Below are 72089 nucleotides of genomic sequence, written 5' to 3' on the forward strand. Positions count from 1 at the left end.
TGCTAGAGGCTGACCTCTGACCCGTGAGCTGGGGAAGCGGCCCGTCCAGCGGGCATGGCTGCTCCCTCTGCCTGGCTTCCTGAGCAGACAGCAGGGCCGGGGGCCCCAGGAGAGCGCACGGGCCTCAGTGGGCTCCTGCACCTGCAGTGCGATCCCGAGGACAAGCGTCCCGTGGGCCTCCCGGGCGGGGGTCTGAGCACAAGTCGGCCCTCCCTCTGCCGCCTCCGCTCCTGCGCTCCTGCTGCCCTCCCCCCTCCCCCCGTGTCCTTCCACCCACGTGCGCCCCTCACGGCTGCAGGGAGGCCTTCTGAGCAAGGAGTGCTGTTGGGGGGTTGCTTCCCTACCCCCGTTCCTCCAAGAACAGAACACCTCTCCCTGCCGGACCATGTGAGGCTGGGGTGCACTTCCTGAAGCTCCTCCGAGGTCTACCTTGTGGTCCGCATTCTACGGTAAAGAAACCTGGACCAGAGGTTTCTGAAATTGGATTATTGAGAACAAGAGAAAAATAAAAGGCAATACAAGGCACATATTAAAATTCATAAAGAAACCTGGACCCAGGCTGCCCACAAAGTGACCCTAAATGTCCAGGACCTGGGTCATCCTCTCAAGGGTCTGGGATACCTGGACCCAAAGGAGAGTTTGGGTGATTTTCAGCAAAGTAGGTGGGGATTTAGGGAAGTCCTTTCTGTACTGATCAAGGAGCCCGCTCAGACATCCCCATTCACCTGTGAGGCTGGCTCACAGCCGGGGCCACCGTCATTCCGCCTCAAGACTGAGGAAGGCAGGTGCTGATACCTTGCCAAGGGGAAAGTCTCTCTCCATCGCCAGGACTGTGGTAAATAAGTCGCGCTGACGCTGGAGAACAAAGCTAGAAGGACTTTGCTCCTCCTGGAAGCCACACAGAAAGGGAGCGTGCCCGGACACAGGAGGGCATTCTGCAGGAGCGGAAAATTAAAAACAACAGCTTTCTCTTCTGGGAAATGGGAATTGCACAAAACTACTCCCACATCGCTGAACACTCCAGGGCTGCTGTGAGAAACTGACTGATGTTTGGGCAAAGTGCTTGTGTTAAAAAATGCCAAGTCACAGTCATAATAAGATAGAAAATGCCAACAAATACATTCATTCATTTATTCAGCAAAGATCTGAATGTGCACTTGGTGCCTGGAACCAGAATGTTCTTGCTCATTCAGACTTGTCTAAGGACGTACTTTCCTCTGGTGAATCCAAGTCAAGGTTTACTCCTGGCAAGGACCATGGAGATCTTGAGAAACTGCAAACAACTTAACTGACCTCCTTAGAAGCAAGCCTTCAATGATTAATTGTTAAACTTTCACTTATCCTCAACAAAAAATTTTAAAATGATGCGCAGCCAAATTGTAAGCTAACTAAATCAAATAAGTCATGTTTGCAAAGAGGTAGAAACATACGACACGTTGCAACATAGGTACCTAGGAGAGGATGTAACAGGCTATCTTAAGTAAGCTAAACAAATGAATGTTATGAATGTTACTTTTTCCCTAGCAATTAAGAGGGTAAAATATCCCTGCTTTCTGTAACTTGCTTTGGGACAGTTCTTAGCAGTTATACCCACTCACCCCTAAAGCAGCATTCAATTTAAATGCACACTTGAAGCAAAGCCCTCGGCTGGGTAAGGAGGAGGAGACCTTACATACAGGCACCGTCTTTAAGGAACCTTTAAGTCCCAGAAGGGGACACTTAAGTAAACAAGATGCACTTCAAGGCAAAATAAATTGATCTAAGAACAAAGACCTAAATGGATGATCAGCACTGCTGAGCACTGATTCTGGAGAACTGGGGTCTACTGGGGTCGACTTTGCCATCTGCTGCTCACTAAGATAAACGCAGACTAAACGTTTCCATCAGTGTAACTGGAGAATTTATCACACAAAACGCATAGGTCAGGGACTGGGTCATCTTGAATCAGATGATTTCACATTAGGAAATGTCTTTTACATCTCACATACAGAGACAAGTACATATAGCAAAAGCAGACAGCAAAACTATTTAACATTTTGCAGCATTAAAGATACTTGAATCCTGCCTTGATGTGAAGATGTCAGTTAAGGTGGCCAGTGGGTGCTAAGGGACACAGCAAAAGCCTAGCTCTAAACTCTCTGAGGCAACGCTTGGCTTCCAGGCTGTGGGCTTTTAAAACTAGTACATAAATGATTTCAGAAGTTTCACTACTTTTAAAAAAATGTATCGTGTCATTTTCTATAATAAGCAGAGGGAAACTCGGAACTATTGAAGGGAGTCCATGAAATAATGCTGAAGGCTGAAGAATATTGCATATGTGATGATTTTGGAGTATGGGAGAAGGAGAAAAGGAGAAATTTCATCCAAAGCCTTCCATATGCCAACTCTCCAGAAATATCTGCTCTGCAATTCACTGTGGACGAAGTCAGTGATCCAGCTGCCACTCGGCCTCAGCTGGTCAACACCTTCACGATAAGCTGCTTAAAAAGGCAGGTGGAGGGAAGCTTGCTTAGCTGGGAGAGGGGAGAAGACGCACTCCCAGCGGCAGGCTTGTCCAAGGTACCGGAGGGTGCGATGCTTCAGAGATGCCAGTGGAAGGCTGTACCTATTTGCCATTTCATGTACACATGTAACAGGACAGAAAGGGCAAGCCTCACCTCGTTACCCTCCTTCCTGAGAGACAGGCAACCTTTCAGCCCTTTTTTTCGAGTTGCCTCAGTCAATGAGTGCACGTGACTTTCCCGGTGGTTCCAGGAAATGAGAGTGAATTCTACCTGGGGAGCCCCGAAGATCAGGAACCCGAGTCCTGTGACGGCCCCACCACGGCCAGTGGGCCAGGTGTGGTATGGGGCATTAGCTATGGTGTATTGAAGAACAGCATCACCTTCTCTGCTCACCTGTCATCACAGGTGGATGAGAGAGAGGCAGACAGACAGACAAAGGCAGGTGCGGCACACAGCAGGCAGCCGGGGACGCCTACCTTGTAGCTGTGTACCCCTCCCTGTGAGCCCCAGAGCTCACTAGAGGCCGGCTGGATGGTGGTAAGATTTTGCTGGTTTACTTCCATTCATTATATACATCTTAGAGCTAGCTGCAAACTCGTAAGGAAAGCTGCTTCCTGGCAGTTTGCTAGTGTCTCTCTTGTGAGGAATTCCCAACCGGGAATAAAAGTAGAAAACCTGAAAACTTGCAGACACCGCATTCAAAATACAAACAGTGAATCATGCACTTGGAACTAATAAGCCCAGGATAAACGTGGTCCTGAAACCGACAGAAATGACACAGAACGTGCCACAAAGCATAAAAAGTCTCTTTTTGAGTCAAAAACTGACAGTTCCCATAAAATACAATACTTTTTGAAAAATGTCAATGTCAATCATAACCAAGAGTCTGACAAGTCCTCAGCATAAAATCTTTTCTTTTCTGTGGAGAAGAAATCAAAGGAAGCAGAATTCACCAAGAACCCCAATTACCCTAAATATATGTAATAATAAAAATCGGTGCGCTCCAGCCCAGATCTCACTCACTCATAAGTTTTAGCTCAGATCTCCCATTGTCTTCAGAAATCTTCCCCTGAATGCTCTCAGGAATCTCAAATTCAACGTGTGTATAAAACAGAGCTCATCTTTCCCCCAAATCCCACGACCCTGGGCATTTCCCCCCCCCAGAAACATTTGTCCCTGCTTCCCTGTCCCTTAGCCGGCACTGTCACCCGTCAGGTCAGGCCCCTCCGTCCAGCATCAAGGAGATGGTGTCCCTACCTGACTCAGAAGCATTACACTCACCACCAAACACTGCTTCATAGCCTTGCTAATTAAAAAAAAAAAAAAAGATTTGTAATCTTGCAAAAATTATTATTGCAATCGTGTTGATTTAAAAGAGTTATTGTTCTCATTGTAACATATCAGAAATTGGAAGATTTTTGAAAATACTTTAAATTGACCGAGGAGAGAAAGATCTCATACTACACCACAGACAAATTCACTTTTGTGAACAGTAAACGAACTCTGACGATTCCAGATCCAAATTTTTCTCTCTGCTTGTTTTTTTTTGCAGACAAATGATGACTCTCTCCCTTGGATAACTCACTGAGCTGGAAAGAAGCGTTGTATTGTACGCTTCAACTTTTAATTTTCAGAAACACTTCAGTGGTTCGTGAAAGTCTTTCTTCGCTTTGCCTCTGCGGGGGCAGAGTAGCCAGGGGAGCGGACCCCACTCTGGCTCAGTTGGAAATGACGGCACCACCACGTGACAAGCCGACAAGCCGAACGCAGGAGGGGAGGGTCTCCGCCCCCAGCCTGCCGGGGCCCCGAGCGCCGTGCAAGGAAGACAGAGTGCGGAGCGCACGGGTGTTGTGACGGGTTCGGAGGGAAACGTGCGCGGGGTGACGAGGCGGACTCTGCCACGTGATTCAGCCTGTGGAGGTGCCCTGGACACCCGAGGGCAAATCGCCACATGGCACGGCGTTTCCCAAGGGCTCGGGGCCGGGACGGGAGCCCAGAAGAGTCACGGTCACTGCCCGTCTAGCAAGGCGACACCGGGCTCTCCCGCCCTGAGCGTGAACAAGGTCGGCTGCTGGGGCGTCTGGAGGCCTAAGGCCCAAGCCAGGGGCCCACACTCACCCTAAGGCCTGAGGGTCAGGACAGTGAATTTTTAAAAAATATTTATTTATTTAGGCTGTGCTGGGTCTTAGTTGCGGCACGTGGGATCTTCGTTGCGGCATGCGGGATCTTTTAGTTGCAGCATGAAGACTTCTTAGTTGTGGCGTGCATGTGGGACCTAGTTCCCCGACCAGGGATCGAACCTGGGCCCCCTGCTTTGGAAGCGCCAAGTCTTACCCACTGGACCACCAGGGAAGTCCCGGTCAGGACAACGAATGATGCAAAACAGAGAATTCAGGGGCACAGCGGTGCTTCTCGCAGAAGGAAAAGGTCATCTTTGGTCACTGCTTCTTCCCAGCTCTGGACCAGTCCCCACCACCACCAAAACCTCTGTTCTCCACCTGATGCTCTGAGCCGTGACCCGAGGACATCGACATACAGAGAAGACACACCAGTTTGCAGTCAACACACCGGCTCCCTCGTCCCCACAGCCAAGGTTCCAGGACATCATCTCCCCCTTCACTGCTTACCCAGGCCCCCTGCAGGCACACAGTAGGTGCTTAATAGATGCTCGCTGCCTGGCTGAAGGCAAGGCGCTCCTTCCCCACGTGGGTCACACTTTCAACTGCAATGATAATTCCAGCGTCTAGAGCAAGCCCTCCGCTGCTTGGAGAGCGTGGCCAGGAAAGGCTTTTCCACAGGTCCTGCTACAGACCTCAGAGTCCCTCACGCTGCTCAGGGGGTCAGAAACAACCAGCAAGTCCTGAGCGACCACAGGACAGAAGACTCCAATATACGTTCAGATTATTCTCTAATCCAAATTCTCTACAATATTTTTGCTCTGTGTCTCCAGACTTTGAGTTAGGAGATAACCCAAAATTTGAACACCCCTGAAAGTTTATCTCACACGTCTTACATAAATAACTTAAACTTTAAAATCATCGTTAATCAAATGAATCATTTTGTGCTGTAATAGATAAAGCAGTTTCTAATGATTACAACTCAACTGCATTTTCCTTTCAGAAGTACGTGCCGTAAAACAAGGCTCATCTAAATGTGCATGGAAAATACACATCTTTTAGGTGCTCAGCAAAGGAAAATGGAATTTGTCATCTGGAAGTGTTCTTCTCTTGAGGAGAGTGAATGCAGAAGTGTTATTCTGCTTATTTACACACCAAACCTCTTCAAGTGTCTAATACATCTTTTGTATCTTATAATTCAAAAGCACGGAAGAAAGGCAGGTGGGGAAATTGAGTCATGAGGACAGAATTCACGTTGGGGAAAGTTTCACCAGTCGTAGATACAGCTTCAAGACGCAGCTCCTTGATGGATGCGTGGTGAGGCGCATGTAGCATTTCTGTCTCTCACAAATGCCCACTGAGGTACCGCTGCCCTGGCAGGAGGCCCAGTGTTTTTCTTGAAACCAACAGAACCGCACGCAGACAAACATAAACAGAAGAACGTGCTGGAAAGAGTGGCTGTAACTGTGGAACGGCTCTCTCAGCAATGCCCACACCTCCCCTGGGGCAGCTTCCTGCCCCGCAGACGGCAGAAAACAAAACACTGGTGTTCCGGTGCCTCAGAGTGAGCACTTGTAGGGCCCCTGGTTTCAGCCGAGCAAAACGTCGAGGTGACCATGGCCTGGGGAGTCAGAGTCAGGGCGTCTAGGGGGCCTTCGGCTCTTTGGGGACAAATGTGGGGAAGGCTCTGGTCCTTGGCCCGAGCCCTGATGGGTGGGAGGCACTGGGGTTTCCCCTGGATCCGTCCCCTGGTGGTCAGACGTCTCTCCTGGCTGCCTTGTCCTCACTGTAAACCATTCCTGCCCGGCTCTCTGACCCGCCCATAAATTCTGTGAGGAACCAGTACACTCTGAGCAACGAATACACAATCCATCCCTTTATGCTAGAATCAGCTGGAGTATATTCTGTCTGCAGCTAAGAACCCCGACTCCGTAAAATTGTTACCAGAGGGTTTGCAGGTAACAAATCTGGGCCGTCGTGACCAGGTGGCTTAGCCTTGTAGGGTGGGGTGCAGGCAGTCCACAGCACACGGCGATGAAGCAGCTACTTAAGTTAGCCACCCACCCTGAGAATAACCTGCCTTTGGAAGCCAAGTCTTGGGCACAGCAAGATACTACATTTCTAGACCATGAGGATGGGCATGAGGAATTCAAGCACTGTTGAGCAGGTTGGTGGCTTCTAATTATGATGAGGAACCTAAAAATAAAACAAGTTCAATGCTAAAAACTCTCAGCTTAAGACGTGATCAAGGAATTAGACGATTCTACGACTGCCTTAAATGAATCTCTTGTAGCTGGAAATTCAGTGCAGAGTCTGATTCCTTGGGTTGTTGAATCACAGCATAAATAGTATGTTAATCTCATGCCTCTGCAGATCTCTTAAATGAAAAGTAGGGCATTGATTGGGGAAGGAGGGCTAAAAATTGAAACAGGGATGTTTGGGAGGATTTAATGATTCCAGGGCTCCTCTCAAACCACCAACCCACTGAGCATCTCTTTCCAGAAGAAGCAACGCCTTCTACCTGTGCCGGAGCAGCTGCCGCCTGAGAACATTGACTGGCATCGTCGGATATTGTTGTATTGATAAGGATGCCATTCCTCTTGCCCTGTCTCTAGCACCCCCCATTTTCTTTAGATCTGTAATTAGAGTCAGGCTCTCTTCATGACCCAAGAAGCTAATTATAGCATCACACCCAGGAGATGTACCCTCTAAAAGAACTGCAAGATTTATTAGTTGATAATAGAAAGAAAACTTGAAGAACATATAAGGGTACTGATTTGAAGATGCTGGACCTAGGAGAGGAGGACATACATTCAGATAAAGTTTAATTATGAAAACTGGGAGCTTATCAGGGATTCTGGATTCATTGTGCTCACTTAATCACCTGGGAATGGGATTAGTCGACCTCTCAGTTGTTGGCTCCAACCTGGACTTGGTGAGAGCTGATACTAAGTAAAGTTGAGATGCCAGAAATCCTGTGTATGATGAAGAGAAGGAGCTGGAAGATGGGGAGAGCCAGGGCTGCGGAGACGGATCAGGGCTCCTACACGCGGACATCAGAATCCACTCTGGTGCATCCTGCTTCAGAGGATTCATTAGCCTACATCATTTCCAGAAGCGTGGCCATGAACTTGGAAGCCATAGATCTGGGAGCCGTGTGCCCAGGAGAAGCAGGAAGCACACCACTGCCACCACCGCCGCCCTGACCCCTATGCTGGGGACTGGATAAAGAACCGCTTGTGTAGTCACAGGAGGGTCAGCATGTGGCCACAGAGCCGGTTCCCGAGAGCCTGGCTGCTCACACTTGTCTCCAGGAGCTGTGTGGCTGCCTCCGGAGGGAAGGACCTCTGGTAGATTTGGCTTTCCAGCTTCTGGAGGGCAGGAAGGCTCACTCAAGGAGGTTAATTGCATGCTGAAGGAACCAATCTGCATCTTTTCCAAAGGAAATATTGAACTGTGTCCTCTCTAAGATCATTAGCCTGTGCTGAATAGAACAGAACCTGCAATGTGTGTGTTGATTCACTCGTTTGCCCAGCAAAGGTCTGGAGTCACGTGTGCTGGAAACTCAACACAGATGAAGGAGAAGCGGGGTTTGTGGGAAGACACGTCCATACACGGAAGCATCCAGCACAGTCGGAGGAGGTCGGGCTGAGCCTGGAGAGGTGAAACAGGGACACTGAGGGGAGGGGGGCACTTTCCTCTGGGGGAGGGCGTGCCAGGGAGCGAGGGCAGGGACACGTGGTCATAATTGCTGACTCAGTGAGCTGGACAATGTTTCCTAGTGTGGAAATCTCAGAGTTCAGCTTGCTGGAACGAAGGGTAAACCAAAGACATACTTCAAAGCCATAGACCATTTCTGCACCAGATGCAGCTTTTCCAAGAGAAAAATAATAAAGTATTTTACTTCAGTTATTCATATAATAACTGAATAACTGGTACCACGCAGAAATCAGGAACCCATGAGATCTACATTAGAGCAAAGCACATTCTCAAGAAAGCATCTAACCTTCCCAAGACCTCTTATTTTCTTTTAAAAATTTTATTAATAAAATTATATTAATGAAAACAAAATGAATAAAATTTTATTAATAAAATTGTAGGCATGATGACTTTCGTTGCACATATACATAGTGAAAAGATCACTACAGTCATTTTTTTTGTAATGAGAACACCTGACATCTATTCTCCTAGCAAATTTCCAGTATTCAACACAGTACCATTAGCTCTGGTCAACATGCTGAACACACGTGACGCGCCAGGCCCAGGGTGGGCTTGGGCTCCTGCCCGGGGAGAGTTCTCCACCAGCAGGACTAGAGAAAAATGCATAGGCTCATGTCTTTCATTTCCGGAGACCAATAGCATCTTCAAAGCAGAAAAAGGCCCCAGAGGAATCTAGATTAACAGCACTATTTTACAACTGAGGAAACCTTAACAGAGAAAAGTGAGGAATGGATCTAAAGTCACAATAGTTAGTGGCATAACCAGGGTCAGAAACCAATTTCTCCTTCAGTCCAGTGCAATACCTGCCACTGCTTTGTGATCCAGGACTGGTGTCTGTAGATGTTTCTGTAGGATAAAATTAAGACTCCTAAATTCAAGAAAGAGAGACCATAGAAAGTTCTCAAAAATAGCTGTATAACATCCTCACAGGTAAGTTACACCCTTCAACTTTGACCCTTACTTGCTGTTTTGTGCCTTAAAATGAAGTCGGTATGTTGAACTTTCTCTCAAAGATGGTATCAAATCAAGATCTCAGAAATGACTAATTATGTACCATCAATTGTAACGGCAGGACAAAGGGCTCCTGCTTTGCCACGGGCTGTGGGCGAGCTTTGAAGAAGAGTTGGAGCGGCAGAGAAATAAGCCCCCTGCAGCTTCCCCCTCCCTGTGGGGTTTGGGAAGGGCTGTGTAGCAGCCCCTCTTCATAACTCACGTTAGCTGATAAAGGCTCAGGGAAATCCTGGAGCAAAAAAACATGTTAAAATGTGCTTCCCCTGCACGGTCCCAACTTTTGAGGCCATGGAGCTGGACTTTGGTGTGAGCAACACCTATTCGTTGTGACAATGACCTGCTACATGGTTGTGGACGCTGGGAGGCCGGCCAGATGTGTTAGATGTGTTTCTTGAGACGAGTTCTTTATGTGGACCAGGCAGCTGTGCCCTTGGGCTTCGGGGTGAGCGTGTGGAGGGCAGACTCCCAGGTCCCCCTCCAGAGAGGCTGTGTTCTCAGCAACTGCCCACGTGGCTCCAGGGCAGGTGGTCTGCTGGGCTCGCTCTGAGAATCCCGGCCCTAGGACAGGCTTGGACAGGCTTAGAAGGAAAGGAAGACTCTACAGACAAACACGGGTGTCACGATGACATCCAGCCCCAGGGACTCAGGTGATGCCTGGCCAGAGACTGGACACCTGCAGGAAACACAGGTCTCCAAATGTGATTGTGAGTAATAAACTCTGAGTCCAAGAATTTGCTTTTTGTCAGCTCTATGCTGCCCATAAAAGCATAAAATTATACAACCTTTCCAGGGGATAATTTAGCAATATGTTAACAAAAAGCATTAAAATGCATACCCAGAAATTTCACCTCTTGTCATTCAGATGGAGGAAATTACCAGAGAAGTATGCAAAGATGTATGTGCTGGGATTTTATTGCATGTGATTTACGAGAGCAAAAAACTCAGCCTAAATCTCCAGAATCTTAGTTGAATTACAGAGACCAATGAGAGCAGCCATCAGAAGTGGTCCCGCATCACTCAGACCCGCCAAGGACATGTTTTGCTTGGAGTCTGCCTCTGACATTTGCAAGGAGGAGCCATGGGTGGTCTAGGTCCCTCATTTGGGACAATCCTAAGGATCTGCAGATACGACCTCACCCCTCACTGGGCTCAGCCCCACCTGGGCAGCGCCCCAAGCTGGCCAGAGCAGGGACCCCCTCGTCCGCCTCCCCACCAGGCAGCCGCTGTTCCCTTCTCCCGGGAAATGAGAAGGAGGTCTTCTTCCCCTTTGTGTAGGTGTGGGGAAGAGGCAGTCTCTGTCCTGCTTGAGCAAAGAGTCCATCCGCCCCCAGGGAGCAGACCCACCCGTGCACCCCCTGAGCCCCCTATGAAGAGCCAGATGTGGGAGGCCGGCCTTGGGCAGCACACACCCTCCAAGCAGTGTCTTGGTGGCCCCGACTACAAGGAAAGAGGAGGGCCTCAGGCCACCAACTGTCAGAGCATCGATTCTTCCCAGCGTGTTTTCTGTTTTCAGAGGACTTCCCTTATATTATTCATTAGCATAATCAGTGGTAATAAGTGATTAAACATTTACTTTTGTAAGTACCAACAAACCATTAGTCATGCCGCTCAGAGGCTCTGGGCTTCTTGTCTTTTACCCATCATCCTTCTGTTCAAGGGGGATGGCCTCCCCCCAGAGAAAGAGGTGAACAGAGGGTGCTGAGAGCAGCCGAGGGCAGCAGGAGGATGTGGGATACGGGGGAGCCCCTCAGGGCAGAGAGCTGGACCCCTCTCCCCAACTCGTCCACACAGCAGGCAGCCAGGATGGTGGAGCTCCAAGCTGAGGGCACCCTGCCCCTTCACCCTTGGTCCTAACCCCTGCCGTCAGAGGCTCAGGATGGGACTTCTCTGCTTCTCCAACCCTCACCCTGATGGGAGAGGAGTTTGCACCACCGACACGCACCAGGGCAACCAGGAACAGGAAACCAGGTTTGGCTTAGAGGAATGCGACTCAGTGTGGGAACTACTGGCACGGATGGGGCAGTTTCTGCTTCAGAGACCATGAAGGGAGCCTGTTCTCCTGGTCACAGGGTATGCAGAGGCACGTGTGGCCTCAGGCCAGGCTTCCCCAAGGCCCAGATGCCGTGATAGCTCCAAACGCTGGCGAAGGTGGTGGTGGCCCAACTTGGGCTCCACGTGGGAACCTGCAGGAAATCCTCCTCCCAAGGTCAGGAGGGTTTTCCCACCTCCCAGCGGGGACCACAAACCAGAGAGACCCTTGCAGTTTCTCCCGCAGGCCGGAATGTTAGACCGCCGTTTGGCCCGGATCCCGTACCTGGCCACAGGCAGCTGCAGGGAGTGTGGGAACTGTCGTCACCACCAGGGACCAGGGCCCTGCAGGACCTCGGGGGCTTTAACGGGGGAGCAGCCCCTCCACAGTCGGTTCATCTCATCCGGAAGTGTATCCTGGGCCAGGTGAAGGCAGTCCACCGTGTTCCCAAACTCCCAAGAACAAGATTGGAACAGACCTCACATTCGCTGATTTCCATGGAGAAAGGGCAGGGCCCTCAGCCTGGGCCACAGGATCCTGAAGGACGAGGGGCCAGCGATGGGTCAGCAGGGTCCCTGCTCTGAGAGGACCACATCCTGGACGGGGAGACGGAAAAGAAGTGAACGTATAATTGGGTCAGACAGCACGAGGGCCACAAGGAAAATATTGTCAGAGCTCACAGAAGGCAGTCACCGGGTGCGGGGACGTGCACAGGTGATGAGTGATGTCAGAGCACACAGAGGGCAGAGTCCCCCAGGTATGAGCCTGTGTCCGTCACGTTCACTGTATCACTGGCGATGAGACCCTAGTGTAGCAGTTAATTCATTCAAGCTGGTTTTATTGTGTGTCTGCTCCCTTTGGGAGTCATGCAGGTTTGCTTGCTTCTTTTGAAGCTCGTCAGGACATGCAACATGTCCCTTGATCCCCTTTGCCCCACCTGGTGCAAAATCACTGCTGCCCTGTGGAGATGGTGTGAGAGGGCCAGGGCAGGTCTGCACTCCCCGAGCCCTCCCGCCCGAGGAACAGGGAGCATGTCCGCTGCAGCCACCGGGCAGCGCCCGATCAACGCCCCTCAGCCACCGAGCACTGCCAGACCGGACGCACTCTTCCTCTGCACCAAGGTTTGCTCGAGGTCCTGTAAAGAAGGAGCGGGTGCAAAACCTGGCAGATGAGGAGAGAGACATGACCGGTCCAGGAGGAATGGAGATGTGGCTCAGGATCTCTCATGCGCGGGAGTAGCGAGGGTTCTCAAGGGCTCCTCACTGGAAATACTCGTAAGCAGCACAGACAGGGTGTCAGATCCCCCTCGGGGTGCTGGATGCTGCGGTGAATGTGACGGCCAGATCCTCACCGCACAGAACTTCGGTTTTGGTGAAGGAGATGAAGGACAAGGCAGCAGATCAACTCAGGTGGTCAAACCTGATGTCGTCACGTGGAGGGAGCAGTGAGGGCGGGCACCCACGCAAAGATGCTGGGGTCAGTCTCTCCAGGCACGGGGCAGCGGGCACAGCCCTGGAGCAGGCGGGGCTGTGGCTTCCCCGAGGCACGGAGAGAAGGTCCTTGCACCTGTGTTGCATGAGGTCAACCAGGTGGCCAGAGACCAGATCCTGTAGCACCTGATGGCCACGGGGAGGAGTCCAGCTTGGTCCACACGGGCCCACAGAGCTGTGCCGCCCGAGACAGAACCAGGGCGTTCAGCCAGCAGGAAAAAGGCTCACCTTCCTGCAGAGGCTGAGGCGAGGACCAAGATAGTGGAAACCAGTCTTGCAGGAGCGAGAAAACAAGGTGACTCTGCAGGATGCTGGCTGATGGATTCCAAGTTATCTAGCTGAGAAGTTTTCCTTGCCTCTGCCGATGCCTTCCAGCCAAAGAGCACCAGGGACACCCCTGTGGCTGAACACGTGAGTTTATTTCACATTTCAGCAAAGGACGTCACACACCAGGGCCACACGAGGCGCGTGTCGCTGAGAGGATGCGAAGAAGAACCTCTGTGGGGTCTGACCCTGCTTTCGGTGCTCTTGTTGGGAGTTTAAGGAGGCAGGAGTTTGCTCAGGATGGGACACTGCCAGGAAGTGGGAGAGGGTCTGTGACTGGGCATCTTGGAAAAGCAGTAGCCTCCACGCACGTCAGCCAGGACCCAGAAGTCTGGTCACTGGGTACGGACGATTAGCACGTGTCTGTCTGTGCTCAGATGAGATCTCAGGGGACCTTGTTTTGGTCTTAACCTGTCCCCGTCACAGAGTGGCTTTGACTGACGTTGGGTGTTCCGTGACCCACGGGAGAAAGAGGGGGCCCAGCTGTGAGCCAGGGGCCACTGTGCTTCCTCTCAGACCCTCACCCCCCTTCAAGCTGTGGAAGCTCCAGTCTGGTTCAAGGTTCTGCCCCTGTCGACTTCAGCAAGACCAGTCAGGATGAATGCTTTGCTTTAATTCCTCTTCCAGCACACAGAATTTTACTACAAAAACGCCATTCCTCGGCCAGAGAAACGCCTTTATGTGCTCGGCTATGCCTCCGGAGATCGCGGGGTGCTTATGATTAGCTCGTGAGACCATACGATCCTTCAGCTGGTGTTTGCTGTTTTAAAAACAGGCTTGTTTTGCATTTTGAAGTAAGAAAACGTTACAGTATACATGAAAATTATGCAGAATTCTTTAATCTGGAATCTGGAGTGGGGAGACTTCATTAAAAAAAAAAAGCGTTGTCTTATTCTAAACAGCAGAAAGGTGCACAACATAATACCTTATGATTCAATAAAGGAGCTCATTTCAATTGCAGATGGTTATAAAACTGAGACTCTACAGATATCTTTACTCTGAGAATGTATAGAATAAATGATCTGTTAATGTAATAAAGTCGCTTGTCGTCTTTGCAGTTTTTATATGAAAACTTCACTTGAGATGTGATTTCCAGGCAGGTCCCCTAAAACGTTCCCTCGGGACAGTGAAACTCAATGACACTGGATCACCTACAAGAAATAATAAAAAAAGGGACACATTATATGTCATCAGGAAAGTTCCAAAACTTTGTATTCAAGGATGAATTATTCATTAAAAGTTTTTGGAAAAGTCCTGGTGGTGCAAAACCAAGTTTCTGAATAATGAAAGGAGTCCTGTTTTTATATCCTAAAATGCATCCTTTCTTAGAACCGACCATGTACATTTAGCGATGCCATCAGGGTAACGGGAGCAGCCCCTTGGGAAAGCATCCCTCAGGGCCCCTCTCCCAGTGTGCTGCACCCCACCGGCCTAGGCCTCCAGAGGCAGGAAAAGGTCCTCTCCAGAACCCAGAGGTAAGCAAGTTGAGGCAGCAGGAATATTCTTAGGGGTCAGGGGACCAGATTGAACACAATGGTCACTAATCCCAAAGTGGCCAGTGGGGTGTTGACAAGCATGGACACAGTTTCTACAGAGAGAGGCCTGCCGTCAGGGTTAACAGGTTAGCAATCCCTCCTACGTTCTCCCACCCACTCACATCCTGTATTTCCTTTGGAGGCTTGTTTGTTTGTTTCAACTATGTTTCACTGCACAAGGAATTCAACTCTATTGTCAAAGGATAATCAGAGGTCTTCCCTGGTGGTCCAGTGGTTGAAACTTTGCTTTCCAATGTAGGAGGCGTGAGTTCGATCCCTGATTGAGGAGCTAAGATCCCACATGTCTCACGGCTAAAAAGCCAAAACGTAAAACAGAAGCAATATCGTAACAAATTCAATAAAGACTTTAAAAATGATCCACATCAGAAAAGTCTTTAAAAAAAGATTTTTTAAAAAATCTTAAAAAAAAAAAAAAAGGAAAATCAGAAGACACATCAATAGAGAAATGGCCCAAGACCCGACTGTCTGGGGGTGACCACAGCTCAGCTTTGCTGCTGGTCTTTCCAAGTCTCAGCGGCCCAGCTAATTCATGAAATGTGTCATTGTTGAGGTTTCTGGGTGGAATCTTCTTCCAGTGCCCGTGTTCCATTTTCTGCATTTTGAGGAAATTCTCTTGTGTGATAACTTTGAATATGTACCTCACTCCATTTGCTGGGTTCTCCAAAGTCCCAGGTCTCTGGGGTCATCCTTGCCCATAACAATCTCCTTTTCGTTCGTTACCTTCCTTAACGATCATCTTCTAATTTTCTTAATTACTGTTTTCTTTCTCACTTGCATTCACTGCACTAAGTGCACAGGTTCATTTTTTTCAGTACTGTCTTTTCTGTTTGATTTCTAGCATGTTCTGGTTCTGTGACTGTTTTTTTGGTGGTTAAATGTGTTGCCTTATTTTCACAAGCCTCCTTTTTCTCTTCCCAGTTCTCTGAAATTACGTTTTCTTCTGAGCTAGGTTCTTTACATTTTCTTGTTTCTAATGGAAAGATTAATCATCTGCTTATTTATGCCCGGTTCATACTTGGACCCCTACATCAAGAAAATCTATTCATGCTAATATATTGGGAGGGGCTTCTTTCCACCATAGCTGGCACTGGATCCACAGTTTTCAGGCTAGGAATGTCCTGTTCTCCCTCATTTTCAGTGGGGAAAGCCCCACGGAGGTGGCTCTCAGTGTGTCAGGATGCTGGTGTATTAGGAACAGAGCTGTGAAATCTCAGTGCCCAGGGCCACCTTCTACGGTGACCCAGGGTCCCAAGCTGCATCCCTCCCGTGACTCACCACCCCAAGGCCCTCGGCATCTTTTCCCAAACTGTCTGCCTCTGGCCATCAGGCAGGGTGGAGAGAGTGGGATGGGCCTGCCTGCCTCTCGGTCAGCAGCCCAAGAGGACACGTCCCCCTGGTGAGAACCAGCCACCTGGCTTCACGGAGAGAAGCACCATCCCAAAGGGCACACCTCCTCCCCACCCAGGAGAAGCATTGCCCTTGGAGGGAGCGCTGGCCCCGCCGCCCTGCACCGGCCCCTCCTCTGAGGCTGCAGCGGGAGCCTGGCGCGGAGGCCCCTGCCCTGGCCCCACCTGGCCCCTCCAGTGAGGAGCTCTGGGCGCTCCTTCTGCAAACGAAGCCAATTCCTCACTTTCCTCCTCTGCCGCTTTTCTTCTCAGCTGCGTCCCTTGGCTCTTTGGAAGAGAAGATAAAGAAGCCCTTTCCGTTTTGCACGTTCCCAAGTAGGGGACTTGGCGAAAAGCTGGGGCTCTTGTCCGCTCACCGCACTCATGGGACAAAGGTCACACTCCATCTCTCTCTCTCATCCGGAGTGTCTTCCTTAGGCTGGTGGTTGTTGGGATGCCTTGCATTCGGTTATTTTTTGTTTCCTGGTTTGGTTACTGTTGGTGACTGTATTTTCTTTGTCACTGTTTTATAGTACCGCTTTTTCTCGTGTATTAGCTACTGCGGTAGGGAAAGTCTGAGATGCCCTTTCTAGCTCTGCTCTGACCCAGACGGCACTGCCTGAATGTGACTGAAGGGACGACTCCCAGGAGGGGACTCTGGGGGCAGGTGATGTGGATCTGCCCGCGATGATGGCCACCTTCTTCCTCTAAGACACTGGGCCAATCAGCACCCGCCCCCAGCAATGTCAGACCACTGGACACCAGCTCCTGGCCACTGGACGCCATCAAACCTCCCACCTTTACTAATTCAAGAACTACTATTTCATTTTCATTTTCAGTGTGTTTACATTTTCATTTCATGTCCTTTTACCTAGTTTTGGGGGGCAGTTTTTGCCCTGTTTTCTTATTTATAGCTAAGGGATTTTTTTGTTAATATATTAACCCTTCGTAAAACAAGGCTGAAGAATTTCTAACTGCAGTTTGGAGCTTCAGAGAAAATGTGGCTCATTTGTTTTGAGCACCCTGATCTGGTCGGATGGCACATCCTCTAGCGGGGGCAGGTGGGGGGAGGACTCAGGTCTCCTGCCGGCAGCTGCTCGTCCTGCTGGCGTCTGAGGCGGGGGCTGAGGCTGAAGCTTGAGGCTGGTGTGAGCTGCCGGCCAGGCTGTCCGTGTGCCCAAGCCCCAGGGCATCCACAGCCTCCCTCTGGCCCCCATGGGAGCGGAGCACCAACGGTGCCCACTCAGGTCTGCAGCTGCCCCTCAGAGCCGCCTTGCCACGCCCTGAGGACCTTGGACAAACTGTCAGCTGCTTCCTCACAGCCCGGGCACCCTGGGCAATGGGAGAGCCCAGCCCCGCATCTCTCTCCAGCAACCACGGAGACTCCCACAGGCACTTTGTCACATCTGCGCCCACATTGGTTTGGGGCAGCCTGCAAGCCAGCTCCTCACTGAGCCCCGTCTGGAAGGTGATGACCGAGTCCCTTCTGCTCTACCTGCACCCCTGCAGAGGAGGGGCCGGGAGACACCCCTGCAGAGGAGGGGCCGGGAGGCACCCCTGCAGAGGAGGGGCCGGGAGACACCCCTGCAGAGGAGGGGCCGGGAGGCACCCCTGCAGAGGAGGGGCCGGGAGACACCCCTGCAGAGGAGGGGCCGGGAGACACCCCTGCAGAGGAGGGGCCGGGAGGCACCCCTGCAGAGGAGGGGCCGGGAGGCACCCCTGCAGAGGAGGGGCCGGGAGGCACCCCTGCAGAGGAGGGGCCGGGAGGCACCTCTGACATGTGCTTTCCTTCCATCCTCGTCCTGATCCTTCCCACACCCCCCAGGGCTGAAGTGGCCTCCAGGATCTCCCCCCGCCTCCTGGTCACGTCTCCTCCTGGAAGCTTCAAGCCTCGTGTCTCAGCTGCCAGGGACAGAACGGGAATTCTTCCCTCCTCCGCACAGGACAGCACTGTCGCCTGGCTTCTCCAGCGTTAGATGCAGTGGGCAAAGGAGGCGTGAGGAGCCGGAAAAACCTCTCGTCTCGTCTCGTGGCTTTCCCAGGTGTGGCTCCTTGCAGCGTATTAACCTCTGTCCAGAAAGATGATGACTGGGGACCCACCGGAGCAAGTCGTGTACTTGGAAATGCAAAAGAGAAAAATCACATTAAAATCTGAGAAAGCACACTACTTTTATGTATATTTACTAAATTACCAGATACTTTTAGTGTTCCCATCACAGTTCTAACCACTTTACAAATATTAACTCAGTTCATCTTCATAACGGCCCTGCTAGAAGGTACTATCATTGCCCCATTTCACAGATGAAAAGACTGAGGCTCAGGGAGGTTATGGAAATACACGCACCGAGAGCCCCGAGTATCAGGAACAGATGGAGAAGGGTTGGGGGTAGAGTCAGGATCCCAGCCCAGGCAGCCGGCTTACCCACCGCGTGGTCGTGGTCATGGTGTCCTACTGCGCACTATTTCCGGGCAACTGCATGCACACAGAGGGGCAAGAAGAGACCGCCTCCAAGAAGAGAATAAATACTTACAGTTTCAAAATGCACTGTCCTAGGCAGCGCCCACCTCGTGCAAACAAATGTTCTTTTTTTTGTAAAATGTTTTTATTGTGGTAAAAGTCACATAATATAAAACATACTATTGTAACCATATTTAACTGTACGGTTCAGTGGCACTAAGTACATTCACATTGTTGTGCAACTCTCACCACCATCCACCTCCCAAATTTTTCACCTAAACTGAAACTCTGTCCCCTTTAAACCCTAACTCCCCATTCCCCCTCCCCTGGCCCCTGGCATCTACCCCAGCCCCTGACATCTACAAATTTACTTTCTAACTCTATTAATTTGGCTATTCTAGGTACCTCGTATAAGTGGAATCAAACAGTATTAGTCTGCACCTAATGTATATTGGAATGCATTTTTAAGGTTAACTTAATATATGTCCTGCAAACAGATTGTATCTTCTTCTTTTTTTTACCCTGTGCTATACAGTAGGCCCTCACCAGCCATCTACTTCATTCGTAGTAGTGTACATATGTCAATCCCAATCTCTCAATCCATCCCAACCCCACTCCCCCCTTGGTGTCCATATGTTTGTTCTCTACATCTGTGTCTCTATTTCTGCTGTGCAAATAGGTTCATCTGTACCATTCCTCTAAATTCCACATATATGTGTTAATATACGATATGCACCCTTATGTTCATTGCAGCACTATTTACAATAGCCAGGACGTGGAAGCAACCTAAATGTCCATCGACAAAGGAATGGATAAAGAAGATGTGGTACATATATACAATGGAACATTACTCAGTCATAAAAAGGAATGAAATTGTGTCATTTGCCGGGACGTGGATGGACCTAGAGACTGTCATACAGAGTGAAGTAAGTCAGAGAGAGAAAGCAAATGTTCTTTGACATTTGTTCTCAGTAGCTATGCTTACACCATCTTTAATTGCTGTGTAAACAAGACACAGCTAACACTTCTAGAATGCTCTGTCCTTAGCAAGTTCCATGTCAATTCACTTCATCTTTGCAATAACCCACAAGGTAGTTTCCCATTTCAGAGATGAGGAAATTGGAGCACAGCGAGATGAGTCCCTTTCCCAGCCTGGCCACCAGGTGACAACGGAAGGGGCTATACCCTTAGCCACACGCCTGCCAGACTTTCACTTCCTCGGCTCCTGGTCTAGAACTGCCTAGCACCTAGTACTACAGGGGAAAAATTCACCTGCTTTTATTCTTTGTGCTTTGATGCACTCATGTTTTTTCTCTTTAAATATTTAATCAATGCTTACTTCGTTTTGCAGGTTGAGCTAAGGATTGAATTTACCTTTTCGCCCATAAACTTAATCAGTTTTCCCACTATGATTTACAGCATAATCCAGCCTTTCTACACCAAACTTAAGTGCCACCTGTAGCATTACAACATTGTCTGCAATGCTCTGAGGTTTTCTGTCCTGTTTCCCTGATTTCTCATCCTCTATCTGACCTAAGTCACCCTCCATTTTGATTTTGACTCTAGAAAACATTTTTATTTCTACTAGAGCAAGTTCCCCACAATAGTGCGAAAATTTCCAAAATGTACTATTTGTTCATGCATTCATCTCGATAACCTTTAGACACATCTAGGATTTGACTGGGATTGCACTCTTTAGATTAATTGGGAGAGAAATGGTATCTTTATAATATTGAGTTAATAATCCTTCCATTCATTTGTCTTATTTTTTAGCTTTCAGTAAAATTTTATAGATTGCTTCAAATGGGATTGCATATTGCTTAAATTTGCTTCCAGGAATTTATGTTGGGCTGCTATTATGAAGGTACTTTATTCATTACGTTTTCTAACTGTTTCTAATGTTTGGCATTTACGAAAGTCATTGGTTTTGGTGCTTTTCTTTATTGGCCATTCTTCCTCTTTGTATTTATTCCCATAGTTTTGCAGATGATTCTTTTAGGCTTTTCAGACGGACAAGCATAGGATGTTTTTACATAGTAGACACATACGTGCATTTTTCTGGGGAAAGGGTCTGTAACGTTAATCAAATTCCTTTCATCAAGGTGATTGTATAAGCATTCTTAGAAAAATTAATGTGATAAATTATATTAATACATTTCCTCATATTAAACCATACTTTAATTTCTAATATAAGCCATACTTGTGCATATCATATTAATCTTATAAAAATGCTGGTTTGACGTGTGTTATTATTTTCCTAAAGGTACTGTAACAAAGTGGCACAAACTGGGAGGCCTACAGGAACAGGAATTTATAATCTCAGTTCTGGAGGCTGGAAGTCCAAAACCAAGGTGATGGCAGTGCCTGCTCCCTCCACAGACTCTGAGAAGAAGGAAATAGACAAACTAAATCACCCAGCTGGGAGCAATCTGGGGCTTCAGTATTCAGGCTCACTCTTGCCCTGTCTTTGCATCTCCTACAAGTGCCTTCCATTGGCCAAACCCAACGGGAGCTCAGAATGAAAGGGAGCTCAGTGATGCAGTCCACTCAGGTGGGCCTCCCGGGTCCAGAAATGGGTGGGGAAGGATGGAGGGCACATGCAGAGGGGCAGATGAAAGATGGAGATGAGATATGAAATAAAATGAAATGAGATGAGATGCAATGAAAGATGGTGGTGTTAAGAGGTTACAGGAAGCATCTTAAAGATAGACAAAGATGGGACAGTTGTGTTGACTACAGCACACCTATCACATACAAAGCCAAGTGTTTATAATGACACTCAGAAAAGGAAGGAGGAAGAGAAATAGAACAAAACTCATTGGACACCATGGCCAGTTGCTAAGATGCCTAATATGACTTTTAAAAACAGATAAGTGAAAGGAAATAACAAAGCATTGTTCTGCCTTTCTTACCTTTCTTACCTAAACTATGTTCCAAAGACACTAACAGCTCCAGTAGATAAGGGAAAGCTCTCTTGTATAGAAGAGCCCAATTCATCAGTGAGGAAGAGATGATAGAATTAGAAAATTACTATTTTGCAACCTCTAATGAAATGCTGTTTCAGGTAACGGCATCATCATTGGAGGGTAAAACCTTTAGGAGAAATATCTATGAAGAATATTACAAAGAACAGATCAGAAAATCTACAAACAACAAATGCTGGAGAGGGTGTGGAGAAAAGGGAACCCTCTTCCACTGTTGGTGGGAATGTAAATTGATACAGCCACTGTGGAGAACAGCATGGAGGTTCCTTAAAAAACTAAAAATAGAACTACCATATGACCCAGCAATCCCACTACTGGGCATATACCCAGAGAAAACCATAATTCAAAAAGACACACACACCCCAATGTTCATTGCAACACTATTTACAATAGCCAGGTCATGGAAGCAACCTAAATGCCCATCAACAGATGAATGGATAAAGAAGATGTGGTACATATATACAATGGAATATTACTCAGCCATAAAAAGGAATGAAATTGGGTCATTTGTAGAGATGTGGAAGGATCTAGAGACTGTCATACAGAGTGAAGTAAGTCAGAAAGAGAAAAACATATCGTATATTAACACATATATGTGGAACCTAGAAAAATGGTACAGATGAACCGGTTTGCAGGGCAGAAAGTGAGACACAGATGTAGAGAACAAATGTACGGACACCAAGGGGGGAAAGCGGTGGCAGGTGGGGGTGGTGGTGGGATGAATTGGGAGATTGGGATTGACATGTATACACTAATATGTATAAAAAGGATAACTAATGAGAACCTGCTGTAAAAATAATAAATAAAATAAAATTCAAAAAAAGAAAAGAACAGATCAGGCTGTGGTGACTTGAACTGTTGATTAATCTTCCTATTAGTAAAGGTGAAACAACCAGAGGATTTTGGAAAGATAGAGGTGGTGGCAGCATAATTTTTTAATCTCTTCAAATCTTCGCATAAAAACAGTCACGTCAACTAGATGACAAAACCAAAACTCCACAGAAAATGTTGACAGAAAAGTAAGGAATCCTCTAGAGCTCTGAAATACAGGTGAGTGAAGCCAAACCACCAACAGCCATGAGACCTGCAAGGTACGGGCACCTGTGTGAGAGGAGGTGGGGGAAATTAAGGGACCTGGGGCACCCCTGAAAACAGTAGACCCAAAAACAGCTGGCAAATCTGCCCTCGACGTACACCAGCCAGAGAGCAGACCCTGGAACCAGGAGGGGGCTGGTGTCTAATAGTGGGGAGCCCTGGGAAAGACAAGAGAGGACCAAAGACCAGAGCAGGAAAGGTGCCAGGGAGATCCAGGAAGCAGCCACTGTACCCCAAACACCACAAGGAAACAACCCAAGATGGGGCTCCAGGAGGTCAGTGAGCTCGCCTGAACTGTGCCTCCTTCTAAGGACTCAGAAAAACTAATTTCCCATAGAAACAAGACGCAGCAGTCCATGGACAGATGGATGGATGCACCAAATGTGGCCCATCCACTCAAAGGAATATTATCCAGCCCTAAACAGGAAGGAAATTCTGACACAGGCTACAACGTGGATGAAACTTAAGGACATTACGCTAAGTAAATAAACCAGACACGGAAGGACAGATACTGTGTGATTCCACGTATACAGGTCCTTAAAGCCGTCAAATTCATAGAGGCAGAGAGTAGAATAGTGGGTGCCAGGGGCTACAGGGAGGGGAGAATGGGGAGTTTTTGTTGTTTAATGAGCATAGAGTTTCAGTTTTGCAAAATGAAAAAGTTCTAGAGACTGGTTGCACAACAATGTGAATGAACTTAGCACAGCTGAGATGCACACTTAAAAATGTTACGGTGGTGAATTTTATGTTATATGTTTTTAACCACAGTTAAAAAGTAAAAGTTTTTAAATGAGACATATCAAATTGCCACTAAAGGTTATTACAAAAATATAGATAAGACACAGAATAATATCTTTGTGGACAATAAAAGCATGCTAGAAACTCAGACTTGAATAATTGATTGAAACTATTGTTATGTACTATTTCAAAATGAGGTTCAAGGATGATATAAAATATGAAAGAAAAGCAAAAATCATAATTCAGAAAAATTCAGAAATGAATGACAGAACTAAGGAGAAAACCCCAGAAATTTAAAAGACATTTCAGAAATGAAAACTCAGGCAGAAGAAATATGAATAGAATGAATACAAGAGATAATACCTTAAGCAAAGTAGAAAATAGAGAGGAAGGGTTTTTTAATTCAAAAAGGAGTGAAGAAAAAAAGAGATTCAAGAAAAAAACTGAGGAATAAAGAAGACAGGCAAAGACAACCTTACCTGTAGATATAAGTCCTAAAGAAGAAAATCACAGCAGGGAACAAAATAATACTAAACACTATTTTTTCAAGATAACCTTCCTTATTTAAAAAGGCATATTTAAAACTATTACTATAATGAGAGTACACTACGTACCTGAGAATACAGACCAGAACAACTAACACCAAGACAGATGCTTTTAAATTAATGAACTTTTACAAAAAAGAAAAAAAAATCTTTTAGGCAGCTAGGTAAAACAGTGAGATATTATAAGTGAAATAAAAACAAGTTATCATCATATTTTTTTCACAGTAAAGCTTTATGCCAGAAAGAACTGGACTATTATATTTAATGTGTTTAAGGGGGAAAATGTGAACCAAGTATTTTTTTATCCAGCAAAACTGACTTTCAAAGCATAAAAGTATAAAGACACAAAGTGTTATCAACGTTCAAGAACTCAGAGCTATTGTTCCCACAAGCCCATCCTGAGGAAGGTAATTAGAAAATGAGTTTTAAACAAAAATGACCACAGAGATTTTAATTGAAGGCTGGTAACTAGCACTTACGGAGTTACCTGTAGAAAACTAAATGAGGGCTAAAAGGGAGAAAATACTGTGCATGGTGACTATGTGAACTGACATGTAGACACAGTGCCCCGTTCAAAAATGAGAACAGAAACAGGAAACACGTATGGCAAAAAAAAAAAAAAAAGAAGATTCTACTTTTTTTAGCACTTATATCAGTGTGGTGGTAATACTAACATTGGTGCATATGTGTTGGTATTGATACACACACGTACATATGATATTGGTATTCTGAGACCACGTGTGTTACATGGGATAAAATAAATGAGCAATTTTGTCGATCTTCTAATTCTAACATCCTGTGTGCCCCTGAGTGCTGGTATTGAAGGAAGGAGATGCAGACATAATGCAGAAAGGGGTAACTGAACACCTGTTGTCCAGAAGGAACTGGAGAAGCCCCTGAGATCTTCCCCACAATGTCCCCCCGCACCGAGCATCCCTCGTGCCCTGAGGACAGTCTTGGAATACCTTTCCCACTGAAAGAACTAGGGCTTCTTGGAGAAAGGCTGATCTTGGGTGCGTGTGGGGTTGGGGGGAGTGTAATGGGCCTGGGGCATCTTGTCACACCAGATAGCAGTGGAGGCCAACGATGTCACAGGTGTGTCACGGGGACTCAGGAGCTGATGTGAAGAGGTTCCTATTAGCTCCAAACAGGGACAACCTGATTTCAGAAAGGATGCTGGTTTCCACGGATTGAAATCTATTAAATAAGTCTAAATGGAAAAGTTAGTAAGAAGATTCTGAGAACATGCTGTTCAGGGAACAATAGTTTCCCAACTCATTGCCTTGAAAACTGGTCAAGAGAATCCAGCTCCTCTGTGCACCGTGCCACTGGGAACCAGAGGAGAGATAGGGGAAGCATCTCTTTATACGAGTATTTCAGGTCAAGAATGGACGCTGCAATATAATTGGACCAAGCGCGCTGTAACCCAGGAGGGATTAATGACCAGCAGCAGCCGCCAGCATCACAGAGAGAGGCCAGCAGATGCTCTGTGCCTGTCAATAAAAGGAGGAAGTGCCTACCTGAATCTCCACAGAGGGACCCCCCAGATCAGGCTCTGCATGCACATGCCATGAGCAGGGTCCAGAGCACAGAAGAGAATGTGACTGCATCGTGACTGAGCTCGGCAAAGCCAGGCTGGGCAATGGTGGGGCCAAAGCCCTGAAGTCGGCAACAGATGATGTACAGGAAAGAAAGGGCCAGGAGAGAAGCCTGTAGAGTAAGAGGGCTAAAAAGACAGAAATTAACAAGAAAGCGGGGAAGACCAAGCTGGGGGTCTAGGCCCCCACTCAAGCACTAACACTAAGAAAGGCGAGGCCGTGATGAGCCAGGATGATGCTGATTCCAGGGGCTGGGGAGGGTCCTGGTGGGAGGCGACATGGAGGGACCGCCCCAGAGGCTGGCAGGTTCTTCTCCTTGCCCTGGGGGGCGGGTCCAGGGGGTCACCTTAGGATACCTTACTCAGGCCGTGTGTTTGTTCTGTGCAGTTTTCTGTAGGTTTAATCTCACAATGAGAAACTAGCTGTGCAGCTGGACATCATATCCCTCTGCTGTGATGGCTTTTTCCAGTGGCCCTACCTTCCCAGACTTCTGGGCGGCCACCCCTGAGGACCATTGTGAGAGTGGACATCTCTCTGAAAAACTGATTCCTCCTCCCCACCGGGGTTTGTTGTTGCTACCTGTGGTCACTATTGCTGTTGTTTGTTTAGTGACCTTTCTGAACTGATTTTCTAAAGTCTGTATTTTTTGTCAAGCGTGGCCACTAAAGTTTCTGTTCTGTTAACTTCACCATTGGCTAGTGATTTGACAGAGATTTCCTAGAATGCCTGGGAACCTCCCCCAGTCACCACCACCACCACCATCACCATCACCACCACAACCATCACCACCACCACTACCACCATCATCACCATCACCATCACCACCACCACCATTGCCACTATCACCACCATCACCATCATCACCACCATCACCATCACCACCACCACCACCGCCACTATCACCACCATCACCATCATCACCACCATCACCGTCACCACCATCACCATCACCACCACCATCGCCATCACCATCATCACCACCATCACCATCACCACCATCACCATCATCACCATCATCACCATCACCACCATCACCATCACCATCATCACCATCATCACCATCATCACCATCACCACCATCACCACCACCATCATCACCACCATCACCATCACCACCACCACCATCACCACCATCACCATCACCACCATCACCACCATCATCATCATCACCACCAAAACACAGAACAAAATGCTACAATTCTTGGAGAAAAGGTTCTTATCACTCCTCTGCTAATTGTAACCCACCACACACGGGTTGACGAGGTTTGGACACTTGCAGTGGCTGGGTTTCTGCAGAGGATGTAACGTTGGGATTCCTCTGATTCGCGGGCTGGGGCGGGGATAGGTGTTACCAGTGGGGACAGGGATGGGGCCGCAGTGTGACACCCTGAAGCCTCCACACAGGCCCCTCCATGATGACCACCACCTCCCTGGGAAGCAGCACTCCTTTTGAGAAGCAAGTGAATGGTAGAGAGAGGAGAAAATTCACTAGAAAGCAGGAAGAAACAAGCACAATCTTTTCTGTGACTCACACAGACAGGGAGATTGGATTCAAACAAATTCTGGTGTTTTGAGATCAAAACAGCATTGGGGGTGGGCATTCAGGAGAGAATGGCAACTGAGCCAATCCAGTAACACGCAGAAGAGCTGAAGTCTCCTTTGATGCCAACCTTTCCTGTTTTCGGCTGGAGAGGGGCCCCTGCAGCTCCAACAATGCTGGGATCAGGGGCACGGGGCTCAAGGATTTATTCTTAATTTTAAGATGTGATTAAAGGCCCTGTTAGGTCTGTCTTTCAATAAACCACTAAGGTCCACATTCGAATATCTCCATTTTGATGACATAATGGCCCTCCCCCCATCAGGAAAATATTTGCAAATCTGATCCTGTAAAATTTAATCCACAAGCTTAATGGGGAAAGGTTTACGCAGAAAGTCTGCTTATTAAGGGAGATTTAAGTCTCTGCCCCTGGAATTTATCTCTGCACTGTTGTAAGCATTGTGTCGCTAAATTGCTTCTCTCTCTCTCTACTGTTTTAACATTGGCTCCCCAAACTTTTTGGAGAATCACCAAAATGATGTGCTCCTTCTCCAACTGGTCTTTATTCCTCCTGCTCAGCTCGAAAACAGCTGCATCCTTGGTGTTGAGAAGCCTTGAGATTGTACAGAGTTGAGGACAAGGAGGAAAGTCCATCTGCCCCCTGCATTCTGCCCTGTCCTCTCTTCCATCGCCTTGTCTTTCCCGTGACAGCACAGGTCGTGAAAGTCACCCAGCAGACAGACGCCAGGGCAAGCAAGAGTGAAGATGACAAAGGGACCTGATGTCCATCTCATGGGACCCAGGGAGGAAGGAGGCCAGCCTGGATCAGAGTCCCCAGCGCAAAATAACAAAACAATAATGACGAAAACCAGAGCTCCCATACATGGCCACACAGGAAGCCAATTTCTGTGCTCATGTTACATCACAGTAGGAAAACAATCCGATCATGCCATCTGTAGCTCTGATCTAACCAGTGAAGAATTTTCCAGCCCATTTTTTAGATTCCTATTCCCCATGACCTACTGCAAATAAGAACAACAGGAAAGCTCCCCTGTGCGCCTTTGGGATGGAAGGGGCGGGGGACCCTGGAGAGAAAGAAGGAAGAACCCCTGGGGTCCATGGCGTCTGGGCCCCGACAGCATCTGCACCATTACAGCTGCGCTGACGGAGCCCAGGAGACGCCATCTCACCTTGCCCCGCATAGGTGGGATCCAAAATTATAAAGGTGGGTTAGCAATGGATTAAAAGGAACAGGGATGTCCCTGGATGAGCTCCATGGGGACCTGTGTTTGCTCTTTTGTCCCTATTTTAATCTAATCCCTGACCCCCGCCCCCAAAATATATATATACATATAGTCAGAATTGGGAGAAGTTGTTGCCAAAACTGCTGCTGACAATAGAAATTAAAGCCACACCCTTAGATACTGCAGGCAGGCAATGGAGCCCCTCTCCTTTTCCTCCTGATTTGTACCCTGGGATTTCTCTGAAGCTTCCCCCGGTAGGCAGGGCTGCCTGTGGCGCTCCCAGGGCTGGGTTGAAACCCCTACCTCCCAGTGACGGGGGCACACCCAGCCCTGCAAGTCCAAAGACACACCGCCTTGCTCCCTTTCTGCTCAAATGTGGGGCTCACCTCTAGCAACCCTGTGCTGGGATGTGCTTGAAGACAAAGACAGAGGAAACCAGTGACAGGAGGCGTGAACACCAGCTTCACATCCCAAGAGGGACACAGTCACCACAAAGGGGAACTGGGGCCACTCCATCAAGGCATCTTGCTTCGTTAAAGTCCCCTGGCCTGTGAGCCTTTATGATGATCCACGAACAGAGCCTTACCTTTAGCTGTGAAAAGCACCGGATTAAAAAAAATAAACAGCAAGAGGGAGGGGATATGGGGATATATGTATACATATAGCTGATTCACTTCGTTATACAGTAGAAAATAACACAACATTGTAAAGCAATTATACTCCAATAAAGATGTTAAAAAAAAATTTTTTAATAAAAAATAAAATAATTTGAGCAGGAAATAAATAAATAATCCAGCAACAATTTTTTTTTTATTTCACTGAATAACTGGAGTCTCTTAAAGTATTACACAAGCCTGCTTAAAAATAAATAAATAAAGGGTTTAAGAAGCCACCCCCAGAAGGTGGGTGAGGCGAGTGAGAGAGACTGCGCTGCAGCGGGGAGGCTCCTGTGTGCCGTCCCCGCTGGTGGAGACTTGGACAAACAGAGCTGGGCCAGCTTCTTAGTGGGAAAAGCAAAAAGAGGGGGAAATTGTTTTCTCCAGTGCGTGGCTGCAGCAGTGCTGGCGGGCGGGAAACAGCACAGGGCACGTGCTTCCTGCTCTGACCCAGGTGCGGGGCCCAGGACCCTGTCCCGAGCGGCCAGGCTTCATCTTCACTGCCCATCTTCCTGCCAGGAGCACTAACCAGTCCCAAGTCCCATCAATGCAGCTGGCTGCTGTACTGGGAGAGGGAGGGAGGAGGCCTGGGGCTCAGGGCCTTGGACCGGTGGACGGGGAGTTGGGTCTGGAAGGGAAGGAGGGAGGCCTCATCTCGGAGCCGTGAGGGTGGGAAGGGGAAGCAAGTGACCGGCGCAGCTCATGGGGAAGGCGCAGACCCTACGCACACACTCGCAGCTGAGAGGAGGGGGGTGTCCCACTCACCACCACTCCACACCCCACCGCCCACCAGCCCTCGCCCTCCCCCCAGCTTCAAGGGGAACTTGGTGATCCTGCCCGAAATGAAGGGATGTGCCAGAGGGGCCAGCCAGACTCCTAGGCTGTGTGATCCTGCACAGCGAACTACCCTCTCTGAGTCTCAGTTTCCTGAAATGGAAACAGGGACGTAAGCCCATGCCATCGGGTGCTGTGAAGAGGGAATAGGACCCCATCTGTGAAAGGCTTTTCTTAGAACCGGTCGCTCTCATCACTAACACTGGGAAGGAAGACCGCCAGGTCCCTGCGGAGAGGGGGTTGGAAAGCAGCCCTTGGTTTTCAGAAGATGCTAGAATGCTGCCTCCTGAAACTCGGCTGAGAGACCAGCGCCATCTGGGCATCCGTCTGAGCCCAGCTCCGGCACCAACCAGGTAGTAAGTCTTTGTCCTGGACGGACGGAGCCCGGGCGACGGACACACGGACAGCAACAGCTCAAGGCACAGCTGCTTGAACGTAACACCCCGGCCCAGAGGAAGCAGCAGCTGCTTCTGCCCGGGTGCAGCAACCCTGAGAGGAAGCACCCTTGGCCCTGCAGAGAGAGGGGCCCAAGACGGCAGCAGGCATGGGGAGGGCAGCAAGGGAAAAGCTGACACGGGGGGTGGGGGGGGCGTGGACAGCCAGGAGCAGTGGGCGTTGGCCAGCAGGGTGCCCCCGTGATGGGGGCGCAGCCCCAGCCTGACACCTCACTTCCCCAGAGCCTGCACACGGCTGCGTCCCCAACCAAGGTCTCCAGGTGGGACCACCTGAGGCCAAGGTCACGTTATAGAACCAACGGCGCTTCTCAAGCTGCTGTGCTGAGTCGAGGCCAAAAAGTTGGCCTCCGGAGAGCGTGAGTGTGGTTTGCTGGACCACCCCACCCTCCACAGGGCTGGTTAGCACCCAGGGGCACCTGCTGCCTGAGAGCAGTTCCACGTCCCGGCAGGAGGCTCGTGCGCTCGGCCAGGGGACAGCTCCCGACGCCCGAGCCTCACGGAAGCGGCTCTCCTACAACTTGCAGGACGGAGGGTCTGCAGGGCAGAGTCCTGTCCGGGGCAGCCTGGGAGCAGCGGGGAGGGAACCGGAGCAGGGAGGCCAGCCCACCCGGGAGGGAGAGTAAAGGACGCAGAGGCAACGTGCAAGGGAAACGGGAAGATGCACTGAGCAGACGCAGGATGAGAGGCAACAGGCGTAAGCGTATTGCGTGAGAGGGCCCAGCCCGACGCCAAATGGAATAGAAGACCCCGTGATGGACCAGAGGGCAGCAGTTTACGACCCTGAGGGTCCCACTCATTAGCAGCCCACGTGGGTCGGTGCAGGACATGCATCAGGACCTCAGGATGGATGGCTGAGCCGACCCACTCCGGGGACCGCAGCACAGGGCTGGGGACCCAGGGAGCGGCTCTTGTTGGCATGTCCCCCAGGAGAGCAGCTCCGGAGTATGTCATTAGGGCAGGGCGAGATTTGAATCCTCTCGGATTTGCGAGGGATTGAGAGGTTTCTGGCCACAGTTAAACACCAAGAGCAGCTTTTGCACAAAGAAATAAAGGTTTTATTTTCCTGAACCTCCGTTCCTATTCAGAGTCCCAAAGGGAAGAATTCACACCAATCAAAAAAGGGATTTATCAACCAGAAAGTTCAATCTTGTTTCCTGCCAAGCCCAGTCATTTATAAAAATAGCTAGATATTAGGTTTTTCCAAGACAGAGTTTCACCAGCTACCTGATTTTTCAGGATCCAAAGGCAGAGGGGAGCTGGCTGGGACGTCAGGGGTGAGGCTTGCTTGTGGAGACTCGGGCGGGCAGAGGCCTGCAGGCTCTCAGCGCTGTGCAGGATTCAGAGCAGCTGAAGAAAGTACCAGAGAGCAGGGACAGATGGAGGAGGGAGCTGGCCGAGGTCAGAGCGCCCGACGCCCCCTGGGGAGGCCCGGTGTCCCCATCATTCCTTCTTCCCGCAGAGACGCCCAGGCCCTGAGCTGGAGGGGTGAACAGAGCAGGGACCACACCTGCTTCCAAGGTGCGCGTGCGCAGCCTGGCGGGGACCGGGAGGGAGGGAGAGGGCAGTGCAGCTTCGGGAATGCGGAGCGGGGCTGGGCTGGCGAGAGCTTCCTGCAGTCCCCGGTCACCGCACCCCCGGGTGGCACAAAGGAAGACCCCGATCCCCGCATCACGCAGTCACCCCCTCATCAGCGCAAACACCGCGGAGATGCCTCTCCGCCCGTGAGTGCAGCTGCCAAGATGCGGTTTAGCACAACAAACATGCCACTCAAGACACAGCCAGGGCCACCTGGACGTCACCTCATTTTCCTCAAACCCTGGAATGTTCTCTGGCAGGACACATGAGACCAACGGTGCAGATAAGCAGGGACCGGGCGCTCCAGTGTGGGTGTGAAGCCCCCGGCAGAGATGTGCCCCTTTGCCTGCGTGGTTCCCTCCGCGTCTTGCATCTGATAGGACGCCGTCACCTTGGTCCCTTTCCTGCTCTGCCCTGCCGGCTGCAGGGTGGCCGGGAGTGTCCAGGGACGTGCGAGTGGACGCCGCAGGCACGACGGGGCCACTCCTCAGGCTGGGGCTGTGTGGAGGGTTCCCGCGCATGCGCAGGTGTGAGTGCGCAAAGCTGGAGCCTCGGGGCCTCAGGACCAAACACCGGGGAGAAGCAGGTGACTCGTCCTTCTTTCCCCTGCGCTCGGCTCAGCGGCCTGGGGCGCTGCCCGCTCGGGGTTTCCTTGGGCGGGACCTCATTCTCCAGGGGCCTCAGGGAGAGCCCCCAAGATTCAGGGGACGCAGGGAGAGAGGGGAGGGCTTTCCTTCCCTCCACCGAGAGGGTGGAGAAGCAGCCCGCCCCGCCCCCCTCCCGGCTCCCCTCCGTGGGCGGCGGCAGAGCCTTTGTGAGGGATCCCCAGCTTCTGCCAGTTTACCTGGCCTCAGCCTCCCACGTGTTTCAGGGGCCCCTCCACGCGGTAGCCAGGGCCCGGCCTCCAGAAACCCCCAAGGGTGAGGACCGGGAACAAGGCCAGGGCCCGCTCCTGCACCGTGTCTATAAAGTTCCCTGGATGCTTCTCAGGTCGCCAAGAAGAAAAACAAAAAATGACTGGACCACCCGGTTGTAGGGACATCCTTGCAGGATTGATTTCTGCCCCATGAGTGAGCGGCTCTCTGTACCACGTTAAACCATCCCATTCCTGTTCAAGAACATGCATTAGGAAATGAAGATATTTTATCAAACATTTTAATGTAACTGTTCCTGTGGACCCCTAGGCAGAAGTTAATGTTTGAACCAACGTCACTGAAAGTTGGAGCTCACCGTCAGCACCTATGCGGTAGATATTTGACCTGCTGATGTCTGTTGCTGCTAACTTTGCCACCACTGTTCAAAATAGCATTTTGTCAATGAGATATGCAAATAAGGCCCAAATGTAATTTCTTATGTAAATTAGAATTCCAAAAATATGAACTGTGGAAACAGAGAGCTTCTCTTAAGGTAAATTCCATATGGGCCATTTATGTCATTTATAAAAAAAAAAAACCTAAATTACAAAATGTCAAAGCTCATGGATATACAACTGCTGGCTATTGACTATTATTGCATTCAAAGCAAAATCCACATTTTAAGACTTAAGCAGACAAGCAGCATGTTGGTTAATTACCTTTGTGATTGAAGTTGGATGGTATAAAAGCCCATTTTCTCCTTCTTGCTTCAGAGCTGAGGATATTGTGCTCTGTGAGTACCGAGAATAGCCCTTTGAATGGCTGTTTCATATTTCCTTAAATGAGGTACAGAAAAATCTCATTATAACAGACCTCTCTGCTATGCCCTAGATTTTGTCAAATGTCTGGTTAATTCGCTTCTGCATAAATATAGTCAGTTCTACCTTCCCAGCCAGTTTAGACCAGGAAGCAGTTCCAATCTTTGTCCACTGGAAGTGAATGGCAGGACTTGGCCTTGGGGTTGAGCAGGCCCCTTCATGCCCCATCAGGAGCCTTCCAGCCTTGATTTCTTCACCTGCAGGGCAGGTGGGTCCTGGCTTCCCACGGTCCACACCCAGGTCAGAGCCACCGAGCATCAGGGCATGAGGTGGGGAGGGCACAATTCCACACATGCCCCCACTACAGCTCTAGGCCCTGAGGAGCCGTAACGGGAGCAAAGCAGCCAGCACCTGTGGAGACTCAGTGGAATGAATGAGTGGATGGAACATTCCATGAGAATCTGTTTCACAGGGTCTTTAAAAAGAGGTCAGCTGAAAAAAAAAAAAAGAGGTCAGCTGCATGCATATAATTGTCCATAGTCTCCTTGATCTTTTGTATTTCTGTTCAGTTGTAATGTTTCCTCTTTCATTTCTGATTTTACTTACTTCAGTCTTCTCTCTTTTTTTCTTAGTCTAGCTAAAGCTGTCAATTCTGTTTATCTTTTCAAGACAGCCCTTAATTTTGTTTATCTTTCCTATTGTTTTTCTGGTCTCTATTTCGTTTATTTCTGCTCTGAGATTGATCTCTTCCCTCTGACAACTTTGGGCTTGTTCTTCTTTTTCTAGTTCCTGGAGGTGTAAAGTTAGGTTGTGTATTTGTGATCTTTCTTTTTTCCTAATGTAGGCATTTATCACTATAAACTTCTCTCTCAGAACTGCTTCTGCTGCATCCCATAAGTTTTGGTGTGTTGTGTTTCCATTTTTGTTTGTCTCAAGATATTTTTGATTTCTTTTGTAACTCATTGGTTGTTCAGGAGTGTGTTGTTTAGTTTCCACATTTTTGTGAATTTTCCTTTTTTCCTCCTATTATTGATTTCTTGTTTAATACCACTGTGATTGGAAAAGGTATGATTTTGGTCTCCTTGCACTTGCTGAGGCTTGTTTTGTGACCTAACCTGTGATCTATCCTGGAGAGGGTTCTGTGTGCACTTGAGAAGAATGTGTGTTCTGCCACCGATGAGTGGAGTGTTCCATATATATGTTTTAGGTCCATTTGGTCTAAGATATGGTCCACTGTGCCCTTATTGATTTTCTGTCTGGATGATCTATCCGTTATTGACAATGGGATATGGAAGTCTCTACTGTTATTGTATTGCTGTCTCTTTCTCTCTTTGGGTCTGTTAGTATTTGCTTAATGTATTTAGGTGCTGTGATATTGAGTACTTACATATTTACGATTGCTATATCCTCTTGAATTTGCCCCTTCATCATTATATAATGGCCATGTTTGTCTCTTGTTACAGTTTTTAACTGAAATTCCATTTTGTCTGATATAAGTTTCACAAGCTGTGTTCTCTTTTGGTTTCCATTTTAATAGGATACCTTTTTCCATCCATTCACTTTGAGCCTATGGGTGTCCTTACAGCTGAAGTGAGTCTCCTGCAGCATGTCTTGTTTTTTTAATCCATTCAGTCACTCTATGCCAAAAGATTGGAGAATTGAATCCATTCCCATTTAAAGTAATTATTGACAGGTAAGGACTCACTAAGGCCACCTTATTCATGGTTTTCTGCTTGTTTTGCAGTTCCCTTGTCTCTTTCTTTTTCTTCTGCTGTCTTTCCTTGCAAATTGATGGTTTTTCATGGTGCTATCCCTTCTCTTTATCTTTTGTGTATTTATTGTAGATTTTTGCCTTGCAGTTACCATAAGAGCAGCCTCATTTTAAAATGGTATATTACATTTATATAATGTGTGTGTATGCGTGTGTGAGACACTGTTTTTTTTAAAGTGATGACTTTTGGCTTCTCTACTAGATGAGATGTAAGAGCAATGAACATTGTCCTAATGGAAAAATCATAGCACATGACTCTTTAAACATTTTAAACAGGTTCATTGAGATATAACTGACATACCATAAACTGCATATATTAAAGTATACAGTTTAATACATTTTAACATGTGTATACATCCATGAAACCATCACTGCAGTCACAATAATAAACAAGAACCATCAGCCCTAAAGCTCCCTCCTGCCCTTTTGTAACCCCCCCATCCCTCCCTCTCTCAGCACAGCCACCTGTCCATTCTCTATACATTAGTTGACAGCATGTAAATGGAATCAGACGTACAGAATTGTACTCTTTTGAGGGGAAGGACATTTTGCCTTCCTCCATTCAGCATAATCATTTTGAGATTCAACTATGATGTTGCAACTATTAATAGTTGGTTCATTTTTCATGCTAAGTATATTCCATTGTATAAATACACTGCAACTCATGTCTCCATTCCCCTGTAGATGGGCGTTTGCATTGTTTCCAGCTTTTGACTGTTACAAATAAAGCTACTATGACTATTCGTGTACAAATCTTTGTATGGACATATGCTTTCATTTCTCTTGGGTAAATATATAGTCCTGGAATGGCTGAGTCACATAGTAGGTGTATGTTTACATTCTTGAGAAGCTGATGGGCTGCTCTCTGAAGCGATTCCACTGGTTTACACTCCCATCTGCATGGAAGAGTTCCCTACCCTCCATACCCTCACAAATGCTGGGTGTGGTAATCCTTTTCTATTTAGACATTCTAATAGGTGTGTAAAGATATCTCATTTTCATCTAAATTTGCATTTCTCTAGTAACTACTGATGTAGAGTATATTTTCCTCTGCTTATTTGCCATCTGTACAACATCTTTGTGAAGTGCAGGGGTGAATTATTTTGTCCTTTTTTAATTGGGTTGTTTGTCGTTTCATTATTTTATTTTGAGTTTTATATATTCTGTGTACAGATCCTTTTTCAGAAATATAATTTTGGAAATATTTTCCCCAGGTGGGTAGCTTCTCTTTTCATTCACTTAATAGTGTATCTTGAAGAGCAGGGTTATCAAGTTTGATGTGATCCAACTTACCAAATTTTTTTTCTTTTATAGATTGTCTTTTTGGTGTCAAATCTTAGAAATCTTTAGCATAACCCAAGATTATAAAGGTTTTTTTCTCTGTTTTGTTCTAGAAGTTTTATAGTTTTTAGGTTTTACAATTAGATCTGTGATCCATTTTGAGTTAATTTTTGTATATGATATGAGATATTGTTTGAAGTGATTTTTCTTTTTGCATATGGACCTCCAGTTATTCCAGCATCATTGGTAGAGAAGACTATCCATTCTCTCGGAATTGCCTCTGGGCACTTGTCAACTGACCATGCATGTGTGAGCCTGTACCTGGACTTTAGTCCATTCCTCCAAACTATTTGTCAGTACCACTTGGTTGTGATTACTTCAGCTTCAAGATAACTTTTAAAGTCAGTTAGTTCTCCAAATTCATTTTTCAAAGTTGTTTTATTATTCTAGCTACTTAGAATTTCCATGTAAATTTTAAAGTTAATTCATCAATTTAAACAAACAAACAAAAAAAAGCTTGGAGTTTTGATTAGGATTACATGAATAACAGATAAATTTAAAGAGAATTGACATTTTAACATATTAAGTCTTCTGAGCCATGGACACAATTTATTCCCTCAATTTATTTAGTTCTTCTTTAATGTTTCTCAGCAAAGTTTTGGGATTACAGTGTATAGGTATTACACAACTTTTGTCAGATTTATCCCTAAAAGTTTCATATTTTGATGTTATTGTAAATGGCAATTTTTGAAGTATCAATTTCTGATTTTTGCTATATAGAAATGTAGAAATGCAAGATAGGCAAGAAATATAGAAATACAACTGATGTTGCATATAGATCTTGTCTCCTGCAATAAAGTCATTTATTAGTTATAGAAACTTTTATAGAGTCCAAAGGATTTTCTACATAGGAGGTCATGTCATCAGAGAATAGAGACTTTTACTCTATTCTTTGCAAACTAGATGCCATTTATTTCTTTTTCTTGCATGATTGTAGAATTTCCAGTTCAAGGTTTAATAGAAGCGATGAGGGTAGACATGCTTAGGTGGAGTGAATTCAGGTTTTTTACATGAAGAGTGATGTAATTTGTCCGTTTTTGTAGATTCCTTTTATCAGGTTGAGGAACCTCCCATTTATTCCTAGTTTGCTGAGACTTTTAATTAGGAATAGATGTTGGATATTTAGCACTTTTTATTAATTTATTTTATCTTCTCTGCTGGCATATTGGCTATAGCTTTTTGCTGTGTCATTTAGAGAATTTATTTAGAGTTTATAGTAGACATCTTTGGCTTAATTTGGTCTACTTTCAAGTGGTATTATACCATCTTGCATGTAGGGTGGGTGCTATTATGATCTCACTTTACAGATGAGAAAACCCAAGTTTAGAGATTTCACAGGAAGTTTCAGAGTCTGGAGATTTTGTAGTTATTGTTGCTATTCTCCCATCATTTCTTATTTTAAGAGCACTTTTCTTCCTCCTCCTGAACACTACTTTGCTCTGAGACAAGTAAAATGCTTATCTATAGTTTCTTGTTTTATTTAAGTCTTATTTTCACACTTAACTGTCAAGCATATCAGGAATTTATTTTAGTGTATAGCGTGACATCAAGATCTAACTTTTTTTGATAAAAATTTCGCCATGTCCCAACACCATATGTATGTATGTGAAACTGTGTACTTATACAATTTATACTATTTTAATTAATGGCACACAAAGTATTTTGACCTCCGCTTGGTCATAGCTCTTCCTATCTCTCTTCTTTCGAATAAATATCTCAGCCATATTAATCTATTACACCCTAGGTGAATTATTGTTATTTTTTCACCTCCTGGAATTTGGGGTTTGCACAGAATGGCATATACACCTGTCGCTCTTACACATTTTTCTCGGTTTTCCTATTCAAGAGCCCAGCACATCTCCATCTAGTCCAGTCTTACTTGCATATCTAAGTAAAGAGACAGAAGCTTTACTTCAACACCCCACACTTTTCTTGTATGTTCAGACATCATATCTTCCCGTTATTCTCATATATGTGACTTTCTCCATTGTGTTTCTAATTGGTGGTGCCTGGGATGCAAGAAAGTTATTAATTTGTACACTTTGATTAGGCTACAGTGTTATAATTTTTGATATCTTCTGAATATTTTTCAAGTAAATTCTCTGTGTTTTCGAGGAAGAAATTATATCACCTGCAAGTAGTTTGACTTCAGATTTTCCTTTCCAACTCTTATATCTTTCACGTTTCTGTTTATTATTTAGCCTGTTGCACTGGCTGGAATTCCCAGACCACCAGGAACAGCAGCAAACGTACCCATTCTTTCCTGCTTTGTGTGGGAAGGTCTCCAGTATTTCACTGATGAAATGTGAGGCAGTTACTTAAGATCAGTATGAGTTTTAGCATGGTGAGGAAGTATTTACCAGAACTTTGGAGTCTGACTTTCTCAAGGACCTTTTTACAATTATTCACTTTCTTATACAAAACTGTTTGTTTACACCACTGAGATAATATGTTATTTTTTTAAGTTTTCTAATTTAAATGCAAACTTGCACCTTAGGATAAAATGTTTTAAGTTGTGATAGGATAGTCTTTTAATATACTGTTATGCGTTGTTTTATTTTGCTCTGTTTTTAGTTTTAATTTAGGATTTGACATCAACTCTTTGATCCTTTACTATATTTTTTTCAGATTTTGATTTCCTAATTGCATACATCTCCTTTAATGAACTGGTGAGCTTTCCATCTTTTTTTGCACTTGGGACAGATTGTATAATGTGAATAATCAGCTCCCTGATATTTTAAAAGAATTTGCTTGTTTATAATCTAGACCTAGAGCATTTTTAGAGTCGATTAGGCAATACATTTCTTAAGTCAATTTTATCAATAGGTAATTTTTCAAGTTCTCTGGTTTTTATTTTACTTTGGGGGAAAATCATCTTTTTCAGAAAAGTTCCACACTTTTTCAATTTAATATCATTTCCCTCTGCATAACATTCATGTTTCCTAAAAAAGAAAAACCTGCTCAAACTCTGTCACACACCTTCTCCCTCATTTCCAATTTTGTCTTCTTTTTCTTATAATAAAATATATTTTTAAGTCACAAAAAACATTGGATTTAATTGTATCAAGTTTTAATGCTTCTAAACTATTAAGTTCTACCTTTATCTTTATTAATCTAGTCCTCCCAATTTCTCAGATTTATATTTGTAGCTTTTCTTTCCCACTAACTTCTTGAGTTCAATGCATAGATCAAAGTGTGTACATCATATATAAAATTATGATTTGTATAAAATTAAAAATATAAGAACCTAACAAGTAAAAACAATGTGATACTGTTAAAGCAGTTCTTAAAATAACATTTAAACCTTGAGTTTTGAAAATCATAGTTTTATCAACTTTTGTGGCATTTGCTTTTGATACTTCATAGACTGGGGTCTTTCAGCTGTGCTTTTTTTATGGTCTACTATAATCATCTTTTTTAATTTGGTGAAACTTGAAAGAAGGTATAGTTTCTGATCATGAGATTAAAAGTTTGGATTATCTAATAATAACAGCTGCCATCATTATCATATTCTAATAATAAACTTTTAAAATTGCAACTGTTATCACAGTGTTTTTTTTGTTTTGTTTTGGGTATTTATTTATTTATTTATTTATGACTGCATTGGGTCTTCACTGCTGTGCATGGGCTTTCTCTAGTTGCGGCGAGCGGGGGCTACTCTTCGTTGTGGTGCACAGGCTTCTCGTTGCAGTGGCTCCTCTTGTTGCAGAGCATGGGCTCTAGGCACATGGGCTTCAGTAGTTGTGGCACGTGGGCTCAGTAGTTGTGGCTCCTGGGCTCTAGAGCACAGGCTCAGTAGTTGTGGCACACGGGCTTAGTTGCTCCATGGCATGTGGAATCTTCCCGGACCAGGGCTCGAACCCGTGTCCCCTGCATTGGCAGGCGGATTCTTAACCACTGTGCCACCAGGGAAGCCCTATCAAAGTGTTTTATATGCATTTCCTTATTTAATTTAATTTGCATGTAAGCCCCTGAAGGTGGGCTTTTTTATGCTCATCCTAAATGAGAAAGTCAGACCCAGATGCTAAGTGACATGTCTAACATTTTACTGTCAGGAGCAGAGTTCAAATCTGAGTCTAATGATAAAGCTCTTTCTACTACAGCACATTACACACCATCTGAATTATATTCATTAAAGTTCCAGAGATGTTTCTTTTTGTCTCCTTCATTTCTCTACAACCCAACAGGGCTTTTCTGGCTTTTTTTTTTTTTCCATCTCCCGCCAGTTTATTGGAAGCATGTTTTTTTGTGTTTCTAACACATTCCGTGGTTTGGCACAGACCACATCGCAGCTGTGATAGCACATGCAGGGGGGCCTGTGCAGCACCCCACGCATAGCTGAGTCGGTGGAGCTGAGGAGGATGACTTTTTTAACATCTGCAACCCATCAAGGGAGCTGATGCCACAGAAACAGCCCCGCCAGACTCACAGGTCCTACTGGGAGTACCAGGCTGGTGTCCGCAGGGACAGCCCTCGGCCAGCAGGGTAGAGATGGCCAAAGCCCACCAGCCACTCACGTGGAGGTGTGCCCACAGGTCCTCTGAGGCCCCGAAGGCATGCAGCCCATCTGCCCACAGCTCACCAACGTCTGCTGTGGCTGTGGGTTTTATGTGCCACAGGTGCCCAGATACTTGGCTAAATATTATTTCTGGGTGTGTCTGTGATAAAGGTGTTTCTGGAAGAGATTCAACTGAGTGAAGCAGGTGGCCCTCCCCTATGTGGGTGGGGCTCATCCAACCTCCTGAGGGCCTGCGTAGAAGGAAAATGTGGAGGAAGGGGGAATTCGCGCTCTCAGCCTGACTGCGTGACCTGGGATACTGGCCTCCTTCCCTGAATGAGACTCACACCATCACCCTCCCTGTTCTCAGAGTGACGCCACCAGCTTTCTGGGGTCTCAGTTTGCAGACAGCTGATTGTGAGGCTTCTCAGCCTACATAATCATGTGAGCCATTTTCTTATAATAAATGTCTTTAGATAGATAGATAGATAGATAGATAGATAGATAGATAGATAGATGATAGATAGATAGACAGATAGACAGATAGACAGACAGAGAGAGACAGAGAGACAGAGACGGATAGACAGACAGCCACCCTACTGGCTCTGTTTCTCTGGAGTTCCCTGGCTACTACACACCCTATATGGGCCTTTGCCACCCCTGTCCCCCTTCCCCCCACATCCTCACATCTTTCAGGATCTTGTCTCAGACAAACCACTCACACCCAAGCCCTTGTCTCAGGGTTTGGTTTTGAGGAACCCAAGCTCAGACAATGCCAATAAGAGTTAACCTTCATTTACCAAAAGAAAATCTGCCTCCTTATTTTGCTTAATTTTTTAGCCTTGAAATCTTTGTCTAATACTAATAATACTGCCCATGCTTTCTCTTAGAGAACAAAGACAGAAAGAAAATTGTCTTTTGAAATCCTCATTCTCTAATTTCTTTCTCTTATAACCTCACCGAGTTGACTTTTGTTTTCTAGCCTCGTGTTTGAGAAGGGACCCTCCGTGTTTATCATGATTGTCGACGGGCTTAAGCCAACTGCAAACATCTTATTTACACTTTCTTCTCTGGTACCTTTTCTACCATTTTACTGACTTGCCATTTTTATTTCGCATTTGCTGTCATCTCTCTTAATCATTTTGTAGGAGTGAAAGGATGAGGAATCCGGGCGGTGTGTGGTCCTGCCCCATCACACAGCAAGAATGGCTACAAAGTCCCCACGGTTCAGGCAGCATGTTAGTGGTGCCATCACAGGTGAACACACAGGGGACAGAACAAGTGAAACAGAGCAGGACCCTATGGTCCTTCCCCCCACCATGTCCTCCGCCCGCCTTTTGTCTATAGAAAAAATTTAGTCAAAGAATAAATTTAATCAGAGAAGTGAGAAAATGCAGAAGCAAAGGAAAACAGTCAAATAGGACAAGATAATAATAATTTAGTCATTAAGCAAAGTCAATGACTTTAGTTCCTCCTCAAGGGCTATAGATCATATTCTGAGCCGTATCCTGTGAGCTGTGTTGCAGATACTGAAACCCCCGCCAGGTGGAAGAAGTTACTACATGATGACCAGGCTGTAGCCATGACATAAGCTGCCACAGTTCCAAGAACCGGCCTCAAAGAAATGGGAACAAACAATCCTGGAACTGAAGATTCACTGTACCTAAAACAATCAAGAGGACGCTGGTCAGACCACCGATGCCCTATTTCAAGATGACCGTCAGAGCTGTCTGTGCTGTTTCTGCACGTAGCCCCTTCCCTCCGCCTATAAAAGCTCTTGCTCCCTGATTGTCAGTGGGCAGAGTCGGCCTTTGGACAGGCGTTAGCCCTCCCCTCCCGTTGCCGGCATCCAAAATAAAGCAAACTTTCCTTTCTACCAAACTTGCCCCTTTATTGGCTTTTGAGCTGCGAGCCGCCGGACCCCACTTTCAGTAACACAGGCTCAGTATATGAAAGGTGGCATATTGGTGGTGAAAACTAAAGTGGGGTCCTTCTGACTTTTCTGCTTTACTGGTAAAGCAGGAAAAGCGCTCCTGAGCAGATACTACACAAAAAACAATGATTGAGGAGCATAAAGACGAGTTTATCTGGGGAGGAGAGTGGTCAGAACAATCGAACGTGTATTTCTAGCCACACTGAGCCCTCGGGTGCAGATGAGGAGGAGGCTGGCATTGAATACCACCTGGGCTAGAGTCTTTCCAGGTGAGGATGATGGAAAGGTGGGAGAGACGGAGTCTGGCAGTGACCATGAACCCTCACTGGGGTTCAGAGGAAAGAGCTAGGGAATCTGGAGGTGGTGGTGAGAGGGTGGGCGTGTGGTGACAACGTCTAGGGTATGGGGAAGGGCGGTCTGTGATGGTTAATTTTATGTGTCAGTTTGACTGGGCCACAGGGTGCCCAGACATTTGGGCATTAAACATTATTAACAGTATTCCGGGTGTATCTGTGAGGGTGTTTCTGGATGAGATTAACATCTGAATGAATAGACAGAGTAAAGCAGACTGCCCTCCCCAATGTGGTGGGCCTCATCCAATCAGCTGATGGCCTGAATAGAGCAAAAAAGCTGACCCTCTGAAAGTAAGAGGGAATTTCCTCCTGCCTGACTGCTTTCCATCGAGGACATCGGTTTTTTTCGTGCCTTCGGACTTGAACTAAAACACTGGCTCTCCCTGGGTCTCAAGCCTGCTGGCATTCAGACTGGAAATACCTTATTAGCTCTTTTTCAGACCTGCAGACTCAGATGGAAACTAAACCACTGGTCCTTTTGGTCTCAGGTTGCTGACTCACCTGGCAGGTCTTGGGACTTGTCAGTCTCCCTAATCACGTGCGCCGGTTCATTATAACAAATATACACACACACACATCCCATTGGTTCTGTTTCTCTGGAGAACCCTGACTAGCATGGGGGGAAGGAGACATAATGGGAAATGGAAGTTTCCAGAAACAAGAGGCCAAGGTATGCAGTGGTTGTCTGGGTCGATGCTGAGGTTGCTGAGGTTGGTGGACAAAGATGGAGGTGACAGAGGGAGTGGGCTGGGTGTTGGGTGGAGGCAACGTGGCGGTGTGACAGGGGCGTTAGTGGGCCTCAGAGGCTTCGAGGAAGCCAAGGCTCTGGCAGGAGAGACGGTGGAGGCCCACTGAGAAGCGAGGGGGCCAGGAGCCTCTGTAGTCTTGGGTGTGAGTTGGGCAGGGACACAGTGACCGCCACAGCCAGCCAGCGTTCAGTGACAGCAGGCAGATGAAGGGGACAGTCAGAGAACAGGAACAGGGAGCGTCCCATGGAAGGGATGGGGGAAGGGGAGTCCGGGGCAGATCCGGGATGAACGCAGCAGAGGGAGGGAGGGAGGGAGGGCTGCCTCCAGGAGGGGTTGTGGACAGCGGGGACCAGGCAGCTCCAGGAACAGCCACAGCAGCCAAGAAAGTGTGTGCTCTTTCCGAGAGTGAACTTACGACCCATTCTCTAAGTTTCCAGTTCTATTAAGACTGAATGTCTCCTAAATGGAGAGCCTAGGACATCTTAATAGGGTTGTAATAGCAGGTAATTGCATGTTTATACATATATTTATACAAGGAGATTATCAGCTACGTGTCTGTCAAAATCATGACTTGGAAAACCAAAATTTATACCCTTAAAACTGCTTTTACAATTCCACTATCAAATCGCATCCTTCTTTATTTCCTACAGGCCTTTTTCAGGCTGAACTTAAGAAATCACAGGTGTTTTAATAAAATTTATTTTGAACCCCCTGTATTTCATTATGTGAAAATGGGTTTCTAGCTGCCTATCGTAATTAAAGAAATGACACTATTAAGTGGATGTCTTTTGAGCAAATCCAACTGCATTACCTGTCGCTAACCCCACCTAAAAATAACCAAAATACGTTGTTCTATAGAAAAGTTGATAATTCAAAATCATTCGGATGCCAATTATGCACCTGTTTGGCTCATTTCTAGTAATTTTACGTAGCATTAGATTTGCTGTTCTTAGTTTACAACCTATTAAACCTGATAAAATTGAAATATGAGCTCCCTGGGTCATAAATGAACGTAAGCTGCTCTCAGACAAATGAAAGGCTCAGAATGGAAATATTTACTGCACCTTAGTAAGAGGTTTTCATAAAACTGCTCAAGCTGCCGTTGCTGTTTTTGCAGTGGAGACACTGAAGCACCGAGTCAGCCGGGTGTTCTGGGAAAGACGGTGTTTCCTGACAGCAGGTAAGGAACACCCAGCAGGCGACAGGGTGAGTGTGGGCTGCTCACCCCCAACTCTGAGAAACTGCAACACCCAGAGACCCCTCAACATCATCAGGGTGGAGACAGAGTTGATCAAAGTCCCCTGAAAGGCAGGAAGAAAACTGCATTTGATGAAGCATCTCCCACCCGGAGGCTTCTGGACCCTGAGCACTGTTTCCCCTTTGGTCCTTTGGGGAAATGGGGCATTTCCCTTACAGAGAAGCTGCCAGGTGTGCTCGTAGGTGAGACCCTATCTAAGAGTAGAGAGGTGGGGACCAGGGCAAGGAGCGTCCCAGCCACCAGGGGAGGAAGCTGAAGACCCAGTGGAGAAGCAAGAAGGCGTCTTCATTTCCCTGCACCCTATGGTAGCCCCACTACATACAGAAGAATCCTGAAACCAGGAGGCCATGTGAGCTGCCCAGCGAGGCCACGTGAGCAGAAGGGGGGGCAGCCTCCTGTGAATGCCTGCGGGGAGGGAGAGCCCAGGTCCTGCAGGAGGCTGGGAGGAGGTGCCAGCCACATGCTGGGGAACCCGGGGGGTTAATGGAGTTGACGAGGTGCGGGGGGTCAGGGAAGGGGGCACCTGGGTTGGTCACAGTGGACAGCTTTGCCCCCCAGGCCTGATGAGGGGAGGAAGGGAAGTAAAAAGAAGAAGATGAGTGTGTGGAAGGCTGCCTGGTGGGGCTGGACAGTGGGGAAGGGCCCCCTGGGAATGGGGAGGAGGGACAAGGGAACTGTCCCCTCCCTCCCTCTGATGGAGGTGACCAACTCTTCCTGATTTTCCGGGGACCCTCTGGTACCAGCACTGAAAGTCCTGTGTCCCAGAAGCCCCTCAGTCACCAGGGAGGTTGGTCACCCACTCTGATCCTTACTCCCCATCCACTGACTCTAGATGGCAGCAGAGGGCGGGGGGCCCGGGAGGGGCTCGGGGCCCAGACCAGGTGGGAAAGGACGGAGGCAAAGCAAAGTCACCCCCTGGATTACTTTATTTTATGAGGAAACATTCCAAAGACACTGAAAAGAAAACAGAGATTAACTCAACACACACATACATCTTCATCACCCAGATAGATAGACCTTAACATTCTGTCATACTGTATTCAGATTATTTATCATAAAATGAAATATTATCTATATTTTTGAAGTCGCCTGTATACTCACCTTCTGTTCCCAGAAATAACACCTATGCTGAAATTGATATCATTCTTGACCTATTTGTTATAGTTTTATAATAGGTAATGTGTATTCATAAACCATAGAGTAGGTTGCTTTTTTTTTTAAATCCTATGTTTCACAATGTGTAGAACCTTCGGAAACCTTTTTCTACTCAATATTGTTCTGGAGAATTTGGCATTTTGGTACACTTAGCTCAGAATCCTTCACTTAATCTGCTGTACACACACGTCCATTATGTGGCTATAACAAGGTGAATGCATCCTTTCCACGGTGTTGTTCACTTAACCAGTTCTTTCCTACAGTACAGGTCCGGCACTTGGGTCCATGTGTATCTGCCCTGGAGACTCTCCAACAATTGTTAGAACTGAACTGACAGGTCAGGGGGCTGCATCTCTGCCCGGAGATCACTCCCTTCAGTAATAGGAATGAGGCTCCCTCCCATATTGTCACACATTTCTCTCATTTTTCCAAATGATGAATATGAAATGATATCTCAGTATATTTTAATCTGCTACCATTTACTTGCATTTTATTTACATTTTATTATGAAACAATTTCAGACAAAATAAAGTTGGCAAATCAATACAAAGAATTCATGTTCATCTTCATTCAGATTCCAAAAAAATGTTAAATTTTGTCATCTTGGCTTCCTCATTCTTTCTCTCATCATAATTATTTTTTTCTGAACCATTTGAGAATAAGTTTTTGAATAATGCTCTTGTACCCATAAATGCTTCAGTACATATTTCCTAAACTTGAAAGGCTTTGTCTTACATAATCACAGCACAATTATCAAAAGCAGGACATCAATGCAGTACAATTTCCTAATTTACAGATCTTATTCAAAATCTGCCAATTGTCACACTAACGTTGTTTATAGAAAAAGAAAAATGTCTGGAATGCAATCCTACACCACATGTTGCATTTTGTCAGCCTCTTTAGTCTTTCTTTGTTCTTCATAACCTTGCTTTTTTTAATTGAAGTATAGTTGATTTACAATGTTGTGTTAGTTTCAGATGTACAGCAAAGTGATTCAGTTATACATATACATATATATTCTTTTTCAGATTCTTTTCCATTATAGGTTATCACAAGATATTGAGTATAGTTCTCTGTGTTATACAGTAGGTCCTTGCTGTTTATCTATTTTATATACAGTAGTGTGTATCTGTTGATCCCATACTCCTACTTTAATAATCTTAATATTTTTGAAAAGCACAGGCCATTTATTTTGTAAGATGACCCTCACTTGACTTGGGGTTATCTACTGTTTCTTCATGATTAGATTCAGGTAATGTGTTTCTGTCAGAAATGCTACAAAAGTGACGTGTGTCCACAGTACATCATGTCAGAAGGCATATGACATCGATTTTTCCATGTGCTGGTGGATTGACCTTTGGTCACGTGGTAATGGTGGTGTCCACCACTTTTCTCCACTGTAAAGTTATTATTTTTCCTTTTTAATTATAGATATTCTGTGGGGAGACACTGTAAATTCTGTTTTAACGTCCAACTTTTACCCAATAGTTGTAGCACCTGTTGGTGACTTTTGCCTGAAGCAATTACTAATGTGGTGGTTGATAAATGATGATTTTCCAATTCTATCCCTTCTTCTACCTCTATTAGTGGGATTCTGTGGGAAGGAAGGGAAGAGCTTTCTCTTCTCCTCATGTGTGTGTGTGTGTGTGTGTGTGTGTGTGTGTGTATGTGTTTCTGTGTGCGTGTGATCTATATAATTTCATGGATTCTTATCTTTTCTATAGGTTATTACATATTATTGTCATTATTTATTCTAATGCTCAAATTGTTCCATATTTGACCAGCGGGAGTCCCTTTGAACCGCCTCTCATGTCTTTTTGTTGACCACTGTATTCTGACGTGTCCCATCACTCTGAGTATATTCTTGCTTTCTCTCTCAGAAAGATATTCCAGGATTATCTTGTTCTTGCCCAGACCAGGTCTAATTAAGAAAACTCTCCAGAAATTTTTTTGCTCCTTCTGGTGGAGAACTGCACACACACACACACACACACACACACACACACCGCATCTGTCTCTACTCCTATCTGTAGATCACCGATCACATGAATTCACACTGACTCTTCCGATTCAAGCCCAAGCCCACAGGGTGAATTCCAGCATCCCCTTTCTTATTTCTCCAACAATAAGAAACCTCACTACCATCATCCACAATGTAGTTATTTATTTGTTCAGTTCCATAAAACACATTCAGTACTTCCGGAATTGCTAACAAATACCACTGTGGATTTGTTTATAGTTCTTTTTGTCTTTAGCCGGAGGGTATAAACTCAAAACACTGCATTCAAGAGTCACTCGGGATGGGTTCCTCCCTTCGGTGTGGTTGGGTTGTAAAGCTGATGTACAGTTCAGTTCACTGTTTCTGTTTGTTTATCCATTTTAGTGGATGGGCAGTGGTATCACTAATTTATGTTTGTTAAGAATTTGCATTAATTTATACTTCCCTAATGGCTAATGATGATGAGCATCTTCATGTGCTTGTTGGCCATTCACGTGTACACCTTTTCAAGTCTTTCGCCCAATTGTCATCAGTTTTTTTCTATTTTAATTATTGTGTTGAAAGAGTTCTTTATAGATTCAGACAAGATCTTTATCAGACATATGTTTTGAAATATTTTCTCCTAGTTTGTGGCTTGCCTTATTCTTATTCTTACTAGAGTATTTTGAATAGCAAAAGTTTTAATGTTGATGAAGACCTATTTATCAATTTCTTTTGCATTTCTGGTTTATGCTTCTCGTAGCCAGTATCAGAAATCTCTGCCTAACCCCAAAGTCACAACCACTTTTCCTATATTAAAACGAAAACTTCAATTTTATATTAAAATATGAAAACTTCAAGAAGTTTTAAGTCTATGATCCATTTTGAGTTAAACGTTGCACATGGCGTAAGGTAAGCATTGAGATTCCATTTTTTACATAGATATTCAATTTTTCAAAAGCATTTGTTGAAAAGAATATTCTTTCCCAATTGAATTGCCTTGACACCTTTGTTGAAAATCATTTAGCAGATGTGTGAGGTTCTATTTCTGGGCCCTCTAACCTGTTCTACTTCTCTATGTGTCTATTCTTATGCTAATACCACACTACATTGATTATTCAAGCTTGATAGTATGTTTATATTTCAGCTGCTGTAACTCCTCAAATTGCTTTGGCTCCTCTCTATCCCTTACATCCCCACATAAGTTTCAGAATCAGCTTAGGGACCCAGTGCTCAGGTATGACAATGTCTCCCCATCCTGGCTGGTGTGAACATGGCCTGTGTGCAGCCTGTGTCAACCTCAGGAGCTGCCTTCTGGGGGCTCCTTCTCCAGCCTTGAGGACTCGGTCCAGGACAGGGCAGCTCTCCCAGGCGAAGCCTCCGAAGCTCTCCTTCCCTCGCAGGTCCCTCCTCTCCGACACTGTGACCACAATGTCCTCCTCCTGACCCAGTGGGACCACGTGGGTCTCTCCAGATGCCCCTCCCCACCCTGCACCCCCTGCCAGCCAATGTCTGGACACAGGTGTTTCACATATGTGTTCAGTTTCCTAGCAGATTAAAGGAAGCGGCAACTCCCCAAGTTCCATCCTCCCTGGTGGAAGGAGAGCCCCCTCCACTGTGGTTTTAATTGGCACTTTTTAATTGCTAGTGGGATGGAACATCTTTGTTCTTATTCATTGTCTTTTCTGGCTTCATCTGCTCTAAATTTTCTCTTTGCATCTTTGCTCAATTATCTACTCAGCTACTTACATTTTTTCTCATTAATTTCTGAAAGTTCATTATCTGTTTTAGTCTCAACTCTTTGTCAGCTATATGCATTGCAAACACCCTCCCCTATTTTGTGATTGTCTTATTAACTATGTTTAAGGTCCTTTTTGCTTCTTTTGAAAGGTTTTCCTTTCTTTGCCTTTTGTTTTGTTTCATTTTGTTTGGTTTTAGAGGGGAGAGTGGCAGTGAGAAGTACTGATCTTTCCTGGATTGCTTGTCATGATGTTATTATGACATTCTACCTTGTGGCCACCTAAAATTTTAGTATTTTATTTTACATTTAGAGCTTAATGAATTTTTTCTTCTGTATCAGTGAAATAAGATCTACTTTAGTTATAGAGGTAACCAGTTTTCCCAGCCCCACTTATAAAATACCCCTTTCTTTCCTGCACTGATTTTCTAATACCAAGTTCTCACATAAGTATAAGCCAGTTTCTTGGCAATAAAATTTGCTTTATTAGTCTGTATGTCAGTATATTTGTTCTCATTCTGCTTATTCATGTAGCTTCATAATAAACCTTGATATCTTGTAGGGCAAGACAATCTATGCAATTCTTCAAAATCATCCTGGCCTTTTATCCTTTCATATTTTAAAATGTTCAGAGAAGCAATAATGGCCCAAATGAAAAGAGAATATGCCAGAGAAGTTTGAAAAAGTCTCAAGTGGAAAATCTAGACATGAAAACCAGTCATTGACTGAAAAAAGTCACTAGAGAGAGGAGCTAAGTCGCAAACCAGATACAGCTGAAGAAAGAACACTGGATTTGGTAAGCTACAGCTGAGGAAATCACAAAGGATGGCACAGAGAGATACAGAGGTGGGAAATATGAAAGAAGTTAATAGACATTTGGTCAGGATAGGATAGGTTGACCTCCATCCAGTAGAAGTTCCAAAAGATGGAGAGAAAGAGAAAGAGCATCACGCAGGGCTTGGGGCAGAGCATCTCATCAAATACCAATAATGGTTTATTCTTGTATGAAATACTTTATAATAAAAGACACAAAGCTTTCAGGAGATCATCAGTTTGAGTTACCTGCTCCAGGTGCCATTATTTCCCCTGAGCCCATGTCCACTGTGGGTGCGTCCTCCCGCAGGGCCAGTGAGAGCGCCCCACGGCACAGGCGGTGCGGAGAGGGCTGCTCCCAGGCTGCCAGGGACCTTCAGATTCCTTATCCCACTCCTCACCCCACCCCCACACGGAGGCAGCCCAATCCCCCACTGTGCTCTGGACACAAAGGTACAGACACTCCCTGGAGACATGGGGAAGAACTGTCCAGGGCCTGCACCTGGGGGCCTGCGCAAGTGGCTGGGCATGGGGGCCAGGACCAGGGCCAGCTTCCCAATCCCATACCTGATGCCAGTGAGGTACTTAAGCTCAAGCATCTCTCCAAGCATCTCTCTCCTCCTCTAAAAATAGGAAAAGAACAGGATAAATGAAGGAAAAGAGAGAGAGAAGGGAAGCGGAAGGGAGGGGAGGGGAGGGGAAAGGAAGGAAGGAGAGGATGAACCCACTTGAGTAGCCAGCACAGAGCCTGGCTCATAGCAAGCGCTCAGCATCAGCAGAAAGAAGCAAATGTAAGGAGAGTGGAGTCGTCCCCAGATCACAGCGGAGCCCTTCCTGCTATGCAGACGATGAGACTAGGCCTTTTCCAACACAGACGGGACAGTTTTCCATATCTAAGTGAGAGGACTGATATATTTTTAAATCAAAACATAATTTTTAAGTATTGCTACACTCATAATTAAAACTTTTATGTATGGATAAAGTTTAGATATTTTTTCTCCCTTTTAAAGATGAAAAAATCTGCTTTCTAATTGCAGAATCCGTGTGCCGTGCCAACGCCCCCTGGCCTTCGGGTCTGACTGTACCGGGCATCTCGCTGTGCCAGTGGAGACAGAACCACCAGCACCACAACCCCCTTTTCCTGCTGAGCCCTATCTGTTGCCATGGAAACCAGCATCCTCAGCCAGCACCAGAGGAGCCGGGCTCTTTTCATGTTGCCCACTGGGTCCTAATCCCATTTCTGCTTCCGTCTCCAGAGAGCTCTGCCTTGGCCATGGGGCTTCCTGGGATGGTGGGCAAGCCCCTCCTTGGTTGCCACAGCAACGTGCCTGTGGGTCCCACGGGGCAGGGGCAAGGGACAGTCTGGACCGTGGCTCAAGCCTTGGATTTGAGGGCAGCGTCCGGGGGCTGCGCCAGTGATGCGCCACGTGGGGCTCGAGTCCTCTCGCTCTCTGCACCCTCTGCTCTAGCTGTCTGCCCACCGCACACGGCCACGGGACCCCGCCTGGGAAGCCCAGCCTCCTTCCAGACCCCACGCGGGTGCAGGCCCTCCCGTGACCACAGGAAAAATGCACTGTGGCAGCAGAGAGCAACCTAAATCCACTGCAGCCATGTCCACCGGCCCCGGAGCAGGGGGCCAGTGCCCGGCACTGCCGCCGAAGGGCGCCTCCCCGCCCAGTGTGGCGGGCCCCGCCCCCGGGATGGGGAAGGGCTCCTCCACACGTCTCAGGGGCCTGGAGAGAAGGAAGCCGGCCCTGCAGAGGGTGTGGGCTGCCCACGGCCGCCGGGGCACCTGAGGGGCAGAGGGGGTGCCTCAGGGAAACGGGGGCCGGATGGAAAGGAGTGGATCATGACGGACGCGAGCCCAGGGGCCCTGCAGAGCCTGAAACCCAGAGTCCAGGGGTGGACGGCACGTCCCCCAAACAGCCCGGGAGCCAGGCCGGATTCAGGAAGGAGGGCGGGACGGCCCGCCCTGCCTGCGAGCGCCTGTGCGGCAAGGATGGCAGGGATGGGCAGTTACCAGGTGCACGGGTTGGGGGTTGGTGGGGGGAGCCGAGGCGGAATGAGCAGAAGGGGACGCTGCGGCCCGGGGGCTGCGAGGGCAGCAGGCGACACGCAGGTGTGTGGACCGTACAGAGGAGGGGGCCCCGCGTGTGCCGAGGGCCAGACGTGCCGGAGGAGGGCCTGGGGCCGGCGCCTTCCCCACTGCCGCTGGGGCCAGTGCCCACGTCAGGGGCTGCCAGGTGGAGACCACCCAGAGCTGAGCCCAGGACCCTGACAGAGAAACTGTTGGACGCTGCCTGGGGCCACCAGGGCCACGTGGGCCACCTGACCAGCCTGACAAGTCATCATTTTAGCATGTAACTGATGACTTGATGGTACCTTTCTACCTGCATCTTTCTGTGCTTGCTCGGCTAGGTCTCTGACCGGTCAAGTAGAAGGAGAGCCAGAGGGGGTAATCGGCATGGACACACCTTCTCCAGTCCCCGCCCGAGGATACAGAAGTGTGTGACCAGGTGCTAACAGAGTCTCTGCTCACTCTGCTTGAGAAAAAACACCGGAGGCAAGGGTCGAATCATGCCTCCTGAGCTGATCAGGACCACGCGGTGACTGATAGATGCACCTCCTTTCTGTGACCCTCAAGAGCCGGGGGTCTGACCCTCACCTGTCACTCCCTGCCCACTCGAGAGGTCAGCAGCATCGTCCCCAGTTTCCAGGCGAGGAGGGTCTGCCTACAGCCACACAGCCAGTGGGCAGTGGAGCAGAATTCAAACCCCCGCTCTATCCAACCCCAGTACCACAGGCATCCCCGCTCCACCACGTGGCCTTGCCTGAGCCCAGGAGGTGATGCACCCGGGAAGCCAGGACCCCGGGGACCACCCAGTTCCTGGGCTTCATCCTGGGGCTTTGTCTCGCCCTGACCCCAGCCGCCCATAAGCTGTTCTCATATCTGCCTTTGAAAAGATGTGATATTTCAGGAGCAGTTTTTTTTCATAGACTCGTCCCATACAAATAACAAGTTCACAGGCACATCAAGGGTTCCCTTGCTCTCGGAAACAGAAAGCAGCACCTTGACAGCAAGTTGACAACAACAGAGCTGCTTCCATTATGCTCCTGATTAGCAATCAGGGCCTCCAACGTTGCCTTGATTAAAGGGACAAGCAGATGGGAACAGCTTCTGACTTTCCTGCAACTCAGGGTCAAACCTCCCCAGCAAAGGAAATCAGACTCGACTTTGCCCAGCAGCACGGGCCATGCCGGGGGAGCGGAGGGGGTTCATGGGGCTGCACCTAACGGAACTGCCGGGATCGGTCCACCCCCAGCAGAGCCGCTCAGCTACTTTTAGTGCCGGATGTCAGGCGGCTCACGTGTTGGAATGGCCAAGGAAACACCCAAGGTCAGGGCCAGGAACTGTGCCCAAGGCCACACGCAGAGTGGCCCGGGAGGAAACCCGCTGCCCGCTGGTCCCAAAAGCCAAAGCCCGGCTCTCCTGTCCCAGCACCAGAGCCCCTCGGGTCGGCAACTTGACCTCGCTGCCCTCGGGAATGACCACGGCTGCTGCTGCCAGCAAAATCCAGACGCCGCGACAGCTACCCTGGCCACCGAACGACTTCCTCCCCGCGGGGCTGTCCAGTGGGTGCCGCTGGTGGTGGAGGGATGTGTGTTCTAGGCACCGCCAGTGGGACTGCCTTCAACACAGAGAAGCCTTCGGAGGACGGCGGAGCCCACGGTCTGACAGACAGGCACGGGCTCCGTCGGACGTGACCGTCCGCTCCGCACAGGTGGGTGTTGCACACCCCGTGGGTGATGGGCCCGCAGGAAGGCCCCGTGCTTCAGCCTGGCCCCCGCTGCCCCAGCTCCCCCACCAGCTACAGCTGCCCCAGCTCCCCAGCGGCTCTTTGGGCCTCGTCCGCCTGTCCGGCCACCCACAGTGCCCGCCCCTCCTCCCGGACCCGCCAGGCCTGCCGCTTCTCCGAGGCCTCTCCCACATGTCCCCTCCACACAGAGCCCCCAGACCACGTTAGCCACAAACTAGCCCCCCGCCCTGCTCGATCCCCGCCCAGGCATCCCTGGGGCTCTCTGTGACGCCGGGGGGCGTGGAGCATTCTCACCCACCCTCATGAGACCCCTGGCTCCGGAGGGCCACCGCCTCACCTGGCTCATCTCCACCCTCCGTGCCTCACACAGGGCCGCGCCCACCAGAAGCTTCGGGAAACACGCAGCACAAAGGGGAGGCTGCGCCAGCAGCAGCTGCCGTGAAACCCCGGACAGCACCGTGGTGAGGCCTCCTCCTAGCCAGGCCGTCCATGCTTCAGGACGGCTGGGCTTCCCTCATCCAACCGGGACACAGCCCAGCCATTGCCAGCCTGGCTCCCAGTGGGTGAGCGGTGGGTGACGTGGTGTCCTGGGGCTACAGGGCCAGGCTCACTATCCTCCAGGCCGCTGGGCAAGGTGCAGAGACGGGGAGGCCCTCCCAGAGCTGCAGCTGGACCCCAGTGACCTGGGAGGGAGGGTCCAGGAATCAACGCCCAACGCACTGTCCTCCCTCCCTCCCCCGGCCCTCCTGGGCTCCCCAATGACCAAACCCAGCCAGAAGCCAGAGGCTCAGGAGGCCGTGGCTGCAGTCTGGGATATCCTGCCACCGGAGGCCCAGGGCAGGGGAAAGCATACAGCTCACGGCGTCCAGTCACACTTGGTGAGCAAACCCCTGAATGGACTCCTGGCTCCTGCCCCGGGCACTGGGACTGACTTCTTTAACTTGGGGTGATATTTTCAATGTTCTAACAGCACTCACTTGGCTCCCCTAAGCCTTGGACTATTTCCCAGAGTCTGACAATGTTTTCACTCCAACCATTTTATCCTCTATCTCTCTCTCATTTTTTTTTTTTTGGATTGATTTTTTTTTTTAAACTAGCATTGGATCGTGTTCGTGATAGGAAAACACTTGATTCATATGCAAGGGTCCAAGAAGTCAAGAAAACATTATAAATGATCATACGAGTCAGGTGCAGGATCTTGGGCAAGCCGTTCTCTCTCATTTTTTGTTTTTGTTTTTTGGTGTTTTTGTGGAGGAACAGCCCTTGGAACTCCCTACATCACAATTCTTGCTGACCCAGCTCCCCAGCTTTCTCCTCAACTGCAAGTTCTGCTCTGCAAAACTTCCTTTATAGAGTTCCTAAGAGGAAGGGGGTAGGGTCACACTTCCTGCCATGGTGCTAAACACTCACACTCACTAACTCACTTCTCCCATTTTAGAGACCATGACTTTGAAGCTTACCAGAGTCACCATGGCCCAAGGCTGCAGAGCTACTGAACAGCAGAAAGAGTGTTGAAAGGCAGATTAACCCTCTGGCTCCAGACCCCAGACCTCAGGCAACGAGCTTCCCGAAGCTGAAGTCTAGGAGCTGCCCTGGGACTGTATTCTCCCTCTCTCCTCCTCCCTCTCCAGACCCTCCCTTTTGAAAGCTGAGAGCGCAAGCACGCCCCAGAGTCTGGGCAGGGGGAAGCCTCCATGGTTTCGATCAGGTTCAGCTGAACTAGGTTTTCTGCTGGTATTTAAAAACCTAAACCCCAGGCAGTTCGGTGTGTTAGAGCACCAACCATGGACAATTTTTTGAAAGTTGATGTGTTAATTCTTTGTAGTGTTTTTTCTTTTTTTTCATTTAGTTATGAAACATTATGTTTCTCTTAAGGAACCCAACAGTTGGTGTTTATCTTCTACCACTTATCACAAGTGTGATTTGAAAAACAAACTGATTTTCCAGCTGCTCAGTGATTTAAATGTTTGACAATTTATGTCTTCATGTTTGATTTGTGGTCCAGGAGGTGAGAAGTACAATAAACAACATGTCCTTTCATGTTACCAAGCTGAGCGGAAGTCCTTCATGTCCTCGGGTTATGGAGCCCTTCGTAAGAGACACCTACTGGGATAATTTAAGGTGGAGCTGGAACGGCCCTTTAATTGAGTTAAGTTACAGCTCTTCGTAAGCCATTTACACTGTAGTACTGAATTAGGAGGCCAGCATTCCTGGAATGAATTGTGTTCTGTTCGATAATAGCATCTTGTTGAGCTCCTGAGGCCTGACTTGCACGTGATGAGCAAGCAGAAATTGCAGTTTGGAAAGGAAATATTTTGGACAGGCCTTGAGGATGTGTGGAAACCCTGCCTGGTTTTGATTCTTTTTCTCTTTGGTGTCTGTGTTGCTTTAGAGTCACAGAGTATCAGAAAGTGGAAGAAAAGATGACTGACAGGGAAAGGCGAGCAGGGATCTTAAACCCTGCACGTCTAACTCCAGGCGGGCGCAAACAGGCTCCGAAGGTGCACACGGTATCCCTTCCTAGAGGTGAAGAGACTCTTACCTGTAGAAGTGAAGCTTGTCATTTGAAAGCAATGCGTCTGATAAGTCCTTCTGTGGCCCAATTATGAAGCAAATCGTTCTCTAATCAGTAAAATCCATATTCCTAAACGCAAGATTCCTTCAAGTGGGGATCACACAGACACAGGGTGGGTCGATGATGCTGACGGTCTGCCCCAGGGGGAAGCCAAGCAGGGGTGCAATTCCTGAGCGGACTTCAAGGACTCAGCAAAAAGGGGGGTGGATAGGACACCGCCAACCCCATGGTGAGTGTCCAGGAGGTTAGAGAAGACGTAGCAGGTAATCCTGAGGGTGAATGTGGAAAGTTTGCATATCTGTGCTGCCCCAGGCCAGACGTGGGTCAGTGCTGAGGTTCCTGGGTAACCCTGCCAACAAGAGCCCAGCGGATGGGATTCCAGTGATGCCCCAGGGCCTGAGACCTTCCAGCAACTTCCCAGGTCTTACCCAGGAGCAGGGCTGGGAGGACCTTGTGCATGCAGGAGCCCAGCCAGTGAAGCAGCCCATGGATTGCAGGACTCTTCAGACCCTGGCACCCACGGGCTCTGCAGTCCATGGGGTGACCTTCCAGTTGCCATCCTGAGCTAAGGAGCACGGCTTACAGCCTGAGTGTGACCGGCCTGCGGGTCCAGAATGCAGGTGTTCAGAGCAAGCCTGTGTCTTGGGGGTCACCCACCCTGGTGCCACTCACTCGTTCTCTTGTGGGTCTGCAGCCCAAACACGTGGGCGCCTTTGACCTCACCTCCGAGCAGTGGTGGCATCTCCAGGCTCTGATGGTCTCACGCGTGGCCTTAGGCCCGATGAGTGACATTCCTCAGGCTTCTGTCCCTCCTCTGGACCCCACGTCCCGGAGCTCATTTGCAAGGTAGATTCCTGTGTTACTAAATAAAATTTGACCTAGAGCTGTTTGCTGCGGGTTCCCACGTCTGAGAAGCAAACAGGTGTGAAGGACAACATAGAGCAGAAGAGTGATGGAGCAAAGACCCCCGGGCCCTCTCTGCACCCCCCAGGACCGTCACTGGCCATCAGTTACATCCTCCCACGAACGCTCACATTCCTACCTTTGTACGCATTCAGGGAAGCAGACTCACTAACGTGTGGATCTGACACCCAGCTATATTGCAATAAAGGAAAATAACATTCCCCGCAGCCAACTTCCCCCATTAGAAAGCCTTTATGCCCAAATCAGTTTAAATTTACTTTTTAATTATGTACATTGCTTTCTTATGTGAACCTTCTGACGAGAATTATGTATCTCATTTTGTTTTATGTTATTCAATTGACCCAAACACAAAGGCATTCTTCTTAAATACTGAATGCTCGTGTACCTTTTAATTAAAGCTTAAAAAGCTCTTAATTAAAACCATAAATCACAGGCAGCAATTTCTACCTAAATCATCTCGCAGGCTTCCGCGTTTTCCCTTCTGTTTTCAGAGTGACCCGCGCGGCAGCAGAGGGGCGAGGGTGAACTTCACGCTCAGTTGACTGCAAAGTGGCAAGAGTGGGTGGGTACGTAGGGGTCTCATGGCTGCGGTGCTGGGGTGGCTCACAGGGGCGGGTCCGAGCTGTTACTCACAGACCCTCTTCCCTCTGCATCCTCAGGATACTCCCTGTGTCCCTCTGCTGCTGTGACAGGAAACAGCACTGCTGGTTGGTTCACTCCTGGGAAGTGGAAGGTTTGTGTGTCAGAAAGAATTGGCCACTGATCAGTATTTTGATGCATTAACAAGTGGCTCTTACAAACTCTCACTTTCGGCAGTTTTACCAAGGTGTAGTTGGTATTTGGTAAACTTTCCGTATTCGAAGGGTACAATTTGATAAGTTTTGAAAAATGTGTATATCCGGGATATCATTGCCACCCAATTGAGATAATGAACGTTTCCAATCCTGCCTCCAAAGTAGTCCCCTGCCAACGCCTCCCTCCCACTGCTTTCTGTCACTCCAATTTGCATTTTATGGAGTTTTCTACAAATAGAATCATACAGTGTTTTTTTTTTTACTGGTTTCTCTCACTCAGAATAATTGTTTTGAGGGTCCTCCATGTTGTTATATTATCAACAATAGTTTTCTCTCGTTTCTGAGTAATAGCTATTGAATAGATACACTATAGGGTGTTTTTTTTTTCCTTCACCTGTTGATGAACTTTGTTTCCAATTTGGATATATTGCTAATAAAATGTCTATGAAAATTCATGTCCATGTTTTTATATGGACGTACACCTTCTTAGGTAAATACCTAGGAGTAGTGTGGCTGGATCCTATGGTAGGTGTATGTCTAACTTTTTAAGAAATTGCTAAACTGTCTGTCACAGTGGTTGAACCATCTTACATCCCCACCACCGTGCATGAGAGTCCCAGGTCCTCCACCTCCCCGCCAGCACTTGTATGGTCAATCTTTTCATTGTAGGCAATCCCGTTGTGTGTAGTGGCATCTCATTGTGGGTTTAATTTGCATTTCCCTAATCACTAACTATGCTGAGCGTCTTTCTGGTGCATATTTACCACCTGCATATCTTCCTTGGTGAAGTATCCAAATATCTTTGCCATTTTTTTTAGTGGACTATTCACTTTCTTATTCTTGAGTTTTTGGAGTTCTTTCCATATCCTGCATACAACTGCTTTAGCAGAAATGTAGCTTACAAATAGTTTCTCCTAGTCTGTTGCTTGTCTTTTTGTCATCTTAACAGTGTCTTTCAAAAAGTAGTAATTCCTACTTTTGAAAGAAGCCCAGTTTATCATTTTTTTCTTTTATGGATCATGCTTTTGATGTCATGTGTAAGAAACGCTTGCGTAACCCAAGGACACAAAAATTATCTCCTATATTTTCTTATTTTATAGGTTGACATCTAGGTCTTTGATTTACTTTGAGTTAAATTTTGTGTATAGAAAGTTTTTCTTTGCAATTCTATCCCTGTTTGCCCTCTGTATTTTGAAACTCTGTTAACTAGGTACATAAACCTTAGGATTGTTACATCTTCTTGATGAATTAGCCCTTTAACATTATGAAATGAACCCCTTTATCCCTGGCAATATTTTTTTCTCAGAAATCTACTTTGAAGTCAATACAACCACTGCAGCTTTACATTGAAGAGTATTAACATGGTATTTTTGTTTCTGTCTTATTTTTAACCCATTTGTGTCTTTATATTTAAAAGATGTTTCTTATAGGCAGTTGATAATTGGCTCTTGCTTTTTAAAATTCAGTCTAACAATCTCTGCCTTTTAACTAAGGCAGTTAAACATTTTTCATTTAATATAATTACTTGTATGGTTAAGTTTGAGTCTGTATCTTCTATTTGTTTTCTACTTGTCCCATCTGCTCTTTGTTCCTTTTTTTCTTCTTTTCTTTCAGTTTAAGTATTTATTACGATTCCATTTTATCTCCCCCTTTAGTTTAGTAACTATAGCTCTTTGCTATTTTAGTGATGGCTCTGGGGTTTATAATATATATCTTTACTTATGACAGTCTAGTTCAGGTAATACTATGTGGCCCTCACAATAGTATACTTTCATTTCTCCCCTTTGGCCTTTCTTTCCATACATTTTTCTTCTGCATATGTTGCAAACTCTCAATACATCATTCTTATTTTTGCTTTAAACAATTATCTTTTTAAAATAATTACATGAAAAGAAAAAAATGGTTTTATATGTATCCACGTAGTTAACATTTCTGGTACTTCATGTAAATGCATATTTCCATCTGGAAGTGTTTTCTTTCTGCCATAAGAATTTTCTTTAGTGTTTCTTGTAATTCGGGTCTGTTGGTGATGTTCTTCCAGCTTTCATATGTCTGGCAAAGTCTTTGAAAGATATTTTCATTGGTGGAGAATTCTAGGTTAACAGATTTTTCTTTTCTCAGTACTTTAAAATTTTTTGCTCCACTGCCTTTTAGCTTGTGTTGTTTACAATGAGAAATCTGCTGTAATTCTTATATCTGTTCCTCTGTACGTATGTATCTTTTTTGCCTCTGGCTGCTTTTAAGATTTACTATTTAACACTGCTTTTAAACAATTTTATTATGACATACCTAGTGTAATTTTATTCATGTTTCTTGTCCTTGGTGTTTGTTGAGGTTTTTGTTATCTGTGAGTTCACAGCTTTCAACAAATTGGAAAATTATCAGCCATAGTTCCTTTAAATATTTTTGACCCTTCCATCTTTCCTGGACTCTAATTATAAGTTTATTAGGTGGCTTAAGTTTTTACCATGACTTTATTCACTTTTTTTTTTTTTTTTGGTCTTTTTACATTCTTTTTCATTTTGAATGGTTTCTTTTGCTGTGACTTCAGTTCACAAATGCAATATCTAAAGCAATGAGACATTAATATCAATTAATTAATTAATGTCTAATGCATAATGTCCCGTGCAATGTCTAATGTGCCATTATCCTGTCCAGTTCATTGTTTTCACCTCAAACTCTGTAGTCTTGGCCTCTACAAATCTGAATCAGGTCTGTTCATTCCATGACGCTACTTACCATGCTCAGTATTTTCTCTAGCTTCTTGAGGGCATGAATATGATTGTAATAACTGTTTCACGTCTTTGTCTACCAATTCTATCATGTGTCATTTCTGCGTCAGTTTTTATTTATTTATTTTTCATGACGTTGGGCGATTTTTTTTCCCTCCTTCTTTGTTTGCACAGTAATTTCTTACTGAGTGCCAGGCATTGTACGTTTACTCCATAGGGTGCTGTATATCTGTATGTTTTTTGTATTCCTATAAATAGTCTTGCTCTGTGTTCAGGGATACAGTTATGTTCCTGAAAACAGTTTGATCCTTCAAATTCTTGCTTTTAAGCTACATTAGGCAGCAACAACAGTGCTCTATCCGGGGTTGATTTTGCCAAATGACTGAGGCAAAAACCTTCTGAATTCCCCCACCAGATGCCCCATGAATTATGAAGCGACCCACTCTGGCTGGTGAGGACTGGAAAAATTAGCAGTCTTTTGTGAGGTCTGGGGTCACTCTATCTCTTCCTTTTGGGTCTTTCTCTGGCCTCGGGGAGTTTCCTGACATGTTTGCATTGACTCAGCCGCAGACTCAAGGGCAGAGTCCTCTAAAAACCTCCGAAGTTCTCTATTTGTGCAGCTCTCTCCTCTCCAGCATCCTGCCCTCTGAACTCTGGCTGCCTTGGTCCCCCAGACTCCAGCTCTTTCTCCTCAGCACAGGGAGCCCCCAGGGCTCCACCCAGCTCTCCTTGCCCTCACCACAGGCTGGAGACTCCTTGCAGGCAGTGAGCTGGAGAAACTGTAGGCTCACCTTGTCAGCTCCCTGTTTCTTTGTTGATAATGTCAACCAAGGGATCACCTTCCTTTGCTGAAAATGTCAAATGTCTCCCAAACTGTTGTGTCATATGTTTTATCCAGTCTTACAGTGTTTCAGCAAGGTCCTTGTTACTCCATCCTGGTTAGAAGCAGGATTGTCCAATGTCTCTTCTTTTCCTAGTCTTTCCTCAATCATCATCCCTGGAACATGGTTACAGGAGTGTAAAACAAGAAAAGATCATGATGTTTGTCAGCAGGAAATCACACAGATTTGTTTAAGGTTTTCAATGGATGGATTGTGGAATTCAGCCCAACCACTTTCAGGTAAACTTTTACCTTAGAAAATTAGGAACATCATTTCCGCATAGAACGTATATGTTGTTGCCTTGTGTTAGACAAAAGTTCCTGTGTATTGGATCATTATATGCCATCTTTCAGGTGGCCTCTGTCAGCCCCGTACCTCCAGGGGCGTGGAATATCCTTCATCTCAGTGACCAGGCTCAGTCTTAAGCAGCAGAGACTCAGACAAAAGCTGGAATCTGCTGGTAAACCAGGATGATTCTCTACATTCCTGACTCCCCACTCTATGCTCATGACTGCTGTGTCCCTGTGTTTCCGCAGCCCCTTCCAGCCCTGAGGAGCCCACAGAGAGCCATGCTTTACACACACACAAGACCAAAGCCAGACTATGTGGGGCAAGGGTCCTGCCTACAGCCTGGAGACCCTGCACTGAGCTGAGCTCTGGTGCTTTAATTTATGACTTACGTACAAAGACACCAATGAACATGAGAGGAGACAGCTGGGACAGCGTTCTGAGCCTCAACTTGGTAGGAAGGACAGTAGAGGCTGAGGAGCCAACAGAGAGAATTACAGGCAGAGACACAAAGACAGTGAGAGTGTGGGTCACTGAAGCCAGCGAGTGAGAGAGATTCTGGGGGAGCGGACGCCTTCCAGATTCTCATCCTCAGGAAGATCTGTTGTCTTCAAAGTTTTCAGCAAGAGGGTGTATGCCACAGGGTCAGTTATAGCATCAGAACAAAACACTGGAAGTACCGTAAGTGTCCAACAGCAGGGGATGAAGTAATTGATGAACCAGTAAACTCAGGGCAATGGACTCCAAGCAACCATCAAAACCGGTGCTGCACCTGAGGCACATACCTTACCTGCGTCACACTAGCCCTGCTCCCTGGTTCACAGGGACCAATGGCACCCCTGCCGTGAGGAAGAGAGGCTGTCACTGCACAGTGAGGTCCCCTGGTAGGCCTAAATGTAAATATTAGCGAAAGGGATTCTGTTTTCTTTTTGCTCAACATAAGTTGGACAACAATGAAATACTAGTTTACTTTATGAAATGATGCTTGCCCTGCCATGGTGAAAGTACAACCCAGATTACATGACCTCATACAAGAAGTCTAAGAGGGGTGAGTGTTTATGCACGGAGTGGGAGGTTTGGATGGAAAATCTTCACTTGTAATTGCATGAATTGAATCCATTCTTTCATTCAGCAAATATCAGTTGGAGTGTCCAGCTCCATGCTAGACACTGAATGTGAATGCAAATGTCAGGAGACCATGTGGTCATCCTTAGGAATTCCCATTTCTCAGCTGTGAGTGTGGCAAGGGTAGACAAAGAACGCCAGTAAAGTAACTAACATTCATCAAATGCTAACTATATCCAAGGCACTGGGGCTGGGTGCTCTACGTGCATTATTTTATATTTTTATGTAAACAAAAGGTACATATAGTAAAATCCCCCCCTCAAAAAAAAAAAAAACAAACAACAACAGCAACAAAAAAAAAAACGGTCCTGCAGAAGAATATTCGATCCTGCCGGGAATGTTTGCTAAGTGTTATTAGAAGGAAAGAGTTCAAAATAATATGTGCAATGTGAGTGCTGTTTTGACACGTATACAAGTCAGAGAAAAAGGCTAAATGGGCACAAAGCAAAACAGCATCAACTCGGGCTCTGCAGGTGATTCTGTTTTCTTATTGTGACTTATCAATTTCTAAATTGTAGGCAATCCATGTGTCTTTCTTTAGTGAGGAAGGTAGAAGAAAAAAGAATTGTTTAATTGATCTTTTTTTAAATGAGGGAGGGGTGAATTTCCACAGTCCAGCAAGAGTCGGTCAGGTGGGCGGGATGGGAGCAAGAGTGGGTTCCAGCCCTTGATTACGGCGCTGCTGGTGAAAGGAAGATGGCAGGGGGTCGAGGAGGTAGTACCACAGGCTGTTTATTCATCAGAATTGTCTGAAAATCTGCATTTCATCTGGACCAACACCCTGCTGTGCGGACCGTGCTCCATCATCCCTGACAAATGCCCCTGAATAGCTCTCAGCAGCATCTCCACAGCATCTCCCTCCCAGTGACCAGCGTGGGCGGTGGCAGCCTGCCCTTCACAGCCGGCCTTCCGGCTGCTTTGGAACCAGCTGAACAAAATGCACCACTTGTGGTGATCGCAGAAGGCGTTAAATGGTGCCCAACTTCAGCCACACGGCTGTCCCCACCGTCCACTCTTTACAGCAGACGTGGGTAGAAACCAAGAGAAGGGGAAGGCTCTGAGTGAGCTCCTCCCCCGGCCGTATACATCCTGCGTCCTGACACCAGAGCTCAGGGTCGTGCCCTTGGCCTTCTCACAAGCTGCTGTGAATCGGAGGACCCACCATTTCAGTCAGCTCAGGCCGCTGTACCAGAACCCAGACTGGGCGGCTTAAAGGACAGACACTTACGTCTCGCAGTCTGGAGGCTGAGTCCGCGATCAGGGTGCTGGCAGATCCGGTGTCTGGCGAGAGCCCTTCCTGGTGTGCAGAAGGCCGTCTTCTCACCGTGAGCTCACGTGGTCAAGAGAGAGATCTCGGGTCTCTTCCTCTTCTTACAAAGACCCCAATCCCAGGGACTCCCCTGGCGGTCCAGTCGTTAAGACTCTGTGCTCCCAAAGCAGGGGGCACGGTTCGATCCCTGGTCAGGAACTAAGATCCCGCATGCCTCATAGCACGGCCAAAAAAACCCAAACAAAAAAGCAGACCCCGATTCCTTCATGGGGCCCCACCCTCATGACCTCAACTCGTCCTAATGACCTCGCAAAGGCCTCGCCTCAGTGCCATCACATCGGTTGGGATTTTAATACATGAATTTGGGGGAGACACCGACATTCAGTCATGACACCAGCATCCACGTCTGCCCACGGGGAAGACTCTAGGCACGGCTCCACCCCTCCTGGAAGCTGTGCCCCCATGAAGGGCGTGGCCTCCCTCTGGCCCTCGCGCCCCTGAGCTTGGTGTGGACCCAGCATAGCCCTTCTCGCTCCACCATGAAGCCCACTATCCTGGACTCCTGTCTCGGGAGCGCCTAAGGGGCGCGGCAGGGCCGGTTTCTCTGGGAAGCTAATCCCTTCGGGAAGTGCCCTCAGTGCTGGCGGGAGGTGGGCATCCTCTGGGGGGTTTCACCGTGAGCCACGGGCTGCTCTCCTGTGGGAGGACGTCGGTCTGCCTTATTATTTGGACACACATCTGGACCATGGCCATCACCTAGAGCAGAGGGAGGTTCTATTCACGCTGCCCACACCCTGCTCTGGGCCAGCCCGTCCTCACCCCCTCCCCCGACTTTAAAGGGAAGCCTGACCCCTTCCTTGAAAGTGTGTCTGGAAAGCTGGCCTCCTAACTTGACTTCTTTCCAGCGCTGTGTGTTTGAGGACAAAACGGAGTGAGAGGCCCACTGCAGCTCCACGGGGAGGGGTTTCCAGCACTCGGGCTCGGGGTGCAGCTGGACAAGAGTGAGGCCGGGAGAGGGCCCTGCAGCGGGGGCTCTGGAGGTCGGGGTCTGCGGTTTCCCGGGGACCAGGTCATACCAGCATGTGGAGCCTCACGTTCCCAGGGACCAAGGGTTTTGTGGGTCACAAATCTGGGCACGGCTCAACTGCGTTCCCTGCTCGAGGTCCCAGGCTGAAGTTGAGGTGTCAGTGAGTGCATTCTCATCTAGGGGCTCAACTCGGGGGGGGGACTGGCTTCCAGACTCATTCAGAGTCATTTCCTCGTGGTTGTAGGACTGAGGGCTCGGCTGCCGGCCAGCTGTTGGCTGGAGGCCACGTTTAGCTCCTGAATCTGTCCTCAGGCCCCAGAGGCTGACCCAAGCTCCTGGAGGCCTCCCCCACTCTCACGGGGGGACAACACAGACGCGAGCACTGGGCCCCATTAGGACCTGTCCCCTGGGTATATAAGAGGTGAGAGACCCACAGATCCCTCAGCATAAGAGAGCCATCCAGAAGGTGCTTGCCTTATAAAAACAGTAACCTCGCTCCTCCAATAATATCGCTATGTTAAGTCATTTGAATGTAACTTGTTAACAGTACATTATCTTATTTTTAAACAGATATTAACATTTTCATAAATGTTAATACTTAAAATATGTCAGTGTTCAAAATCGCAAAATTATTTTACTTTTATTATTAATTAATTTATTTATTTTTGGCTGTGTTGGGTCTTTGTTTCTGTGCGAGGGCTTTCTCTAGTTGTGGCAAGCGGGGGCCCACTCTTCATCGCGGTGCGCTGGCCTCTCACTGTCGCGGCCTCTCTTGTTGCAGAGCACAGGCTCCAGACGCGCAGGCTCAGTAGTTGTGGCTCACGGGCCTAGTTGCTCCGCGGCATGTGGGATCTTCCCAGACCAGGGCTCGAACCCGTGTCCCCTGCGTTAGCAGGCAGATTCTCAACCACTGCGCCACCAGGGAAGCCCCTATTTTACTTTTAAACAATACCCATAGTTTGTCTTAAAACAAAAATGCATTACCCACACACCTTGGCCATGTTCTCCTGGGAGCCTACAGGTTCTTTCCATGGTTACAAGGTAGAGAAGGAGTGAGTCATCCTACGGGGCCCATGGAGCAATCCCGCCATGTTCCTCTCTCTACCAGCCTCCGCCCGTCCACCTCCTCGGGTGGGTTTGAGTGAGCGGTGCTGAGACTTTCCGTTCCGTTGCATCATTTCCAAACCAAACACGGGTGAAATCTGCTCCATGCCCACGTGAGACGGGCTAGCTTAGCGCAGATCCAGGGAGGAGAGAGAATCGGGCAGGCTCGGGAAAGCACCTGACGAGGGTCCGTGTACTTCTGTCGGGTGGCAGCTAGGGAATCTGCATGACTCGACACGTTTGGTTAACTTACTGGAACAGGGAGTTTCAACGGCCTACAGCGTATTTCACGAAAGCAGACAGTTTCCAAAATAGAACGCTGGTATGTCATCTGACTTGTGTAACTGTGAGAAAGGGAGGCTTCAGAATCTCATTCAGACATGTTATCCCACCAAGAAATGGGGGCTGATGGAAAGGACAGGGCACTCCATGACCAGCCGGGGGTCCCAGATGGCCACATTATTTCATGTCCTTCAAATACCTGGAAAGTGGGCAGTGCCACCTCCGGGCCGACCCTCGGGGCAGACCTTCTGGCGTGTCCACAGCTCCACCGCCCGCTCCAACACCGAGGTTTTCTCCCGGAACAGGGGGGAAGCTTACCCACGGAAACACAAATCCTAATTTCTAATGGATTTATGTTAAAGAAATTTGTTCTCTGGAAAATGCAAACGCTCTTTCAGAAACATGAATTGTTTAGGTGATAACCTCTTTTTGTAAAGAACTATTTATAGAAACCATTAACAGCAAACCCAACACCTGGACAGTTGTGTTTCATGACCAGATGGGGAGCGCAACGCTTGTGCTTTTCCCCGTGGAAGCCTGAGAGATGTTTCCGAGCAAATACTAGAGATGATTTCTCTGGAGGTGAAGCGTTTCCCTGAGAACATCTCTGCACTCCTCCCACCTGCTGGTGGAGAAGCCCAGACACTGAGGACCCGGGAGGACAGACGCAGGAGGGACTTCCGGAAGGCAGGCCGCTCCCCCCACGTGCCGGCCCAGGCCACGCGTGCACCCGCAGCAGGTGGGCTGTGATCTCGCTGCGCGATGGTTAGGGATAACTGGGTCTCCCGGAGGACTCCTCCAGAGGGGAGATGCGAGGTCTCCAGCCTCACCCACTGCTCCTGGGACGCGTGGTTCAGACGCCCCTCTCCGGGGGAGACAAGGGTAAGGCCTGTGTGGGTCAGGCTGGCCCTCCAGTCAGCTCTCCACCCTCCCCTATGTTCACCAGCCTTCCAGCCTCCAGAAGATCCTCCTGGAACTCTGCTGGGGACTTGAGACCCATGGTTTGCAGCATCTACCTGCTTCCCATTTGGGGAAAATTGGCTTCAGAACTCATTCAAAGTTTATAGCCAAAAAGAAATTGAAACCTTTCCTTGCGGGCATTTTCTTGGCATGGACAGTGTAACACTCCTCTGTACACATCAAAGCGTGTGCACATTTAATCTTAGCAGAGCCTCACTTTCCCCTGAAATTAGGAGCGGCTCTGCACGTGGACCCGCACGCCATCAATGCCATTGTCTGAGCCTGGAACTTTTGTTTTTGTGAAGATGTAAATAGTTAAATAAAAATATATTAAAAGCTCAAGTACACCTAGGATAAAATAATTAAACTTGAAATTGTGGTGCCTTCAATTTATAAAGCTCATGTGAAAGAGGTTTTGAGATGGTGAGCAAGTTACTCAGAGTGAGCTTTGTGTCTGCTGCGTGCCCTGGGGTGACGGCTGGGTGTCTGGTCCCTCTGTGTCACTGTCACAGGGACATGCCCTGGGGTGACGGCTGGGTGGGCTAGTCCCTCTGTGACACTGTCACAAGGGAGAAGTTATCAAAATCCTACAAACAGCCTTGCTCTGAAGCAGACAGGTCCTCCAAGGCATGCCCTGTCTGGGCCTGGGGACACTCTCCCAGCGGACACATGGCTTAGCTGTTTGGGGGACGTTTAGTTGGGGCTCTTTGGGGGAAGTGAGCTCCTCTAGGAGAGGAGGATTGAGCCAGACTCAATCTAAACCTCAGACATGTAGTCAGTTAAAAGTCAGCCCGTTGACATGCCAGAGGAATTCTATTTTGAGATGTAAAATCGTCAAAGATTTGGATCCTTACTGAGCCTCGGGTTAACAACTTTGCGCTGATTACAGGGTCAGCTAAGGTGCAGCGTCAGCCCGGCGCTGGCCTGTGGGGCTGGGATAGGGGGTGGTCTCGTCTCATGGGGGGTGGTCGCTTTAAACACACTCCAGGAGGTAGAGAAGCAGGTACTCCTCCCCGCACTCCCCACCCGCCTCCCTTTCGTGGCATCTTTGGGATCCGGCAGCGGTGGGACCAGCCCGCCACCGGTGAGGGTTCTCACCGTCCCCTTGGGGGTGGATTCGGAGCCGAGTGGGCCTTCCCCAGTGTCGGGCCAGTGCGGGCGGTGCTCTGCACCTCTCAGCCCAAAGGGCCTGTGGTGTCTGGTTGTTTTGCCTGAAGTGGAGGCCGGGGGAACCGATTCTTTGGCTGCGCCCAGAAAAGAGGCCGTGCTTATGCGTAGCTGCTGAGTGGACCCCCTCAGCTGGAGCCCTCTTGCTGGCCGACCCCCTGCGAAACTGACCCTGGTGATTGCACAGGGACCTGACACCACCGTTTAGTCGTTCCAATGACCCCAAACAATGGGTCAACTTGTTTCCAGCAGGCTGTATTAATAACTCTGGACAAAGTCACATCCTGTGTGAAATCAACCAAATGACCTGAGGTTCTTCAATCAAGGCTATACCCCGAGGGCACAGTGGCCAGGATGAAAGGCCACCTGTGAGCCTGGACCTGAAATCCCCGGGCCAAACCCTGGTCCTTGGCCCACGACTGGACCCAAACTGGGCACTTGGTGGAGAAAAAAACTTTTCTGGAGCTTAGATAACAAATAGCAAAACAAAGATACATTTTAATGAGTGCATGCCTAGATCACGTTTAATAAGTCCTCTAAGGAGTCAGGTAATGATTACGGCTGGGAAACCAGAGAAGCACGTTCGCCGCTCCCAGGTCTAGAGACCCGTCATCCCGTCAGCATCTCCGCCCTTCACGTGCAAGGCAGGTGAAAGAAGGTCTGTCTCTGTGTTAGGCTTGTGCAAACAGGCATACCTTATTTCTCCAAAGGCCGATCCACTCCTCGGCCCCCCTCCACCGCTCAGGGTCCATTCAAGTCAAATCAGAATGGGCTGACGTGTTGGTTTTCAAAGGAAGCTGTTAACAGCTCAAATGTGAAACTCCTGCCTGGAGTGCAGAAAACACAGCCCACAGGGGCCCCCCGGGGTGACCAGGAGGCTGAGGGCAAGCCCCTCATGGGGACACGGCCCTGCCAGTGTCTGCTGCTGGAATCACTGAAATCACCTTCCCCCTCTGGAGAGGGTGAGTCTGCATATTTTATAGATTTCCTCAAAAAGTCTATACCTATTTACGTCGGCCACAGAGGCTTAAATCCTTGTATAGGCTAGAACCATAAATTTCTAGGAATGCAATCCCTGTGGAGGAAAAGTATGTTCTCCAAAATCATGTAAACAAAAACATGGAATTTGCACCCACAAAATTGAAACATATGCAGTATTTGAACTTCCTACCACCATTTATTAATAACAAGAGTTGCATTTGCTGCTTTAAATTCAAGAGTACGGTAACCACAGACCTGCCGTGTGGACCGACCCACGGGAGAGCTTTGCAGACCTCTGGTTTCGGGCTCCAGCTCCCTGCCGTCCACGTCCCCGAACAAGGGGTGTGCTGTTTCCACCAGGGTCCCTTTGATCCTACTTTCATAAAACGAGTGACTAGGAACCCTGTGGCCCATCCTCAGATCAAGAGTCAACGAGAAGAAACTAGCAAAGAAGGAAGATTCACCACCATCCCCAGGCAGAGGAAACACTGTCTTACTCTTGCATTTTAAGGAGTCAGTGTTTGCTCATTAAGCCCTTTTGAAATCACAAAGGGCTAATAAGATATGTGAATTTTAAATAAAAATCTATCAACTGGATAATTCCTGAAAATTATGTTTGAGGAATAGAGGGCAGGTGGCAATACATGGATACACTTTCATTCAATGCAATGAGCATTTAGCAAACATTCTATGTGCGACATTGTGGGAAAACAGGATAAATAGGGTCTCTACTCTACCTAGAAAGTTCAGCGCTGACGGACATTTTAAATTTTAATAGTAAGATTGCAGAGGAATTTGCATAGTTAAAAGAGAATTGATGATTTCTCACCAAAGAATGTGTGTACAAATCACATGTTTGTAAATATAGGGAACCATTAAGAAGCAAATAGAAACACTTCCTAATCCTACCACCAAAAAGAGAAACACTTTCAAAAAGACACATGCACCCCAGTGTTCATTGCAGCACTATTTACAATAGCCAGGTCATGGAAGCAACCTAAATGCTCATCGACAGACAAATGGATAAAGATGTGGCACATATATACA

The sequence above is a fragment of the Balaenoptera borealis genome (genome assembly GCF_965194805.1).
Source record: "Balaenoptera borealis genome assembly, chromosome: 10".
Taxonomy (NCBI): Eukaryota; Metazoa; Chordata; class Mammalia; order Artiodactyla; family Balaenopteridae; genus Balaenoptera; species Balaenoptera borealis.